This window comes from Amblyomma maculatum, chromosome 4 (assembly GCF_055883805.1).
Source record: "Amblyomma maculatum isolate TAMU_Amacu chromosome 4, ASM5588380v1, whole genome shotgun sequence".
NCBI lineage: Eukaryota > Metazoa > Arthropoda > Arachnida > Ixodida > Ixodidae > Amblyomma > Amblyomma maculatum.
In genome coordinates this window covers 104,452,432-104,524,520 of record NC_139347.1, presented here as the reverse complement: position 1 = coordinate 104,524,520, position 72,089 = coordinate 104,452,432, and the positions used below count along the sequence as shown (strand labels likewise).

Sequence of the window (72,089 nt, the reverse complement as noted above, 5' to 3'; positions counted from 1 at the left end):
GCTTAAATATCGAATGCCATGAGAGTCTAGTGGAAAATATTTCTTTAAGGCCCGTTGTAATACTTACCAAAAATATACCCTTTCCTAATAATGTAATAAAACATCATCTATTGTTTCTGGCTGCTTACAGAATAAACGATGTTCTCTCCACGGTAAAAAAAAAAGTCCCTTCCCTCCAAACATTCCTTTATTGATAATGTCCCGCTATGTCTTTTAAAATAAAAAAGTCTTAGCTCCTGGCAGAACTTGTCATCTTCTTTACTCCCTTTAATACGTCTGTGTCAAGGCCTCCACTCTATATGGCCCTGTACAAGAAATCTGGGAAGACAATATCGCACAGATCGCGCTAAAACGTTTTCCTCTGTTGTTGTTGCGACTGAAGGAAGAAGGAAAAGAAAATGCACGGGCCTGCTACTGGCTCTGTAGCTGAGCCTTCTCCGCTGTCTCGTGCGGACAGAAGAGAAAATAGAGAGGAAAGAAAAGAAAAGGAGGAGAAAGACGCGCGCCGCAACAGCCGTCGTCCACCACCTAAGCGGTGGCGGGTGCAATGCGGCCTACAACAGATAAAAATTCGGTGGCACGCTAACCCCCGCCACAAGCGGCGTTGACCTACCAGTCCCAGCTCCGTAGGGCCAGGCACAGCCCCCCTACCCCCGCAAGCAGCCGTCACCTACCAGTACCAGTCCCACAGGGCCAGAGTCAACCACCAAGAAACCCTCCGCTTTACACCAAACAAGTATATCATTGAGAAACGTGCTGAAAGGAATCTAACCTACTCGATGACCTCCCAGTAATATCCATCAGTCCCACCCGCTTCTTTTTCGGTAGAGACAACAAACTCAGGCAGCAGGCGCTGCAGCCCAAATTGGCAGTCGGTGAGCAAGAATGGGTCCGAAACGTAGCGAAACACAAAAATCGATTGATCACCTGGCTAAGAAGAAATGCCCGACCCCCAAGTCCCCATCTTTAACCAGCCGGAACCGATTCGTCCTGCTGCAGCATTTCCATTCCGCCACCCAAATGAAAACGGCAAAAATCCTGTGAAGCATTTGTAAATTTACCCGCGAACAATGCGACTCTTGTAACGCGTAACATAGATTGACAATGAAAAAAAGATTGCATACTGTAGCTCTGGCAAAAATAGATATGTTGGCGCCTTTTCATTTCTCTGCTTTGCGACTTCGCTTTCCAATATTGCTCGCTTTGGCGATAACTATCCAGCTCGATACCTGAGCACTTGGTGAAGGTTTTCGCCTACGTCACATTGGCAAAGTTATCAGGCTTTGATGGACACTGTTCATGCCATAGCCCAAGCCATTTGACCCAGTTCAACCCACTAACGGTGACATGAGAAAACTCACGGACACATTTGACAGCCTCAAGTACGCTTTCCTGAACAACCGTAAAAACAGCAACATCGTCCACGTACGCCAACTACTGCACCTAGGCTGCTTGTACCTTAAACCCATTGATAATAGGTCACCGCCGCTTGCGGTGGGGGCTGGCCTGCTACCAAGTTTTTATCTGTTGTAGGCCGTCATTGCACCCGCCACCGCTTCGGTGGTGTACGACGGCTGTTGTTGTGGCGCGCGTCTTTCTTTCCCTCTTCCTTTTCTTTCTTCTCTATTTTCTCTCAATATTTTTTCTTCTGTCTTCACGAGGCAGCGGAGGTGGCTCAGCTACAGAGCCAGTACCAGGCCCGCGCATTTTCTTTTCCTTCTTCCTACAGCCACAACAACGCACTGCGCACGGCTGCGGTGAGAGGTCGAACGGGGGATAGGAGGAGAATAGGTCAGGCGACGGAGTAAGCGGAGGCAGCCGAGACGGCGGCTACCTGCCCCATGCATGACGTTAATCGGGTTCGCGTCTGCGCAGAAGTGCCAAATCTGGGGCTCTGGCTGACGCGAAGCGCGCTGTTGGCGAGCCTAGCAAAGTTTTTCGCTTCAAAACCTTTCGAAGAAAATGCGCACGTGTTTTCGTATTGCACGTTTTACGTAATGGTTCGTTGCGCAGCGTTAAGGGGCATGTCATACCATTTCACTTCCCACTTAGCATCTGTCTCCTGGTAAAGGGGAGGCTACTTAGCCAAATGAATTCTAACCAACCACATGTGTACCATCTTTGCCAAAAGTAACCAGGCTGCAGGATCTGCTTTTCAGCCATGTGGTAGCAGGTTCATACCACTTCTGAAGCTCTAAATATCTACAATGCAAAGTTGAGCACCTGTCCTCACTTCTTAACTAGTTGTGGTAAAGGGGGAATCCTTACTGACTGTTTAATAGAAGTGAGAAGCAAAACATGCAGTCTGGTTACTTTTGGCAGAGATGGTACCTCCAGATGTATGCCGCTCATTGTAAGCGTAGATGTCAACAGGAAAGCGAGAAAGATGCTGCGCCTACCTTTTCACTGAACCCGAATCCAACTAAAGACGTTAGCCTCGCCATGGTGGCTCATTGGCTGAGACGCTCTGCAACTGTTTCCTGTACCCTAGTTCGAAGCCGACCACCAGCGGCTGCGTTTACATAGTGGCAAAACAATGAGGCTCTCATATGCTGCCTGATATCAGGGCAGGCTAAAGTGCTCTACTAATCCACCTCTTTCTCTCTTTTCGCTGATAATCCCATCTTCATACCTAGCCTGCAGTTCAGGTCTGCACGGAGAACGAGTGAGCGATATTTCAACTCTCCTTTCCTCTAAACCAATATAATTATTGTATATAAAGATGATTCTTTACAAAAAGCTGCGCTAGCCACTCAGTCACACAATTGGTAGAATTCAAAGGTGGTGTTAATGCCAGTGCTAAAAGAAGAAGCTCAAGTTTCGTCCTAATTTTTAATTCGGTTCTTTCTATGTATATGTCGTATTTCTATGAGTGGTTGCTAACATATTGTTGCAGAGCTTCCTGCTACTTGCTCATGAAAATTTACGTTTACCAGGGCTTCTAATACCGAGCGCTGCCATACATTTTTCTACCCAGCATGCTTGCAGCCGCTGATACACAAAATCGGAGAACATCTGCCGAAGATCATGTCGGATGACTGCCTCACTGTTAACATCTACACACCTCGTGGCTGCTCGATCAGGGGCGCAACTCTGCCAGTGCTGTTCTTCATCACGGGCTGGATGTCCTACGACATCAGTTGGAATGGTATGTTCGACTGGAAACTCCTGGCGTCCCGCGGGCGCGTTGTCGTGGTTGCGCCTAACTACCGACTAGGCATTGTCGGCTTTCTCAACCACGGAGCCGAAAGCAACAAATCGAACCTCGGAGTCCGAGACATTCTGCTAGCCTGGGAGTGGACGCGGAAGCACATCGCAGCCTTTGGTGGTGACCCTAAAAACGTGATTCCCATGGCCCACGCCTCAGCTGCAGTCATGATGACTGCGTTGCTGAGCCGACCTCAGCTATTGGATGTTCGACGCGCAGTCCTGCTTTCGCAGTCTCTGTTCACACCGACAAGGAACAACAGCGGACCTTCAGGGCTCAATGCGACACGGCAGGTGGCTCTTCAAGCGGGCTGCTGCGTAGCCTCCGACTGTCCCAACATCTCTGTCCATGGTAAAGCCATTCTGACCACGTTTTCAAGCTTGCTTGTTTCGCACACATCGTGCGGTTATTTCGGCGCAAAAGCTTAACGGCGCTGTTATACAGAAAATTCGGCGTCACCATTGCGGCCGACGGTGTCTGTGGCTGTGTCAGCATTGCGCGCGAACACGCACGAGCTTGTCGGGAATATGGGCTAGTTTGAGAGCATATGGTTTGGCACATATCGAACGTTGGGTTGCGGGACCTCATTATACCACATGTCATGTCCCAGTTAGTAAGAGCTGCGAACTTAAGTGTAAATCGAAACCTCCGAATTCATAAGATATGTCGGTATGAGGGGCAATGCATGCACGTTCGTACGCCTCAGTTACAGTGCTCTGAAATCTTGGGCAGTGTCTTGTGCGGAGGCGGAGCATGGGCTCTTTGCGATGACTGCGCAAGCTTCGGCCAGGGGGCGCTGTGTGTAACAGGTGTTGACAGTTGACAGTCGTGTGGTGCGGACGCGTGTTCCATCGCTCCTTCCGATTGCAAGTGGCTACCGGAAACGGACGGACTGGCGATAGCGGGAGCTTCCGAAGCGTCAAATAGATGAGTTCTTTCTTTTATTACCTTATTTCTTTTTCAGCTAGTTAGGTTAGGTGCAGCCTAAAGAATAGATTTTAGCTCTTGGTCCTAGCGGCCTGGTTTTTCGTGCCGGCAGCTAGGTTTTCTTGGCGTTCATTGTTTAGCTATCTTGTTTAGATAAATATTTTTCTTTCTAGGCTATTGGCATTCGCTGATTTGGTTTTTAACGCGTGTTTGCTAGTCGTTTCTTGTGTCTTCTTTTGGCAATTTGTATATTCTAAGAATTCGTAACAGTTATAGTTCAGTCAATGAGCGCTTAAGACGTGCAATCAAAAGAAGGTAAAGTGTACTCAGTGTGAGGCGCAGGTTAATCTCAAAGAAACGCGTTTTGATTCTGTAGGTGAAGCGGAAGGCAGCGACTTTTTGTGTCGATGTTGCGTACTGAATGCACGTCTAGATAGATTTGATCAAGAAAGGGGCAGTTTAGTGTCTCGTGTGGAGGATTTAGAAAATGAAGTACGTTTGCTAAGGACGGAAAATCAGAAACTGCTTGGACAGCTTACTCAGATTGAAAAGAAAGGGGCCGACTTCGTCCTTGGAACCAACAAGGACGAACATTCCAATGCGGGCCACGTGGCTGGGGCCAGCACTGGCATGGAAGGCATAAGCAAAGTAGGTCAGGCGGATCCGAACCGTCAGAGTTATTTAGAAGCAGCTAAGACGCCGGAAAAAAAGGAAGAAGTAAGGAAGAATGAAAATCCCAGAGATAAGGACACAGATAACCGAAAGCAGGAGCCAACAATTGGGAGAGGGAGAGAGAAGGCCCAGGTGCTTATCGCCGGAGATTCTAACATGAACAGGTGCAAGCGAGATATCTTGGAACGTGTAAGGGGTGATAAGAGAGTGTTGGTTGGAGCCTTCCCAGGGAGAACAATGAGGGCTGTACTAAAAGAGAGTAAAAATAGGCTGTTGAAGGATTCCGCAGAGCGCAGTATGGCAATAGTAGCCGCGGGTCTAAACGATGTCCTAAATGGTGACGCAGCAGTAGTGGTGGAAAGTTTAGCTAAGGGAGTTGACGAGATCAGGGAGATAGCACAGCAGACGCAGATAGTTGTATGCACAGTACCAGAGGTGCTAGGATTGAACGGAAAGATGGAAAAGGACGTGGTGACAGTTAATCAGGACATAAGAAAGTTAAGCCTGGAGAAGCGTTCGAAGTGGTTGAGGTAAACAGGGAGGTACATAAAGCAGGTTTTGGTAGGGCTTTTCAGCGAGATGGCATTCATTTTAACAGAAGGGTCGGAGCAGAGATCGGCTGGCGCTTGGCAGGCAGGGCTGTAGCTTTTTTAGGGGGTCCGCGAGGACTCCGTGCACAGAGGTACTTAGAAGTGAAGCACAAGAAAGTGTAATAATGGAGGCTGAGCCCCCAAAAATGGCAAAGAGTAGGTCGAGAAAGAAAAATACAAAAAAGAAATTTAACACTAGGATCAGCTACATAAACATGCAAGGAGGTAGAAAAAGAGCGAAATGGCTAGAGATAGAACAGCAGTTGAAGGATGACAAAATAAGTGTGTACGCTCTTTGCGAGACTCATCTCAGGGATCAAGAAGATCCGCCGTTTATAGAAGGCTACGTCTGGGAAGGGTGCAACAGAACGAGAACGGAAAGAAAGCGTGGAGGGGTAGGTATGTTGATATACCAGGGAACAAATTGGCAAAGAATTAAATCATCTTGTAAAGAACATATCTGGGTTTCAGGAACCATTGCCGGCATAAGGACATGGCTAGGGGTAGTTTATTTAGGAACAGGACATCAATGCAGGCAAGAAAACAGGGATCTTGTTGAATGACTCAGTGACAATATAAGCCAGTTTGGAAACGGGGCCAATATTATTCTGCTGGGGGACATGAACGGCCACATCGACGATCTGGATGGATGCACGGATTGTAACGGGAAGTTAATGCTAGATTTCTGCGAGCGACACGATCTAGTTATAGTAAATAGAGAAACAAAATGTGAAGGCCAAATCCCGTGGGAATTCCGCAACAGGCAGACGACCATTGACTATTGTTTAATGTCGCAGGAAATTTATAGCAAGGTCACAAAAATGGAAATAGACGAAGAAGGGGAGTGTAGTCTGGGAAGTGATCATAAACGTATTTAGTCTGCAGATGGGGCCCTTGATGAAAAGAGAAATGGAACTTAGACAAAACGTAAACGCAAAATTAAACGACGATCAAATAGCACAGATAGCAGCAGGCATAGAGGAAGCAATAGAGAAAAGCCCCATGGAAGACTGGGATTATGAACAGGTAGAACTACTCACAAGGAGTAAAATTCAGGAGGTTAAAGTAGCAAACCGCTGGAATGGAAAGAGAAAGCCACGGAGCTGGTGGAATAAGGAAATCAGGGAAGCTATTGAACAACGACGAGCTGCTTCAAGGGAACACCGAATGGCAAAGAAAGCACAGGCTTCTCAGGAGGAAATCGACCAAAAACGGGAATCATATCGACAAAAGAAACTTCAAGTGCAGGCCCTCGTCCAAAGTAAAATAAGACAGTCCACCGATCGCTGGATGGCTGATATACACGATGCCTCTAGAGGCGGAGCAAGAAAATTCTGGAACCATATAAGCTGGCTAGGGAAGAAGAATCAAAGAAAGCAAGATCGGATTCAAGATAACGAGGGAAATTGTTTAAAAGGAGACAACGCAGTGAACTACATTACATCAGTTATAGCCGAGTCATTTAAGAACGATGATAGGGTAATCTCCGCAAATCAGGAAGCAACACAAGGTAGCAGAATACAAAGCACCTTAGAACTGACCAATCTAAACTGGAAAAAGGCAGAAAAAAATATTCCTAAAAACACATCTACAGGAATAGATGGAATTCCGATCAAGCTGATTAATGAACTCGGTCCAAAAAATAAGGAAACGTTGTTAAAAGCTTTGGAAACAGTCATAGCGAATAAGCAAATTCCGGACAGCTGGCGGCAGAGTAAAATGAATTTGATTTATAAAGGGAAAGGAGAAAGGATGCACATAAAATCCTACAGGCCGATTACCATAACATCTGTAATGTACAGGTTAGCCATGCAGGCAGTGAAATTAAAGGTGCAAGCATGGGTTGAAAGTAACAAGATACTCGAAGAACTTCAGAACGGCTTTAGAAATGGTAGGCGCTTAGATGATTGCCTGTTCGTGCTTACCCAATGCATCGAAATATCTAGAGTGGAAAATAGACCTTTGTATTTGGCCTTCCTGGACATAAACGGGGCGTACGACAACGTAAGCAGGGAACTCCTGTGGAACATATTAAAAGAAGAAGGTAGCGGTTATGAGATTATAGAGTTCCTACAGGAAATATACTGGGATAACAAAGTATAAATTACGTAGGAAGGGATAAGAAGTACGGAGGATGTCAAAGTATGCAAAGGATTAAGACAAGGCTGTCCTCTATCACCGGTGCTGTTCATGCTTTATATGATAAACCTGGAACGGAGGATACAAGACAGTAACCTAGGTTTTAACCTGTCATACAGATTAGGTGGAAAGGCGGTAGAGCAGCGCCTCCCCGGTTTGATGTATGCAGACGATATTGTGCTGCTAGCTGAGAGTCTGGAAGAATTGCAAACTCTAGTTAAGTATTGCGGAGACGAAGGGGACGCTCTAGGCTTCAGTTTCAGCGCAGTTAAGTCGGGTCTGATGATTTTCAACGGCTCAACTGATCAGGGTCTTAAAATTCAAGGCCTTGAAATACCTAGAGTAGCAGAATATAAATATTTGGGGGTATGGGTAAGCGAAGGATTGGCATACATTGGAAAGCATGAGCAATCACTTAAGGCCAAAGGGCGAAGGAATGCCGGGATAATGAAGCATAAGGCATTGTGGGGTACAATAGGTGTGAGGTATTGAGGGGTATTTGGAAAGGAATTATGGTGCCCGGACTTACTTTCGAAAATGCGGTTTTGTGCCTAAAACCAGAGGTACAGTCGACATTAGAAACAAATCAGAGAGCCGGCCGTTGTACGATTAGCACTAGGTGCCCACGGCAAAACTACAAATGAGGCGGTACAGGGAGATATGGGCTGGGCATCTTTCGAAGTACGGGAAGCTCAGAGTAAAATATTATATGAGAAACGCCTGAGGAAATTGGACAGTAACAGATGGGCAGCTAAGGTATTTAAATACCTGTACCTAAAAAGCGTTGACTCACAATGGAGGAAAAGAATTAGGAAACTAACTAGTAAGTATGCTAGTAACAAGGACGGAGAAATAAAGAGCATTAAGTAACAGGTGAAAAACACAGAAGGTAAAAATTGGATAAATTCGATGGAAAGGAACAGTGTGGAATTATACCGAAAGTGGAAGATGCAGATCAGGAAGGAAGATTTCTTTGATAACTCAAGAGGCAGTGCCCTACTTTTTGAAGCTAGATCAGGGTGCCTTAGAACACGCAGCTACAAAAAGAAGTTTAACAATGGAGATGACGCATGTGCTGTATATGGAACCTCCAGTGAAACAATTGACCATATTATACTCGAATGCAATGGTATCCATCCGGAAGTTGATGCAGACGCAATCACTGTTCCTGAACCTCTGGGGTTTAGAGATAACAGTGGCCGGGTGAATAAACCGGCGGTGGAAACTAGCAAAAAACGGCTGGAAGATTGGTGGCTTAAAAGCAGAGAAGTGACATAATGTTAGTAATGTAGGAGCAAAATTTAATAAGTAGAATGATGGTTTAGTTAACCATTCTAAATTAATAATTAAGATATATGGAGAAAAATGAGCATGATAGCTACTGGTACCACCCCGTTTCAAAGGGGACGCTCCTATATTCCATCCATCCCACCCATCGTTGTTGTTGTTGTAGTGGTTATTTATTGTATGTGCAAAAGGAAAGAAAAGATGTTTGCCAGCCCCTTTTCTTTCCTTTTGTACATACAATAAATAACCACTGGCACTGTGTGTATCAGGTGTGCGCTGCGAGCCATTATGCGCTGCCGTGGTACACTCCGTCAGCGTTGGCTCATCGTACTCAATAAACATCGAGTTCAATGAGGATCGAAAGTGACCGTTTGACAGAGGTATTATTCACGAGCTAAATAAAACATAGGAAACAGTCCGCGGGCGTTATGACTGCATCTCATGTTTCCGAACCTATGCAAGTCTACCGCACACGCTTTAATAAATATGTTTCATAGAGAGATAGAAATTCATTCGAAGCCTGCGGTGTTTCGAAACTCACGAATCTTAGAATCCTGTCTGAATTACAAAGCTCTAGGACATTTTCACGGTTTTAGAGAGCTCTTGCATTCTACAAAAAAAAAATATGTCATGGTGCAGAGAGTCATTTATTCAGTTTTCCAAACATGACACAACATGCAAATCAGAGCCTTGGTAGGCAGTACCGTCCTAAACCACAAGCGTACACTTCTGGGTGGTGGTGGTGGTGGTGGTAAAAACAGATACAGGATAGGCGTCAACCTATCCGCCTACACGATGGCCTGGAGCCCTTGGACCCGGGTGGCGTGTTCGGCCAGTCGGATTACACCTAGCTTAGTCTCAGGCTGTGAGCTCAACAGTAATCTCCCAAAATTGTTCCGTTTTGTCCATTTATATTTTTTATTTGTGGACACGTACATATCATATGTACCAGATCCGCCTTATCCTGACATAGTTTGCACCTATCTGAGCATTGCTCCGGGTACCACTGACTCAGAGCAGCTGGGTTCGGAAAAGTTCTTGTTTGTAAGCGCCTCCAAATACTTTCTTGGATCTTATTTAGTGTCCTAGCTGCCGGTGGGTATCCTAAACTGTTTAGTCGATAGTGCTATGTAATCTCTTTGTAGCTGACTAGCCTGTCCCTGCTAAGAGTGTGCTGAGGATCAGAACCTACCCGGAAGATAAGACCTTGGGCAAGCATATGAGCTCCCCCATTTTCCTGAAGCTGGGAGGGGGCTGGTGCCCATATTAGCCGGAATATTCTGTCATCCTGACGTGTTCTCAGTATCCTTTTTGCCTGTGGAGAGACCCTCCCCTTGAGAAAATTGCATATTGCTGTTTTGGAATCACTTATAATTGTAGTAGCCATTGTCCCTGCTATTGCAAGGGCAATCGCCACCTCTTCAGCTGTGGGGGCTGAACTCGTCCTAACCGAGCCGCTTACTCTTAGATTTTGTTCATCTGACAGTACTGCCACCATAGCATGCCTGTCCTTATACTCGGCGGCGTCGACATAGACCACGTCCTGTGTTCCTTGGTATGTCTTCTGCAGCGTTTTCGCCCTTTTCTTCCTTCTTTCCTGGTGATGCTCTGGATTCATATTTTGTGGCAGCGGGGGCATTTTGAGTCGCCTCCTGACTTCCATCGAGACATCAGTCTTCTAGTCTTGGCTTTCGTATCGAATACCTAGTTTTAGCAGTATGCTTCTTCCTGTCCGGGGCTTTGCCAGTCTTTCGCACCGGGAGATTTGGTTGTCCTCTATCACCTCTTCCAGCGTATTGTGCACCCGCAGCTTCATTAGCCGGTTCGTAGACGTACTGATGGGGAGACCAAGAGCTGTTTTTAGGCTCTTCCTGATGATTGCTTCAACCTTAGCCTTCACGCAGTTGGCAAGTAAGTACGGGACTGCGTAGGCGATCTTGCTGATGACAAAGGCATACACAAGTCTTAGGAGGTTAGCTTCTCTCATGCCCGACTTGCGATTTGCGACGCGTCTAATTAGACGTATCGCTTGTTGAGCACAGCCTTCGAGTTTCTTTATAGCTTTTCTGTGACGACCATTTTCGTGCAGCCACATACCTAGGTTCCTAATCTTGTCCACTCTTGGGGTGGGAACTCCATCTGCCTTTAGTTCGAATCTAGGTTGTTTTTTGTTGAATCTGCGGTGTGGTGGCTGGTAAACGAGCATCTCGCATTTTTCGGGAGAGCATTTCAGGCCATCCTTCAGGCAGCTGTGCAAACTATTGAAGAATACACTTTTGGGAAAATAAATTTCCGCTGAACGACGAGCACTTACCAGCAACTGGTTGTATGTCTGCACCAGGGCACAACTTTAGCCTACTAACATGTTCAATTAGTGCCTCCACCTCTACTGGATTTGAAATGTCTTGCTGGAGCAACTTTTTTCCTCTTATAGAAACTTCCGCCACAAGAGTCTGCTCACCCGATTTTGTAGCCGACATAATTTTGATAGCTTTTTTTAGGGTCAATTTGCTGCTGTCTCCGGCAGCATTCAGATCACATGCACTCGGCGTAGTGGAAAGCTTTTAAGCCGAAAGCCTTTAATGGCTCATACTGTCGTGGACAAAGTGAGTTTGTCCAGCTTTTGGAGTGACTATCGCGTGGCGTTCTTTGCTGCGCGTTCAAGTGTGGGATTGCAGATGGCAGGAACGCTACACATGATGAGACTTCTCAAGCTTTCGCCGTTCACTGCTTTAGTCGCTAACGGCCTTCATAACTTTTTCACAGCGCGGCAAGGTGATCGTTGACCACATTTCGGGTGCTTTTAGGTTTTCAAATGGTGTACATTTGTTTTTCTTGACACAATCTCCACTGTAGGGCTCTTCAGGACTGTCGCCGTCAGATGTCGGCTGATCTTTATGAGCTAGCTTGTGAACACCGTCTCCGCTGCGCTGCATGAATTGTCTTTTGACAGATGTTCCTGGCTTTCCTTTTCTTTAGCAACGACTTTGAAACATATTTGGTACGTCCACAAAGATGGTCGGAACGGCGTCATCAGTAAGCAGTGGCCGGTCTCGAGGGATCTCCTCTAGTTCACCATTGATAGTTGTTTTATACCTGCGCTGAATGCAAACTTGTTCAAAATAGCGCTCGCACACAACGCTTGCTTCGTTCAGCACTCTTGATGTTCCTTCACCAAATCTCACAGCGGTCGGCGTCGATGGATACACGGAAGAGGGACCGAGCTTCCTTGCACAAGCGGTAACCGCTGTTGCAGCCCGGCACAAAACGTTGTCCCTTGTGTCGCGTCGTCTTTCCGTTGTCGTGCACGCATTTCTCAGATGTTCCAAGTGGAGAGCACAGATAAGATGTCAACAACACACCAAGCAAGCGCAACAAACGGCGAAGAACGTGCAGAACAAAAAAATATGAACTCCTCACCTCAACACGCAAAGGCGGACTGAGCTCGTCTCCGCATGCAAGCGAACGGAGCTCGGCTCGGCGCACCCCGACCCCACTGGCACACTCGTTATCAAGAGCGCCCGTCATCGCGGAGGCGACCTCGCTCCGCTATTGTTCCCCGACGCGGACGACACACTGCTCAAGATTCTAGAGCACTGTACTACAGTGAACTAGAAGTATTGGGCAATACTTCTAGTTCACTGCAACTGTACCTCAGTTAAAACGAGGTTCACTATCCATTTACGGGAGGTTATTCGTATAACGTGTCGCTAATGCCTATATGATAATTCGTCAATGCAAAATTATAGATTCGCACATTATAGAATTGGCTAATTTGTGAATCGAAATGTTAAGTAGGTGAACCAGTATTCATAAAAGAAGTCAGTATATGAGCCATTAATGCTGTCTCCATAGCATCTGCCCATTTACTGCGCGTCTCTCTCGTTGTTGTCTCAGCTCTTAAAGGGATGCTGAAACGGTTTTCGATTTCCATGAAATTCGGTGGTTGGAAAGAAGCAACCATGTGTTTAAATTTTATTTCAATTCTGTCAATAAGAAAACTGAAATCGCTTCCTAAAAATGAGCCGCGGTCGCGCCCTTGTCGCTGCTGGGAGCAGCGGGGGCGGGTCGCCGACACTGGGGAACGGGCGGATGTGACGTCAATCTCAGAATGCCGGCCGCGCGCTTTGCATGCTTACTTCTATCCATTCCGCGCTTTGGTAATCGACGGATCGGCGTAATCTGCTTCTGGTGCCGTTTGTTTTCTTCAGTTCTATCGTTCTGTGCTGAAGGTTCCGCGTGTTCAAAGATCCCATGAGGTCAACCAGCAGATACGCAGCTTTTGCGGAGTGGCGTGCCGCGCTCTTCAACGCCCTCCGATTAGAAAGCCTCTTTTGGTCAGCTGTAAAATAAACGCCGTTCAATGTTCTAAAATTGTTTTCCTAGTGTCATTAGGAAACATTCTTGTGAGCATGCAAAGCAACTCGTAACTATCAGTACGGCTTTCCGTTGTACGAACATCGATGCTCCAGGCGACAAGGTGCTTTATAGTCTCCCAGAGGATAAGAAACTTTCGCTGCTATAGGCCTCTATCATGAAAAGAGAAAAAAATCTTGCCTTTAAAATCAGCGGTGTTTTGCACTGATGGTTTTCGTGCCGATGACGATAATAGAACCTTGGCATCAATTGCGGCCACTTAGGATTCCAATTGCTAAACTGAAGTCCGGGGCCTTTTTGTCATTGTTCTCGCACCTAACGTATTATCTTGATGTATTTTCTTTGACCACCCGCAAAACGCTGAGAGTTGCTGTTCAAGCGTTAGAAAACTATAATATGTACTGATGTTATCAGTGCATTTTTTATAGTGTGTTGTGCCAGATGATTTTTTTTCCTTGGTCCTATTTTTTGGCCTCTGATGGAGCTCTGATGTAGCGCGAATGTTGCCGCGGCTGCCGGTTGTCGCCTCACAAGCCCACTTGTGGCTTCGACGCTTCCATATGTGTATGTTGTTTTAACTATACTGAGTAAAGAATAATAACTATATCATTAATTAGATTATTACAGTTGTTGCACTCTGGTTTCACTGTCGTTACGTTTAACGGAAGATACCGAACTTAAAACGCAATTCGCGGCTCACTATTGTTACACAGCTCGCCACCGTTCTCCGCTACGTGAACAATTACCAATTAGGTGCAGCAAACGAAGCGCATGATCGGTAGAACGAAACTGCATCTACAATAGTCATTTATAACGAAGTGTCTGGAGTGCCGTGCTGCTCTCGCGGCAACAGCGCACTCACGCATCGTCCGAACGCAGCACTGCCTCTAGCACATGGCGCGCCGGCCGCGCCTTCCGCAGCTGTCCATGGATCATTTGCGCTAGTGTCAAGAAAGCGTGATCAAATTTATTGCTGCCTTATATAAGCCCAGCCATAAGGGAATGTCAAAAAATAACCCTTCTCTAGCCTCGCTGACCCGTACCGAGATGCTGGTAGGATAACTGCGATACAAGCTTCTCTTCACAGCTGCGTACAGCGGCAGACGCGGTACCATCGCTGCTAATCCGATCTTTTTATATGTATACATTAGCTCATCTTCTAAGGCTGCGCCATGATAAGTGATGTCTTCATTTCATTGTGAGACAAAGTGATTTACAGTAGGAAGTTCTACGAGTAACCTGTTTACTAGAGCGCTACTCATTTTGCAAGCGTCGCCTGCTGTGGCGCCGGTGCGAAACAATGTAGGCCTAACAACGACAAAGGAATGCGCTCGTCCAGAGCGTCCGGCTGCCGCGCACGCTGTCAGTACCGTATCAGTAAGCTCGTTTCATCCGGCGCTGCAGGTGCTGCCAACATCACTGATTTCATGATGCGGCTGAAGCCGGACCATTTTCGGCGTAGCGTAGAACAGCGCACCCCGCAAACACGAAGTAGGACGGGCAGCAGATGCGCGTTCTGCGCCATTGGGCGATACTCGAAGGTTATATAAACTAGGATTGCATCATATACAATGCCTGTTCCTATTGTTGATACTGAAACGAGCTTGAGTGTGTAAACGTCAGTTGTTAAACCGGGCCAGCTATTGCGCTTTTCGACTCACGCAAATGTGCTGACTTTACTTTCGCTGTTGACGTACTCGACAGCGCCTTATGTAGCGTCTTCTTTTTTCTTTATTTTGTTAACTTCTGGTTACTCGAACGCGTACGGTAAGTGTTCAAGGTGTGTTACATTGTTCGAATCGTCAATAACATTATAAATCGAGCTCTAATCTGATGCAGCGCGCACGCAGCAACATCGCCGGCGCCAGCCTGGCATACCGAGCTTGACGTCATGATGGGCTCGGCCAATAGTGGTACACGGCGGCATTTGCTTGGAAGCGGGCCCGCTGGTGGTCTTTGTATTGTAAAAACTGCCATTTGCGCTCCTTTCTGCTATTTTTAAGTATGATAATCTTGTTCAGCGCACAAAAACTATGAAATTCCGCACATAACTCATTTTTTGTTTTTGCGAAAAACGTTTCAGCTTACCTTTAAGCCCAGTGAACCTGGTGAGACTAAAAAACTATAGAACTGATTACACTTGTATAGAGTTATCGAGCACTGTACTGTGGAGCACACTGTCAAATCGCATGTCAGCTGTTTTCCTTCAGGCAATGTGCTTGTGCCTATGCGGTTCGCATGACTTCGCTTGAGCGTTTGAGTACATACAACTATTATTGCTAATATTTAGTACCCGCCTTTTACGTTAAGTTCACTTTCTCTACCCAGCATTGCTCGGGCGCTCTAGACAAGTGTAATTCAAGCTGTACGTTGTTTTAATTCTAGTGAGCAACCGATTTTTCCTCGCAGATGTCGTCCTCTGCCTGTCACGCCTGGAACCTATACAACTTATTAGCAAACTCGGCTCAAACTTCAGCCTATCGCAACTTGACGTGACTGCTGAGCCTTTCCATCTCAAGCCGCGGCAGTTACCTGAGGACCGCGCCTTTTTCCGAAACATGCAGCTTCTGATGGGCGCAACAAGCAATGAATATGACCGAATATATAGAGCGTGGATTGACGCCAACAACTTGACCAGCGCCTATTACAAGGAGATAGCCGAACGCCTGCTTGACAGCATGGGTGTCTCCCACAATGTTCTAGATTTGATGATGGCTTTCGTGGGCGACGCTTCATCCCGCGAAGAACAGATCTCCCAAGGAGCCATTGTGGGCAGTGCGGCACTGCACCATTGCCCGATGACTTACTATGCCACGGAGGCCACTAAGTTTGGCGCCGAGGTGCACTTCTTCATTCTGAACGAGGAGTGGCAAGGCTCACCTAACGGGGCACTCTTGCACTCCTCCTATGGTGATGACCTCCGCTGTCTCTCAGGCAGCGTGTTCTCTGAAGTTAACGCGAGCAGTGAACAACGGCTCCTGTCTGGAGAACTCATTGACAATGTTGCCGCCTTTGCCAAAACTGGGTAAGCGGCATCTGCGTTGCTCATAAGCAAGAATACAGTATTGTGTCATTATAACGCAACACGACATATGACCTGAGAGTGTTTGTACAAAATGGTTAATCCCTTTTATATCGCATTTCTTACCTTCAGTACAATGGGAGGGTTTAGAGTGCTAAACTCTAAGTTAGCATTCAGGAGCCCCGCTGCGGTAGCGCAGTGCATAAAATACTCGACTACTGTGCTGGAGAACCTGGGTTCAAACATGACTGCAGGAGGCTCGTTTTAATTGAAGCAAAACAGGCATCCGTGTGCTGTGGCATTGTCATTGCACATCAAAGATCTCCAGGTGATCTAAATTACTCCGCCGCCTTCCACTACGGCTTCTCTTTCTCTTTTCACTTTCACTCTCACCTTCCTTCTGTTACAGCGAGTTCAGGCTGGTTCACGTGCCCCCAGAAAAAAAAAAGTCTGACAGATAGTGCGTCTTTAATTTCCTGTAAATCTATCTATTTTTTTTTCATTAAAAATTGGTTGGATGGATAGAAAAAAATTAACGGTGGTTTAGCTTCGGCTACACCTAGTGAGAAATGCTAGCTTCTCGATGGTTCAGCCCGTGAAAGCCCTGTTATCCTGTTCGCCAGCGAAATGTCTCAAGAGGCTATAAACTCACCATATCGGATGGCATTGTTGGGCCTGCGTACCGTTTCTAGGTGAGTTTTTTGCTTTTCATCCGACTCTCGCTGGGAAGTTTCTTGCTCTTCCGATGGCGTCTTAGATGTAGAGACAGCGCCGACTGTGTCAGCAGCCTAGGTAAGTCGACATGGCGTCGCTCTGCGAAACGTTCTTCCCGCTCCTCCGGCGTCTCGGCTGTTCTCTTCGCCCTCTCCCATTCACGTACTTTTCGCAGAAATTCCCGGCAAATCGCAATGCCGTCCGGATTGGATCGTCAAAAGAGCCATAGCGTCGGCTGTATCTCGTGGGATGACATATTGTTCAGCACGTGACTCCACAGCTCTTACTGCTAGGATTCTGCGCAGCTGCTATTATGCTCGCCTGAACGAGTGACGTTACGGCCTAGCACGTGAAAACCACATGTGGACTTCATTCCAAGCGCACTGGCGCTGCTTCCGTTATGTACTCAGTATAGGAGGCCGTGACGTCATGGCCTGGCACGTGAACATCGCATGTCGACTTGTCCCTGGGCGCACCGGCGCTCCTTCCGTCATGCACTCATCATCAGCATCATTAAAACGTTTTATTTCCGCCGAAATGAGACTCCGTTTTGGACCCCCCGGAACGCAGGCCTAAGGGAGCCCTACTCAGGAGCCTCGCAAACTAAGGCCTGGTGAACATACATTGTTGTTTCACGGCCTAAGCCGCCAGGCGGATGGCTTGTTGCTGTTGAGCGCGGTTCTCGCTCCGCAGTAAGGTCTCCCAGGCTTCTCTATCTATATTTTGCTCGGCACCCGGGCTGCCAGCACATTCCCAAATTATGTGGTCTAGAGTGCCCCTCTCCCCGCATGTTATACAGTACTGATCTTTCTCCTCTTTAGAAATTGTCACGTATACCCAGAATGGGCATATATGATTTCCCCCTTGCAATCTTGCAGTCTTCTCCATGCAATTGTCTCCTCGTTTCCGAGGGAACTGTCTGGCAGCAGATAGACCCTCCTGCTTAGCTTATGTTCCGTGATCTCGTTGTATGAAATCAAGCTATCTTTCATGTCTATGCGAGAGGGCTGCTCTACGGGCGCTCGGTGATAGAGAGTCATGCACTCTGTGTATGATGGCGTGACGTCACGCCCTATGACGTAAACACCATGCACGATTTGGCTCTTCAATGAGCCCAGAGTCAATCACGTGACTAGATATTGGTTGACCTCGAAGAGGCCACGTCGCTAGCTTGACCTCAACTTTACCTTAAAGTGACATTCAGTTTTGACCTTGACTTTCACCCTTCTACTATCCGATGGCTTGACCACTGACCCGACCATCTAGTGGTTCTCTAAAACTTCAAAACTGAGGAATTGACCTTGTTGAATAATTGAAGGTCATGGGCAGCTCACGCCGAAGAGAGCCTGAGACCTCCAGTGAAGCTATAAACATTTTTTGCCACATATCTGAGGATTCTTACTGGCCCCTTAAGGGCGCCCTGGTTGATATTCAGTCCGGGATGCCGCACTTCACTGCTGACGTTGTGGTTCGTCGTATGAAAACTCATTGCGCTTCCTCATCCTCTCTGGCCAGCAAGTGCTCCCACCGCATCACGGTTGGGGCTTCTACGATAGGGTCCAAGTCTGCCTAAGGACGGGTACATGTGATATGCTCTTGTGTACCTTTACCATGACACACCGAGGATTCGTCTACATATTTCGTACAGAAAATCTTGTGTAAAATTTGTAGGTGTGGTAGGTAGGGGGTTTGCACTCTGTGCCAGCCTACTGCCTCCGCTTAAGATAGCCTTGTGTGGGGCTGGGTAGCGTTTCCGCTGGCCCCTTTAACGATCGAGGATTTCTGAGCATGTGAGGGCACTGTAACGTGACGATAACAGGGTCAAATATGCCCGTGATGCCGTGTTGAGCCTTCTCGGTCGACTACTGGCGCTGTCGGCGTTGGCGGGTTAGCGCCAGATGAAGAGCGAGCTTTCGACAAGTGTTAGTTGGCAGATGATGTGGCTGGCAACTGATGTGTTGTTGTTGTGGCTGTAGGAAGAAGGAAAATAAAATGCACGGGCTTGCGACTGGCTGTGCAGCTGAGCCACCTCCGCTGCCTCGGGTGGACAGAAAAGAAAATAGAGAACAATGAACAATAAGAGGGAGAGAAAGACGCGCGCCGCAACAGCCGTCGTGCACCACCGAAGCGGTGGCCGTTGCAATGACGGCCTACCACAGATAAACATTCGGTGACAGGCTAGACCCCGCCGCAAGCGGCGGTGACCTACTTATCCAAGCCCCATCAAGGCCAGGACCAGCCATCCCGATATCACTGGGAACTGAATGCTCATCGAGTATCGTTATGTCACGAGACCATATGAAATGTTCGGATTAACAGAGCATCCAACCCCGGCAACTCGTCCCAGATGACAGAGTAATTAAGAATTAGTGTTACTGGGATTTGGGGGTTCAGTCAGAAATGCTAGTCTTATCAACGTATGCACTTTCGTACAGCATTGTTTAAGCAGAGCTCTATATAAGTGTGAAAACACCTATCTAACCACTTAGGAACCCTGGCAGGAAACTTTATAACGAATTTGCGGGTCAGTGTAGTGGCAGTAGCATCGTTTTCCTGGCGTGGGCGATCGGCATGCTGAAATAAACAGCTATCTTAACGCAAGGGATTCTAGCTCAGAACCTCCTCGCTGAAAACGAGTGCGGGTGTTGTACTTATCGCCGAAGACAATTACCCTTGGTGTTAAACTGCAGCATATCCTCGGGATGTGCATTGTACATAATTATCTTCATACATTTTTCTCTTTATACGCTAAAGTATTTACTCCTTTTAACTGCATTAAAACCCGATTATATTTGGTAACGATGTCTTTCACATAATATGATAGGTGTAAGAGCACTTCAAGACTGCTCTGAAGAAATCCTAAATAGCGAACTTATGTGCGAGACTTGACGCTTCTTCAATTTTACTTTCAAATTTATTTTTATTTTAGTCTTTTTTAATGTCCTTCGTTATTTCTTTGAACGGTGTCCAGTGTCCTTGCGCCAGACAAGAACTACGGTCACGTTCGCACAGCACTGCGTTGAGTAGTGGTTAGCGCTCTCGTATGGCACACAGAAGGCTTGTAATGCTATCCCTGGCGTGGGCACGACTTTTCATCTTAAGTCTTAGTTCGTGACCACAAGTTCTGTGGACATGCTCTGTGTTACTCGACTTATAGAAGGGCCCTCTTGCTTAAAGTAGAAACGAATGTGACAGGACCTAAACGTTGCACATGATAATATGCAAGAGCATATTACAGAAAGAGAACTGATATTTATTAAAAACTAGTCGTCTGATCCGCCTCCAACATTACAAACGACAGCGGCCCATGTGAACATCTGACTTTCACTGATCTAGGTGTCATGAAATCCGACAGCGTGGTGGGATCGGGGATTTTGCTTACAGCACCTGAAAACATGTGTCATGCTGATGTCAATTCTGCACTGTGCCCAATTTATTGATGTACACGTTGGACGATTCGTTTTTGTCACTGAACCAACTACGCCGAACCGAGAATGAACACGTTTCTCCTTTCCGCAGGAAACCTGGTCCGGTGCGTGGCGTGGGGGAGTGGCCGTTGCGTTCCGAGACCAAAGCGGAAGTTGTTGTCCTCAGCAGCAACGGCAGCCGCGTTCAAGAACACTGGCTCAAGAACATCTGCACGAGCGTTATGAGTCTCATCATGCACGGGCACTACAGTATAGGCAGCAGGCACTGACTATTGTTAAAGATGTTGTGTGCGTGTGAAGATAGCTCTGTAATAGAGTTGTGATGTCTCTGAGCTCTGACATGTACAGCCGCTCACCTTAGTTCTTATTGTGCAGTGGAAAACGTGAACTGTAATACCCAGTCATTGCGCAAGATTTATATTTTTCCAATTTTGACCGACAAATGTTCCTTCTCTGTCTTCCTTGCTCACAGTCAGATCCTTTTTTTTGTGTGTGTGTGAATATGTTTGATTAGACGAGTCGCCTGTTCCGTCTCCTATTGCGATGGTGATAGTCGAGCGGACAACGCCTAAAGGAGCACATAGCGCATTGGATAGGATTGAAAAATAAAATTCATTTTCAGCCGAGCGCCATGTAGGGCTGTAATAGTGGCATGTGCTCCATTCAGCATGCAGAGATTTGAGAATGGCAGCGTGTGATGAATCATAATGCATTTTTGAGGTGAAAATTGTTTTATTTTCTCATGAAACAATACGGTGTCACCACGATCACCACGAAGAGAAAATGCTACTTTTTGGTTATCGCTCAGGGTATCGATTCTTCCAGGACGTTTACGGCACTTTATGTGGCTCTTGGCGGGGGGGTTTGCCTACACGAGGCCGGTGCAACGATGGCGTGCTGTGCGGACAGCTCAGTGATCCGCCCAATCTTCCCATAAATTATTTTTCCTTTCAATACAAAGTTTTCATCATCTCCAACTGCCCCCTTCAAGAATCTAATCGTCACATCGCCCAGCAATACGTTGTTGCTTTTGTTTTTGGAGGGCAGTCCATGCCGATTTCAGAAGTCGATATCAAGCGATTTCAATTACTATTGTAGCTGGCGCTTTCGCGTCATGGCGCAATTGGTGTGAGGCGGTCGGCTCGACGTGGAGGCAATATGCGCTTTTCCTTGTCCTGGCGCATCTACGAAAGAAAATTAATGTAAGTTTTCTGGCTGAGAAAATTTCCCACCTTGGGGAGCGAGAGCTCCTTTCGCCAATGGTCTCCCAGCCCTCCGTAGTTGGCTGTTTTATAACTTTTATATTTGTATTTTCCTGGCAGACCTGCACTGTGTGGTATAGGTCAGCATACTGCCCGTAGAATTTGCACCTCCTCGTGAATATCGGGTCCACGCGTTTTAGTATGTCAAGCTCGGACCTGGAGGTCCAGCGTGCCCTTGTCCAGAGAGACCATGCAGCTGCAGCGGCCAGTGGCGTCCCGGAACAGGGTCTGCCACCCAACTCCGCCACCATACGCACCTCCCTTTTCTACATCATTTCATTGTAAATTAATGATTTCTCCTCCTCACCAATGGCCTTGCGCTTTTGGCTTCGTGAATAACCCATACGGGTGGTTTTACTACCCTTGTACATGTAATGTAATGTAAAAAGCTATATCCATTCACCGCTCTATACATAACACACTTGTGCAATACACACTGTACATGCGCTTATTGTATATGTTTGTAGAGAAATGATTCTACACAATACATACTTTTATGTACATTGCTATTCAAAATTGATCATTACGAGCAGTCACTTTTTCTGTAAGTAGTGATTGGTGATGTATCTGCTCGTTATGATGTGCTGTGTGCACTGTCGCCTGTTTTTAGCCTTGTAAGTTTTCACTTTGGTCCTTAGTCACCACTCAATGTCTAACAAAACGTTTTCCAATTACCCTCCTTTACGGCGGCTCTTTTTTTATTACGTAAACTTCCCATAAGGCATATTATCAAAAATCAGCGTAAATTATTTTCCGTTAGGAACCGGAGAAGGCTCCTGTTCTTTTTGTCGGTGAGCCATTTGGAGAAGTCCTCTTCCCTTGTTGCGGTTAGTCCAATTTCCTGCAGAATCTTTTCCTTGTTCCTACAGCCACAACAACACTAAGCCCAGCGCTTTACCAAACGCTCTCCATAATTGCCTTTGTTAACCGTGAGGATGATAGCGGGATTCCGCGAATGACAGTTACTGCGCCTTTCCTTTCCTGCAAACGAATTATTGTTGTAGGAAGGAGGAAAACAAAATGCACGGGCCTTTTACAGGCTATGTAGCTGAGCCACCTCCGCTGCCTCGTGCGCCCCGCCGGGGTGGTGCAGTGGTAAGACGCCCGCCTACTGTGCCGGAGTACCCGCGTTCGAACCCGACCTCGGCGGCTGCGTTTCGATGGAGGCGAAACGAAGAGGCTCCGTGTGCTGTGCGATGTCAGCGCACGTTAAAGATCCCCAGGTGGTCGAAATTACTCCGTAGTCCACCACTACGGCTCCTATTTCTCTCTTTCCACTTTCACTACCACCTTCCTCCTTTCCCTTACGGCGCGGTTGAGGTGTCCACAGAAAACAAGTGAGAGTTACCGCGCCTCTCCCTTCCAATAAAATCAATCAGTCCGCTGCCTCGTGCGGATAGAAGTGGCGGACCGAGGTAGTTAAGGGTGGCTGTTCCTGGCCCTACGGGGCTGGGATAGTAGGTGAACGCCACTTGCGGCGGGGGCTAGCCAACCACTGAATTTGTATCTGTTGTAGGTCGTCATTGCACCCGCCACCGCTGAGGCGGTGGACGACGCCTGTTGAGGAGCGCGTCTTTTTCTCCCTCTTTTTTCCCCTTTTTTTCTCTTCTCTTTCTCTCTTCTATCCGCACGAGGGTTGCCCCGCCGGGCTGGTGCAGTTGTAAGACGTCCGAATACTGTGCCGGAGTACCGGGGTTCGAACCCGACCTCGGTGGCTGCGTTTCGATGGAGGCGAAACGAAGAGCTGACGCCGTGCTGTGTTGTTGTTGTTGTGGCAGTAGCAAGAAGGAAAAGAAAATGCACGGGCCTGCTACTGGCTCTGTAGCTGAGCCACCTCCACTGCCTCGTGCGGACAGAGGAGAAAATAGAGAATAAAGGAAAAAGAAAAGGCAGAAATAGACACGCGCCACTGAGCAGCCGTCGTCCACCGCCGACGGGTGCAATGACGGCCTACAACAGAGAAAATTAGGTGGCTGGCTAGCCTCCGCCGCAAGCGGCGTAGACCTACCATTCCAGCCCCGTAGGGCCAGGACAACCACCCTTCACCCCACCCCCCCCCCTATATCAGCGCACGTTGTTGTTGTGGCTGTAGAAGGAAGAAAAGAAAATGCACGGGCCTGCTACTGACTCTGTAGCTGAGCCACCTCCGCTGCCTCGTGCGGACAGAGATAATAGACAATACAGAAAAAAAGAAGAGGGAGCGAAAGACGCGCGCCGCAACAGCAGCCGTCGTCCACCACCACCGAAGTGGTGGCGGGTGCAATGACGGCCTACAACAGATAAAAATCAGTGGCTGGCTAGCCCCCGCCGCAAGCGGCGTTGACCTACCGTCCCAGCCCCGTAGGGCCAGGAACTGCCACCCTTTACCACCTCCCTCCACCCCCTATGTCAGCGCACGTTAAAGATTCCCGAGTGGTCGAAATTACTCCATTGCCCTCCACTACGCTCCTCTTTCTCTCTTTCAACCTTCACTCCCACCTTCCTCCCTTCCCTTACGGCGGGGTTTACGTGTCTACAAAAAAAAGTGAGACAGTTACCGCGCCTTTTCCTTCCTATAAATCAATCAATCAATCTACTGTCCGCACGATGCAGCCGAGGTGGCTCAGCTGCAGCCAGTGGCAGGCCCGTGCATTTTTTTTTCCTTCTTCCCACAGCCACAACAACTACTACAGAAGAGAAAAGACAGAAGAAAGAAAAAGAAGCGGTAGTGAAAGACGCGCGTCGCAACAGCCGTTGTCCACCATCGACGCGGTGGCGGGTGTAATGACGGCCTACAACAGATACAAATCCAGTGGCAGGTCAGCCCCCGCCACGAGGGACGGTGAGCTACCAGACACAGACCAGTAGGGGGAGGGGAGGTGGTGTAGGGCGGCAGTTCCTGACCCTACGGGGCTGGGACGGTAGTCAACGCTGCTTGCGGCGGGGGCTAGCCAGCCACCGAATTTTATCTGTTGTAGGCCGTCATTGTAACCGCCACAGCTTCGGTGGTGGACGACGGCTTTTGTTGCGGCGCGCGTCTTTCTCTCCCTCTTACTTTTCTTCTCTATTTTCTCCTCTGTCTGCACGAGGCAGTGGAGGTGGCTTAGCTACCGAGCCAGTAGCTCAGTTCAGTCGTTCAGTCGTGTCCGACTCTTCGTGACTCTATGGACCATTTCACGCCACGCTTTCCAGTCTCGCTATCTTCCTAACATCACATAACTTCATCTGCAGTGCCTCGAGGATGCCATCTAACCATCGCGTTCGCTGCCTACCCCTTCTCCAGCGACCGTCAACCTTTCCGAACAGCAGGCCCGTGCATTTTCTTTTCCTTCTTCCTGCAGCCGCAACAACCCCCCCCCCCCCCCCCCCCGTAGGGCCAGGAACAGCCACCGCCTGACCACACCGAGGCCTAAACGAATTATAGAACGACCACAACCAGGTTTTCATTGAAGGCATCAGTTCACTGGCGTTCTGTAAACAAACTGTAGAATACCGACGAACGGATGCCTTCAAAGAAATGCTGGATGTGTTCGACAAGGGGCGCGCGATGTACCGTCACGACAGGTCAGGGCGTCACCAGGCGTGTGCCTGGCGTCTGAAGCCGCAAATAACCAATCTATATTTGCCAGTCCGTAGTCGCGGAGGTTCCATTCCGCGTTTCTCAGGCCTGCGTGCTAGAAGTGGGGCGTATGGGGCCGCCTAAATCGATCGAAAAGAAAGTTTTAATCAATCAATCATGCATATGCAAAGCTGACCCCGCCGGGCGTCCGACCCAGGCGTCCGTGCTGCGAACATTCATTTGTCACTTCCTCGAACACCGCACCGCACAGAAAACAAATGCAGACCCATATGTTTAGGGGGCGTTAGTACAGCAAGCATCAGCGGCGTTTGAAATAGACTTACAGGCTAGAAAAGGCGCGGTATCTGTCTCAATTGTCCGCGGTCGCATGGACCACGCCGTTAAGGAAGGGAGGAAGGTGGGAATGAAAAACGAGAGGGACATAGAGGTTCTGTAGCGGAGAGCTACAATCCATCATGCTATATTATATTAGTAATAATATTTAGTTCACAGGAAGGGAAAGGCGAAGTATCTGTCACGCACCTGTCTGTAGGCACCTAAGCTTGGCTTTCGCCTTACTGAAGTGCGCTTCATCGCACTTTAGGCACCTACGCTTGGCTTTCGCGTCATTAAAGTGCGCTTCATCGCACTTTAGGCACCTACGCTTGGCTTTTGCCTCATTAAAGTGCGCTTCATCGCACTTTAGTGGTTCAAATTGCGCCCCGCCGTGGTGGTGCAGTGGTAAGACGCCCGACTACTGTGCCGGAGTAACCAGGTTCGAAACCGACCTCGGCGGCTGCGCTTCGATGGAGGCTAAACGAAGAGGCGTCCGTGTGCTGTGCGATGTCAGCGCACGTTAAAGATCCCCAGGTGGTCGAAATTGCCCGTAGCCCTCCACTATAGCTCCTCTTTCTCTCTTTCCACTTTCACTTCCACCTTCCTTCCTTACCTTACGGCGCGGTTGAGGGGTCCACAGAAAACAAGTGAGACAGTTACCGCGCCTTTCCCTTCCTATAAATAAATCAGTTTTTAAATCGGTGCTTCAAATTGCATTCTTGGTTTTCTTTTTTTGTGTGTCGTTGTCGTAAGCATAAAACGCCAGGCCTTGAAGGGGAGTGACGTCATTCGATGCCCTTGTTTAAAGTGCAAATCGAATAATGTATGTTAACGGCGCCTGCTAACAATCTGAAGACCTCCCCGCATGTGTTTCCCGGTAAATACTATGGTTGCGTAAGCTTCTGCGAATAGAAAGGTCCTCATCATAGAAATAGAACGCTTTCATATACGTATAACAGGGAGACCGCAAGCCCACCACTCCCCGTCTTCCCCGGCACGCGTGACGGGAGCGGGGAAGAGGACGCCCATTTCCGATGGAAATATGTTGTGCAACCAACGAAACAAGCGGTCTAGAAACTCATTCAGTTCATTCCAGGCTACCATGGTAGACCGCAGAAAGTAAAGACGCCCGATTTTGTAGAGCCACGTGTGCAAATTTTCAAGTGAGGTGGCAATGTGTAATTAAATCTAATTTTACAGCTTTGTTGTCCAGCTACCTATAGAGCGTGAATCGGAGCCATATTTCATTTTCTGAACAGCACAAAACATTCAGCACACCATAGGTATATGTTAATGCTCTGACAAATACGCTTGACAGTAGGCCAGCATCGGCTCCTGTCCACTGTTCCAGACTCATTTCATTCCCACATCGGTTCCACGGGTAATTTGTTCTCTACAGTACTTGTCGTTAGAGATAGCAACCTTCGGGTGATCACGGTAAGCTGGCGTCTGTACGATGTTACAGTGACACGGATAACGAAAACACCACTTACTCTGCTGCCATAACTAATAAATTCTACACAGGCAGGAATATGCCAGACCAGCCCTGTCATGTGAGAGGATGAAGAGATAACAGGTTCTCATACTGTCTCAGGTACCGAGTAACATTATCAAAAAGCACAAGGTGGCAATTTTCCGACTGTCTAGCCTGCTAACTCGTAGCAGTTATAAAACAGAGTTTATGTAAAACCGGCAATAGTAGATAAATCAAATTCCCTATCACACAAAAACACATAATTGCTTGCCGAATTCTTTCAGAGAACGCAGCTCGCAACTCGTCACATGCGCCAGTATGCAATGGATCCCAATGTCTTCAAAGGTTGATTTTTGTGCGGTGGCTGCTGCAAATCTGATCGCTTCATTCAATTGTATCTAGAAAGCAGCCTCAATGACAATCATAAAATGAAGCAAATAACGCAAAATTTGCTTCTTCGAATCCGACTGAGAAGTATAGTGAACGAGTGGATGCACTGGCAAAGGCGAACTCACTCCTGTTGTTTACACATAATCATAACGTCATAGTCTCCACGACTTGCTAGAGTCACAACATATTATAAGCCCTGAAAAAATGCACAAATATTAGCGGACACTTTAAATTCAGTTATCACGAATTTATTTTCCTGTTTTCGGGCACCCGCCACGGTGGTGTAATGGTTAGGGCGCTCGACTTCTGTTCCCAAGGATGCAGGATCGAATTCTGGCCGCACAGCGACTTTTCGAGGGAGGCGAAAAGCAAGGCGCCTGTGTGCTGTGCTATATCAGACCCGGTTAAGGAACCCCAGGTGGTCGAAATGCCCACAGTCCTCCGCTACAGCATTTCTCATAGCCTGGGTTGCTTTGAGACGTTAAACCCCACAAACCAACCATTTTTGGGCGAACATTATGCGCACGTTAAGGTAGCGAGGTGTCCGACAAGTTCATATATGCAAGAAGGGGAATGTATTCTTAACACTAGAAGGTGCTTTTTGTGTAGCAGGCACAGATATCCGTCGCCATCACGTCATCGAAGCAGCAGTTGTCCGTGATGAATTCGGTTAGCTCGGCGCATTTAAAATTCTGCGTTGGGATCGGGAACATTGTGCAGCGGTAGGAGACAGTTGCCGTGCAAGAACAGTGGGTTGGTCAGTTGTCAGTGTTGCACAATAGCAGGCAGAAGCGCGGGAAGTATATGACCCTCGCGCTTAGCCACAGGTGGCTAAAGGCGTCCGAGCTGCCGGAAATGGCAACGGAAGTTCACCGCCGGAATGTCGTAGGCAAGTCGTAGGTCGTGCGTCCCGAGAATCTCATCTCGTGCTTTGTTTCGATTACTCCTTTTTCATGCGAGTGAAGTGCAACGTTTGATGTTTGCTTTGGAATCAAACGCGATCAAAATAAAATAATTGTAGCTACCCGGAGACAAAAAAAGATGTCCGAAATAATGTGACTGATCCCTTATCTGCTTTAAATTGTATATGAGCGGGAACATTGACCGTGCGCCAATGCACAAAATATGCCATGGAGGACACACAAGATGGCGTTCCGCAGAATTCTCTTTTTCGGCCACCAAAAGGCGTAGCGGAGCTTTCGCGCTCGCTGTGCCCTTTGCCGCGGTTACAAATGAGGGAAAAAGGGAAAAATGAGGAAAAAAGTTACACCGTCGTCACGAAAACATAGTTCATGATTGGAGCCTGAGTGGAGACTCACGACTCGTATCATGAGCTGAATATGAACCCGGACTCACCTGACTGATACTACGGTTGGAATCTGAATCCGTGATTCCGGACTCGCTCACAAGTCAGATCATGATCTGACGATGAGTCCGGACTCACTCATGACTCAGATCATGATCCGAATATGAGCGTGAGCGAGCCTTAGTGAGTAGACTCATGAGTTATTTCGGTTTGGTTTGTGGGGTTTAACGTCCCAAAGCGACTGAGGCTATGGGAGACGCCGTAGTGGAGGACTCCGGAAATTTCGACCACCTGGGGATCTTTAACGTGCACTGACATCGCACAGCACACGGACGCCTCTTCGTTTCGCCTCCATCGAAACACAGCCGCCGAGGTCGGGTTCGAACCCGGGTATTCCGGAAAGTAGTTGGGCGTCTCACCACTGCACCACCCCGGCGGGGCATGAGTGATTTCGTCGACCTGTGGTGAATACATACATACATACATACATACATACATACATACATACATACATACATACATACATACATACATACATGCATGCATGCATGCATGCATACATACATGCATACATACATACATACATACATGCATGCATGCATGCATGCATGCATGCATACATACATACATACATACATACATACATACATACATACATACATACATACATACATACATACATGCATGCATGCATGCATACATACATACATACATACATACATACATACATACATGCATACATACATACATACATACATACATACATACATACATACATACATACATACATACATACATACATACATACATACATACATGCATACATGCATACATACACACATACATACATACATACATACATACATACATACATACATACATACATACATACATACATACATACATACATACATACATACATACATACATACATACATACATACATACATACATACATACATACATACATGCATGCATGCATGCATACATACATACATACATACATACATACATACATACATACATACATACATACATACATACATACATACATACATACATACATACATACATACATACATAATTTTATTACCATTCAATACAGATTGCATTCTCGTTCCCGCAGAAGCGCAGGAGCGCTTGTAGGCGGGCCACGGCAATAGACAGGCGCGTGCTCCACGCCTAAATAAACAATATTAAACTAAAGGTACATCATACAATATAGTACATGGCAAAAACACTTTCACGTAGCATGCTGTGTAGAATTACTGATTACCGCTCCGGAAACTATCTGTCGAAAGCTCCAGTGTCATTCACCATGTCTTACGTGTTCGGTGCTTCAGCACGCGGTCGTTTCGGAGGAAAGCCGCATTAGTCAAGCAAATCGAGCTAGCGAAGCAACCACGCCAACCGGGAGTAAAGAAACGGACTGCTCGATGATGTATTTGTGAGCGGAGCATGGTCCCTGCTGTAATATTTTTTTTTTTTGCTTTAATTACGGCTCGCTCCGGCGTATGTGTTGAGAGGGAAATTTCAGCAGTCATTTTCAATAGCCGCTTGATCTCAAGCTTGCTATTCAAGCTTTATCAAAATTGTATGAGATGATGATGGTTCATTCAATATATCTCAGTAATTCGTCTTTCCTTAGCCGGCGACCACACTTTGTTTGGGGCCCTTAAAACAAAGATTCAGCACCCCCCCCCCCCCTCATTGTATTTTCATAAATTTTGGTAAACTTTGCTTTAGGAGAAATGAATATGTAGCACCTGTTCCACTTTTCATTAGGCCCCTACACATGCAGTCAACTGCATAAATTTGGAGGCACAAATGTCATCGGTTCGAGTTCCTGTCACAAATTAGTCTTTAACTTGCATATTAGATAGATGTTAAGTGGCGAATAGACCTATAAGACCCTGAACGTTGCGCAAAGAACGCTGGCGCCATAATTTCGATACGAAATCATGCGCGCATTATTTCGGGCACGTTTAGAACGGTGCCCCCAACAGTTATGGAACACGGCGACGGCTTTTTGGCCCAAGCAGACCTTTACGTACGCTATCGCATAATACAGTATACAAATATTATTATTGCGAAAGTATTTCTTTGCCTAACGTGTGGCGGGTTTACGAGTTATCACCATGGCGTGTCCTCACGAGCTGTCAATCATCAACAAAGAAAACGTGAATCGTGTCCACGCCATGACTCGAACCACCATCCTTTTCTCCAACCGAGCGAGCCAATCAGTGCTATACGCCGACTTCCTGAGAATGAGTAACTAAGTGTCCTTTTCTAGGATAAGGACACCGAAGGACGCTGATGGAAAGGAAAACATTGGCAGTAAGGAAAGAAGTGAAAAAAAACTGAAAAAAAAGGAAAACTACAAAACAGGATAATATTAAAGGAATAAAAAAAGACAAACGCTGATAAATGAAGTACAGTATAAGACGTGAAAGTTATAGATGTCGCAAAAACAATGAAATGCAGAACAAGCACATACCGTCACTAAGAACGCTATGCTTTATCATTTTCGCAAGTATGGAGGCTCAAGTGTACCCTTGTAAATTTATGTAAAAAAAAATGTGTGAATGTGCAAGGAACATCGACATGCTGTTATGTTTAGACCTAATTTCTTTACTGCGAGAGACTTCGTTAAAATGAAATTTTAGCGGGGCCATGGACCCCTAAACTGCGATGAAACGAAAGTCTTTATGGCGCTGTGGTCGTTGAGTACTCAGCGCGATGTTTACTGAAGGTGGTTGCTGAGTCTTTAGCACGATGTTTGCTGAAATGGCATGCTTAAACATGCCCTTTCTGGGCAGAACTGAGGAGGAGAAGCGCGAAGGCGTCCCTGTGCTGTGCGATGACAGTGCACGTTAAAGATACCCAGATGGTCGAAATTACTCCGTAGCCCTCCATTACGCCACCTCTTTCTTCCTTTCTTCTTTCGCTCCCATTTTCCACCCTTCCCTTGCGGTGGTAATCGCCGGGGTCAGTCATAGTGGCCATTCCAGAGTAGCGACAGCTGCGAAGCTCCTGGGCGCAGTGCGCGTATGATCTATGACCTAGAACGCGGAGGATGGGATATTATTAGGTAAGAGACATTAAGGCCACAAATGCAGGAATTGGCATTTGAGCTAGCACACTTCCTATAGTTGTCTCAGCCATTGTGTTTTTCACCCACAGGTCTCAAGTGACTGCCCGCCATATGTATAACACCCTGCTTTAGCCGTGCCATAGGAATGGCAATGCATCGTCTAGAATTAGAGCTGATTCGACTTCCATAAGGCCTGGAAGGGTGATGCCTATCCCAGCCTTCCAATAAGAATGAGCAAGCCAAATTGGCAGCTCGTCCCAGCTCCACAACCATATGTTGTCTCGTAAGTCACACAACCCATCGACGAATCGGAGATAGGTCATCTCCCTATACCACCTTCCAGTGCCAAGCCTGCGATGTTTCTGCCACAACACCAGCTTTTCTTCGGAATGGGACCCTTAAAGCTGTCACGTTAAACAGATATTCCTTTCTTTTCTGTCTCTAAAATTGTGAACTCCAGAAGATTTTATTGATTCCGTGCATGGCGGAAAGGGATATAAAACGCCGAACTATACATGTCAAGTATCGAGGAAAACTTTCTCGCTGCTACAACTATATGTGAGTGTTTTCTTTTCCATAACCATACTGGCTCAATTCCTCAAAGTAATCGTTTCGACTCATCAATTCCCTTTCTAACATGTCGTAGTCATAGCTTTCGAAATTGCCCCCGGCTTCTTCGGGAATAATATCAGCGGGAACCAGGTCTCGAAGTTTGTTCAATTCGTAGCCCAGTAGATGAATCTGGAAAAAAGAATATCATGAAATTCTAAAGCCTCACCGTCAAAATAAGTGAGCAGAAAAAATTGTGAAACTTCGCGGTAAATAAACAACTCCTTTGCTGATTTCGTGCGAAGCCAAGCTGCACTTATATTTTAGGTAAGTATTACGATATTCTTACAGTCTTTCAATTAGTTCGAATTTATTTATGTTAGCCTTTCTATTTTACTATAGACATAAAATGCCAGTTGATGTGTGCTACATAATGCAAGAAGTATCGTCATCCCAGTTAAACAGTAAACCAGGGGCGTGCAAAATGCCCCCAAGAAGTATGTAATGCTGCCTGTGTAATCTCACGTAACTAAACGGCAAACATTTCCAATTATTTGTCTATCGCATGAACTTTGGATCCATTCTGTACAGACACTTCTTGAAGAGCAGTGCATACCTTGGTGTACGTCACTTTGAAAGAGTCTACCATGGCGAATAAAAATCAGATGCAAATATACACCACACTCTTGAACAATTTTAAATTATAATGGCAAAATACAATATTGTAATTTTGTCACGCCTGCCCTTCGTTGCTTCCCCAATAGCCCGTGTAGGAGAGCTTCTCGATGGGCTTAGTTCGACGCTAAATGCGAACAACCCTCTGCGGTGCGAGCTCTTGTATAGTTCCCTAGACCAGATAGGACTGTTGCTAAGCGATGTAACAAGAATCAACTTCGAAGCGCTTTCATGTTCTATATACAAGCGCCTGAAGTAACTGTTCTCATTGTCTTGGTGTTAAGAGGGCCACTCGTTCTCCTCCTGAATCCATTAGTTTCTTTGCTATGTTTTAAGTTAGTGAGGTCTGATTAAACAAATTGGCACAAAGAAAATATTACAATCGCAGCTACCCACGTAACTTCTAATCGTGATAACGTATCTTCAATTTTCTTTATGGCCCTGGCTATTTAAAGAAAGACAAAGGGAAAAAGAGAAGATTTACTCTGAGCATCTTAAGAGGTATATAAAAATATGTATGCAGGGGAGAGTCCTAAGGTCGAAAGACTGTCACGGGACCAACAGTTCATTAATACTAAACTAAATTACAAACAAGCAGCAACAAGAAAAGTACTTAAGTAGTACAAACAATGGTTATAATGATACGGAAACATTACATAAAATGGCAGTACAATAATACATCACCAGGGTATTAGCACAAACAAATATTCATTGTAAAAAAAGTCACGGTTATATAACATGTTGTATAGTACACAATTCAAATACTGCTCTGCGAGCATGATCTAGTTAGTCAATAAAAATACACAAGTAATTGCATCAGGAGGATGGATATAACGATACATTAATGAGGCGAAATGACTAGACCAGGCAAAATTTGTAATAAGAAGTTGGGAAAAAAGTTTGTAATGAGCCGATGAAAGAATCTATTCTTTCTGTTTATTGCTGAAAAAAAAAACTGTTCAAGCTACACTTTGGCATAAACAACAACATTGGCAATGTTACAGTCGCCGGTCAATTATTCCATAGAAAACTGCATGCGAAACCTAAACTTCGTTTTCCAAAATTTCTGAAAACTTCAGGTAGCACGAATTTTCTGAGTTGAGAATCAAGTGGTTTTAGAATTCTTCACGAAACAGTAGTCAGAAACTTTAAGGTAAATTTGTTTTCCATTAACGTGAAAAAAAAACATGATAGCTAGGTTGTAATCAAACAAATCATTAAAAGATAGGAATTTATACTCACACAGCAATGGAAAAATTAAGCACTAACGCAATATAAAGTGCTGGTGATGGTTGTGTGTACGCGTGTGCGCGCGTGGGTGCGTGCATGTGACTGCAAAGTGAAGTGGTAGCAGTGTGTATGAAGGGAAAAACGGCGAGCCTTTATTATTGCACGAGTTCCAACATGCTGTTTCTTGTTCAGTTGTTTTATATGACGATATAATTTTAGATGATAACCAAGCAGGATACCGATAACTGTAAATTTTTCAAAAAGTTAAATAAAAGTTTGACCAAAAGATTACGGAGGCAGGTATTTTATGAATTCGACTTAATCGAAAAAGGGAAAACCTATTTTTGACGATGTCGTTAAATAGGGGGCTATCATGACACCTGGATATGACATTAACGGATGCGGCAGCGTATGACATAAATAGCAGTTACACCCCCTGATCTTCTGGTCTATGGTAATTTAAGCTCGGCAAACTAGTCGGCAGCCTGCGACTGAGCCGCTCGGTTGATTGTCACAGTCAAGAAAAATAAATATGAAGCCCATTATTGCAAGTAGATAGCATCCGCGAAAACCTATAAAGTTAAGATTTTATGGGTAAATGCGACTCTACCGCAAGCATTTAGTGATAGTGGATATGAACGATCTGCGTCAGTCTACTATATGTGTCGTACTACGGAATTGTTTTGGGAGTACAGCCTTTTGGAATTTTACTAATATCACGTGATCATAGTTTTCCCAGTGCTGATGCGCAGGAAGACGAAGGATAGAAGAAAGAATTACGAGCTAAGGGCATGCCCGCAGTCCGAATTTGTACTGAAATGAGTTTTATCTGGTAGGCTCTTCTGACCACTGCGAAGGAACCCCTGTCGATCATCTGCTACATAGGAACTCAAATAATAACTATACACCGGAGAGTCATGAAATAGAACTAATTAGCTTTAAACTGTGGTATGAAATGCGGAACGATACCGAAACGAGCACGCACGAGAAATACGCAGCCGCGCATGCACGCAAATAACTCCGAATCGCTATTCAACAAAGCCAATTGTGCAGGCCTCTTAATGTTGACTTGATGATACTGTTATAAAGGAGGGATTACTCATTAGCGTCCAGTCAATCTTAGCCGCACGGCTACAAAGAAACCGTCAACTCGAAACACTCTATCAACTGCCCTCCCAAGGAAGAATGTCATATCACTATGTTATTTTGAGATCAAGTTGTTCACATACTCGAAGTGGGTATTGTTTTGATCCGAACACCCGCAGAGGAATTAGCTAACATTGAGTACACCAAACGCTCCAAGGAGGCTACTAGCCGGTGCAGTGGCAGCCAATCGTCGTGTTTGCAACAAAACGTGTTTACATAAATTCAAGGCTATAAGGAGCTGCAGATGCAACAACCAACAACAAAGCGTTCATTCAGCTGGGCAATAAAACTGGCTTTGCAGCAAGCAACCCGTACTACTCTTCAGCCGCCTGACCGCTGAGCATGCATTTCCCCTCACAATTCCCGCTTTGCTTTATCCAGGCGCCGCTGCACCTGGAAATGGACGCCCGCGTACTAACATTGAAAATCTAGAAGACTGCAACATGGTCGGCAGCGCTTGAAGTGGGACGCTTTTTTAATCTCGCGTATCCATGAATGTGCAAACGTTAAAAGAGGTGGTGGTGGAAAGCATTTATATAGGATACAAATACAGGAGGTTACGCATCAGCTGACCCTGAAGGGGCCAACCCTCACAAACACTAGGTGGAGGTCCCTAGTTCGGGACCCCAGAGGAGCGTCTTAGTACATGCATTTTACTTCCTTCTATATCAGCTTTGTCAAAACCTGCCTAATAACTACTTGATCTACGCACTGACTTCAGAACATATTACGGACGCTAAAGTGACACATATATTGTCATTATCTTGGCAAGGTTGAGCTACCCTTATTTTTATGTAACGCTTCGGCAAAAAAAAAAAAAAAAAAAAAAAAAAAAACATTAGATGTGGTTTAGCTCTGGTTAACGCTAGTTGAATTGCGAAAGCAACGGTGGAAGCTTCTTTTATCTGCTACATTACTCCCATGTCACGCCCTACCAGTGTAAGGTGCTACATTATTGGGGACATTTAGGCTCATCTTTTAAGGGTATGACGCGAGAGCGTAAGCTGCTAGCCCACATTTAAAGCCACGCTTCAACCAAGCCGTATGAACGTGCTAGCGTGTCGTAGGGGTAACGAGAATGCAAACGGTTGTGGAAGGCTGATTCTGATATCACCGTCCCATATGAAAGGAGCGACCCGAGTTGGTAGCTCCTGCCCATTGCAGCGCTGGCTCGGGGACTATGTACAAGTACACGTACATATACACGTACGCGTACCTACATGGAGACGGCACACAGCGATCAGCGCTTAGACTTGGCGTGGTATTGCTTCCGCAATAAAACTACATAACAGCAGTGAGTTGTCTTATTTCGTGGTAAGCTTGGTTCGAGTGCTTAAAAAGCAGCACACAAAAACTGCTCCTTACCCTTTGTACAAGTTTGCCGCTGAGGAAGGGTTTGGTGATTGCAAACAGGATGTCAAACATAGCTGAATCATTGATGACGTAAATTGCTTTTACGCGCACAGGAAAGCATTTCTGAAAGCAAAGAAGAAATAAACTTAAGGGGGATACTTAAGCTCCGCCTTTCAGGGTATGATGAGACAGCGTTAACTACTACCCCGCACATAATATCCTCATTTCAGCAAGCATTGTTCGTGCCTCACTTAAGGCTAACATGTCTGACTAAAAAACACAAGCGTCTTGGCAGGCTGATTCTGATATCACCATCCCAAATAAAAGCAGAGACTCGAGTTAGCATATGTTTATACTACCGCATTGAATTTAACTCGAGGATAAGGACACGATACAGTTAACTAGCACTCGTTACCTGTATCCGGTCCTTCTCCTTTGGTGTACGTTTTGTGTTAATTTTAGCGTGGTACTATATTCATATGAAAAACCAACTAGCAACTTTTACAGCACTGCTTTCGAGCTTGCCGCTCCTGCCAAACATACAACGGCAAGCAACCCTACGTTCAATCAGTCAGAGGCCATGTCGGCATTTTCTTATGAACGGTGTCTTTACGTTGTCGCGTTTATAATAAGGCACGCTTCACAAGAATCACTCTCACACCTTCACATACTAGATAGGTGTGAAGAAAGCACATAAGGCACTCCAGTTATGGTACCTGGCTCAAATGTAAAAAAAAAAACTATGTGTGGTACATCTGATGGGAAGAAATTGACAGGTATTTTTTTTTTTTGCCTAGAGACATAAACTATGCTTAAATTAGATACGTCGTACATCATTATTAATTTATACAAAGCCCGCACTGAGCCGTCCCGTGCATGCAATTTATCTAGTCACCGAGAGAAGCAGCCAAGATAAAATGGTAAAAGAAAGAGGAGAATGGCGGCAGTGTGAAAAGAAGGAAAGAGAGAAGGAGAAGAAAAGGAAACAGTTTCCACGTCCATGCAGAAAACAAAAAAGGAAAGAGGGGGGGGGGGGGTGTTCACCAGAGCAGTTCTTTCGCACTAAGTAAACCTGAATATCAAGCTTCTATGCGTATGAAAACCTCTCTGTGCACGCAGGGATATTTGTAGCGAAAGCTGCATTGGCCGCGAACGGGGAGTTTCGCGTGGTGGGAGGCACAGAGCCGTTGTAGCAACTGCCGCAGCTGGCGGACGCCGCATGCTGGCAATCTGGCAATCAAGAGGAACCAGAAGATGTCTGGCCTTTAATGCAACAACGACATTGTTAGACATAGTGAGTAGCGCATCTTAATTCTTCGTCTCTAGCGTAAGGATGATAGTAGTGACGATGATAGGCTAGTCAGCGGCGTATTTTGGTGAGCGTGTACTCTGCATTGGACAGGATTGGGTTGGACTAGATTAGATTGGCCATGATTAGATTTGACTCGATTGGACTGATTTGGATTGACTGGTTTACATTTAATTGGGCAGGACTGGATTGGATCGTATTTCATTGGAATGAACTGTACTTGATTGGACTGAAATTTATTATACTGGATTGGTTTGGATTCAATTAGATTAGAATAGATTGGATTACACTGGATTGGATGGGATTCGATTGGATTGGAGAGGAATAGGCAGCCCAGTGTCAGGCGCACACACGTTTTCGTTGCTTATATCCTGGCCTAGCTGAGCTAATCCACGACCAATTTTTTACCCTGCACCGATGCCGCCTGCCACTTAGACGCAAAGCCTAGAAGGCCATTAGTCCACTGTTCTCTGTACCACAGAGCAGTTAAAGCTGGGAAGCGGAAATGTTAGGTGAGAGGGAATTCGTCCAAGATTCCTTCTACGGATGGTCGGATACGCAACATACCGAAATGCGGAATAAGTGTACGCTGCAGCATCAGTGCATCAGAGCCATGGGTGAAGCCTGGGCCGCTCATTGCTCTCGCACTCACAAAGCTGTACACGAATCAGTTGTGCTTGTCGACGATTGACGGAGAAAGTGATACCGAGTAATTAACGGAACACACGAGGGCCTGACAGCAACCAGAGCGGTGTCTGTGACAAAGCGTAGACGGCGAACCTTCAACTTTCAGAATTTACGCCTGGACTGATCTCATACTACACGGGCTACACTAGGGTGAGGGCGTAGGAAGCGTCTGCACTGAGCAGTAGCCGTCGTCGCCGCCCAGGCGGGGGTTCGCGCCATTGTTTTTCTATGTCATTGTCTTGTATAGTGATTTTTTTTTGTTCGGCGACTTTAGCTATATCCGATTCTTTAAACATAATTTGAGGGGCCATGATTTGGAAGGCTTAGCCTCCCGCCCTGTACAGTATGGCAAGGACGTTAGCAGATGATGATATCGAAAGTACTTGAGTGAGAAAAATAATCAATTACACTGGGCACATTTTTACCTCTGTGATGTACACAAGTTTTTTCATGACAAATGGTGTCATGTGCATGAGGTGCTCTAAACTAAGGCCGCTGTAGTCCAGCACGAACACTACGCCATTCTTTTGAACATCTTCTTCCAAAATCAGGTATTCAACGAGCATCAGGGAGGCTTTGATGTATTCGCTGATTGTACAGATTCCAGAGTGCCAGGGTCCTGTGCAAATAAACAATGCATATTCCCCAATTAGGCGGTAAGAATAGCCATAAACCTGACAGAGAAAATTAGGTTGTCTTGCTTTAATTGTGAACAGCCATATATGCCTCAAAGTATTTTAAAAATAGAATGACGAAATATATATATATATATATATATATATATATATATATATATATCTTTTTGCGCTGGAACCTCAGTATTATGTACAAGTTCCTTTTGTTCTACTCGTAATTTATAGAAAGTACTTAAGTAAGCTAATCACTATCCGAAATTAAACTCGTAATTTCAGCCTGTGCAAATATGTAGCGGATATTTAATTTGCTCGGATGTGAGCTGAAGATTCACACACTCCTAATCGATCGACGAAAAAAATGTGCGCAATATTGCAGAAAACAGAATTTAACCTTACATTTTCAGCCTTTGCATCTGACGTATATTATTCCTGGAAATTTTATTTCGTCTGCTCTATACAAAAGAACCCTTACTGACCAGATCACTGCGATATTGCCACACTCTGAATACAAAAACAAAGCAAACTGGGCATAAAATATGGCAAAATGTAAACCCGCAATTTCAATCCGTGGAAGTGACTCAGATTCATTCATAATTTGTTTCCTCGGATGTATAATGAAGACGTTCTGCTGACAAGACCAGTTAAAAAAATGGCCACACTCCGATTTCCATGATGGAAAATTGTGACCTTTAATGCACGCAATCAGGGGTATGAATGCTTTACCAACAAACAGCATGCTCCAGTGAAAAACACTGCCTATCGAAGCGCCTCTTGATTGTTTTTCGCACATCGGCACCGTTATAGTGAACACACCATATATTGCATATTTAAATCTAACTTGCTATCTTATACCGTTTAAGCTTGTAACGAAGTTTCTTTATATTCAGGACTGCTTCACAGAAGTCATTTTTACCTGAAGTACAAGCTAATCACAGGAAGGAAGTATAACATTCTCGGTAACTTTGGTTTGGTTTTTATGGTCAAACATGCACAATTGGTTTCATGAATGGTGCCTCCATAAGCAGCAAATACCACAGAACGCTGTTTTAAAATGTACTTTGAACCAGCGGCATATATCTGCTGCTTAACCGAGGGCGCTTCTGACATCGTGCCTAATAACACCATTCCCTAAGAAACCGTACCATTGACACCTCTGATCCGGGCCGAAACATAAGAAGCACCAATTCCTAAAATTGGGAACAGTACTTAAGCTACGCCTTTAAAGGTATGACGTGACAGCTTTATTGGCTCCAGCCTGAGGCTCACTTCGGACACTTCGTCGCGGGAATACGCTTTCCTAATCGCTTAATCAATATTTCATTAGTTTTTACCCCTTTTACCTCGTGCATCTTCATTAGAATGCAGTCATAGTTACACTATCAACATCAAGTGAAACCACCCGACCCCATTTTAGTCAATCGATACGGACATATACCTAGGTGGCCTTGTAAATGCGCGTCTGAGTCGGAATCTAAGGAATCCGGAGGGGTCGATTACCATCGCAAAGACTTGCCAACCTGGCGATGTCATATGTGCATGCACGTCGTTTTATTACCATCACAAAGACTTGCCAACCTGGCGATGTCATATGTGCATGCACGTCGTTTTACTCCCGAAACCGACAACAAGCAACTCTAAAGTATCTGAAAAACGGGGTCTTTCGACCAGTCTAGGATACTTGAACGTAAACTGATAAGCGCAATACATGTACCGGTGCCTTTCGTTCCGCCTCTATCGAAACACGGCCGCCGCGGCTAGGACTGATCTCTGGATTCGACTGCAGCAGTCACGCGTCCTAAGCACTTCAGCTTAGTCATGCAAAATTTTATGAAAGTTAGTTCCTGGTACCTTGTTTGAATGCAGACAAAACTTATACTACTCACAATGTACTAACGCCGCACTCTCACAAAAACAACACGGTCCATTAAAACATTGTGGGAACCGTTTGGCTTCGACTTCAAGGAGATGACGAGGTAGCATTAATGGATTCATTTTGCATATTCTTATTTGCATTCACAAGCTTCCTTAGTCGCTTAATCATTTATTTTTTACACGAAGCGTACTGGACCTGCTATGCCGAAAACTCGTCGCTGCACCCGTGTTTGAGGGAAATCTTTCAAGGTTGAGTAAAAAGCATGCCTGTGAAAAAAAAAGGTGGCGCCATCAATAGAAGTGACCTAATCTGTCTTTACTGGGATAGACGATGCTTGTGGAAACTGCGTGCCTACTTCAAGTACATCCTAGAACGAGTGAAAGAACGTAGCGTGTACATATATATATATATATATATATATATATGTACACGCTACGTTCTCCCGTCTCACAATATATATATATATATATATATATATTGTGAGACGGGAGAACGTAGCGTGTACATATATATATATATATATATATATATATATATATATATATATATATATATATATATATATATATATATATATATATATATATATATATATATATATAAAGACCAGCAACGGTTCTTTCACACTTCGTCATCTACAGACGAGCTGACCGAAGATGATGGATATGTAAAGATCAAGAGGACGTTCATTCACAGTGCTTATATTCTTCCTTCCCGAATAGAAGCGACCGTTGTAAATCAAGGTTGGCGGGTAAAAGTCTTAAAACGCGACACGCGCACTACCTCAGTGCCGTGACAACGACTATCACGAACAGGCGATACAGGGCCGATTCGATAGTTCACTGGGGCTGTTTGTTCCAGGATCGTGTACGGGGCTATAAAGCGACTCAAAAACGTTTTACACAAGCCGGGGATGCGAGTAGGGGTCTAGAGAAGTACTTCATCACCAGGGCAGAAAGACACTGGGTGGTGGGTCGAATCATAGCTGCTTTTTCTGGAAGCTTGAGTGGTTTCAGTTTGAAGGCGGGCAAGCTCACAGCAACGAGGAATACGAGAAACGAATTGTTCTTTGGAAGGTGAGGCAGAAGGTTGGGGGAGGGGGGCAGCCATAAGCATGGAAACACGGAGAGTATGTGGTGGTTCGTTGAACGGCAGTATTGTAGGTAAAGGTGACAGAAGAGTGTAAGGAGTCACAATCGTGATGATGGTGCATATAGGTGGACAGCATATCGCAAAGGGTGCGATGAAAGCGTTCAGTGAGGCCATTGGTGAGAGGGCGGTAACCGGACGTATTTTTGTGCATTGTGCCAGAAGCATGAAGCACTTCTTCGATTACGAAGGAAAACGACTTGCCACGATCGCTGCGGAGGACACGAGGTGCGCCATATGGCGGAGAATGCTGTGGAGAAAGAAATTGGCGATTTCAGAAGCGGAGCCAAAATTAAGAGCTGCGGTTTCAGCGTATCGGGTGAAAGGATCGACTGCAGTAACGACCCAACGGCTTCCCGCTGGAGTCAAAGGCACGGGTCCATACAAGTTGATGCCGACTTCTTCGGAAGACGTGAATGGAGACGGGAAAGGTTGCAGGAGACCGGCTCGAGATGAGGTAGACCGCTTGCGTTATTGACAAGGGATGTTAGATGCGACGTGTTTCAGAACAGAGGCTGAGAGGCCAGGCCAGTAGAAACGGCTCTTGATGCGGTCATAGGTTTTTTGGTAGCCAAAATTGCCAGCCATGGAATCGTCGTGGAAAGCTTGCAAAGAAGCTTTCAGGGAAACTATTTGTGTGGCTGCTCGCCATACTGCTATGTTCATTGTTCCTCGTCTTCCTGCGTGAAAGAGACTGTGAGTTTTGGCATGGCAGCCATTTGAAATGGAGCTCCCGTTTGTCACTACCGCCAGGTGTGAAGTTCGCGCAGTTGTTGGATTTTTGAACGCAAAAGGCGTTCAACCAATCGAAATTCATAGTTATTTGACGGCAATATATGAAGAGTTGGGCATGGATACTAATAACGTCTGCGAGTAGTGTAGGAAGTTCGCAGCTGTTCGTACGGAAAGTGCCGACGAAGAAAAAAGCGGGGGACAGTCAATTTCTGATGAGACAGTCGCGACGGTCGAAGAAATGATGCGGCAAGATGGGAGGACCACACTCGACGAACTCTGAAGGTTAGTTCCTGGCGTTTCTAGAAGCACTTACTCACAGGATATTGACAGCAAAATTTAAATATCGGAAGTTGTGCACATGATCGGTTCCGCGAATGCTCACAGATGACCATCAACAGTTACGCGTTGACTCCTCTCGCTAATTTCTTCGGCGTTATGGAGATGAAAAGGACACCTTTTTGGATTCCATTGTTACGAGTGACGAAACCTGGGCATTCCACTTCACACCTGAGACCAAGAATAACGTGAGTGGCGGCATTCCTCTTCATCCAAGCCGAGCAAATTCAGGCGAACACTGTGTGACCGCAAAGTCATGGCAACTGTGTTTTGAGAAGCATGGCGGCGAGCTGGTATGACATGGGCATACCAAAACTGCCCCGGCGTCTGCAAAATGGCAATTATGTGGAAAAGTATAACAATGGTCTGCCTTTTAAGTGATTTGTAAATTGCTTAAAATAAACATTTCTTTTGATTTATAAAAGAACTGGAGACCTTATTTTGAGATGACCCTCCTAACTCCGTCATAACGACAAACAATCAAGTTACAGGCGGTGAGGAAACATATAGATAAAGCCGCAAACTGTAAGTAGCGCAACCTAGAACATTGCAGAAAAATACGCGAATGGCCGCACTCTTCGAGACACATCTCGGCGCATTTTGCGAGACAAAGAAACTGATAAAGCTGCATACGGCAGCAATGAGCGTGATGAAATAAAGAGCACAGGAATAATACGCGTGCCAGAACCAGAGTGATAAGGCCGTATGCCGGCGGCTGTCGAAAAAATAACAAACAAAAATCGAAATACTTTCGGCAAGGAAGTACATCACCTTCTCACTATTTTCACACAATACATCTGTCGAGGCTGTCTGGATTCACATGCGATTAAGTCAATGCAATATTGTTATCGGGGTAATTAATCTACAGGGCACTGAACGTTGACATTTCTGTTTTGAAATCGCTGTACGACTTTCTTCGTGAGCAAAGTAGATGCTACCCTTTCATTATCTTATGCGGTCACTTTATTCTACCCATGATAAACTGGAACGAACTTTTCTCTCCAACATCATGTCCGCACTTTGAACTACTGCTCGATACTGCTTTTGCTTTTAATCCTAAGCAGATAGTTGAAACACCAAAACGTATCACAGCGACCTCCGTCAGTTCTCGATCTTGTTTTTATCTCTGAAGCTATAAGTTAGTTAGGATTTACTGTCGGAGCTTGGCCGGGTATATCTGATCATGAATTAGTTCTTTGCAAAAGCCACCTAACCCGAAAAGTGGGGCGAACCACCCCCAAGAAATTCTTGAACTTCAGAAAAGCCTCCGACGAAAGCGTGATTGACTGCTTAGAGCAGGATTTTATCACTTTTCTTGAAAAACACACGCAGGCACCTTTCAGCGTCAACTATTTATGAATGCATTTTAAGAATGCATCACAAGAATGTACTCGGAAATACTTTCCTATAAAGTACAAGAAAGCACCTCGCCACAGGATTCCTCGGGATATACTACTCTTAAATCGTCGTGTCAAACGCAACTCACACCCCAATTTATGCACTAGCCATTCAATGCCTCAGTCAACGCATACTGAACTGAAGGATAAAATTTAATTATATAGATACACTTTTTCAACGTCAAGATGCACCGTTTTCTTACAAAGGCCGCAAGAAAATTTTGGATGCAACAGACAAAACATGTCCGGTGATCACAGTTAGGGTGAACGATAGAGAGGCTAGCGATACCCAGTCTATTGCCGAAGCTTTCAACGCATATTTTTATTCTGTATTTTTGCACGCTAACAATCTTAGACAGGAATTCTTATGCCCCAGATACGATCTGCCGAGCCTCATTATTACTGAAAATGCATTTTTCGTCGCTACTTAACATAGACATAAAAAAGTCCGCTGGACCCAACCAATATATTTACCGACTTCCTATTTAGGTATGCGGAATGGTGCTCTATATACCTCTTCGTAGTATTCAATGAAAGTGTGGAACAAGATACACCATTCCCAACGACTGGAAAACGGCAAGGTCATCCAAGGTCATCCCCCTTCACAAGTCCGGAGATATGACTAGGGCAAACAACTACAGGCCTATTTCGCTCTCCTGCACCGCTAACAAGGGAATGGAATATTGCATTTTTAAGCACATCAGCAGCTTTCTGGGGAATAATAATTTACTTTCTGAGGGACAGCATGGTTTTCGGCGTGGCTTATCCGCGGTTACTCAACTGCAGCACACTACCAATGATCTTATAGCTGCTTTGGACGGGGGTGAACAATCTGTGCTTTTCCTCGACTTCAAAAAGGCGTTTGATTGGGTTTGCACAGAAAGATAATGCTGAAGTTAAAGTTATTATACAAAATTAACAAATTTGAACTGACTTTATTCGTATTTATCTTACCAAAAAGAGTATGTCTAGGTAGAAAACTCAAATTCTTCATCTGCCCCTGCATTATCTGCATTACCGCAAAGCTCTGTCTTTGGCCCCCTTTTTTGTATTTATTTATATAGATGATTTGTCTTTGAATTTTTCTATAAAATGCCGGTTCTTTATTGATGTCTGCATTGCGTACTAGAACATTGAATCAGTGCACGATCAGACTGCCCTGTGTCGTTATTTTTCGGTAATTAGCCACTGGTGCAAATCCTGGCCTAGGAACCTGAATGCCTCAAAATGGGATCATATGATGGTGGCAAGAAAGAAAAAATCGTTATTATATGCCTAAAAATTTAATAATGTGGATATCAGGCAGATATAAATACCTGGGCGTTATATTTGACTCAAAGTGAACATGGAACGCACATGTTGATTATGTGGTTTCGGCGTCATTGAAATATCTTTTGGCTGCTAAAATACCTTATGAAGCACCGCACCAGTGCAACAAAACTAGCAGCCTTCACGACATTCGTCAGGTCATTACTCAACTACACAAACACTGTGTGGGGCCTTTACACCAATAAAAACATAAATCAAATTGAGGGGGTGCAAAAGAAGGGACTAAGATTCATCTACAGCGTTTACAATAGAAGTGTCTCTGTCACGGTCTTTAGAGTACGAGCTGAGCTCCCAACGCTAGAAATGGGCCGTAAACTACACCGCCTACAAATGATGTACAATATCAACAAAAATTTCAGAATCAATTTTCACACTTACATAAAATTCAATGAATACAAAAAAAAACAAGGAGAAAGCACAGTAAGACAATTGTAATGCCGCAAGTTAAAACAAATGCTTACCGCTATTCTTTCTTTCCTAGAACTACTGCCGAGTGGAACGCCTTACCAATTACGATGTTGTTTTATGCGTCATCCATTTAATGTTTTTTAATTACCATGACACCTTATCTGTGATAGCAAACATTTCTTTTTAACGATGCTTCATTTTTCTTTGCCGTCTAGGCGCCTATCGAACTTAGGATTTTCTGTCTGTGAATTTTGTATGTCGAACATCTGTTTTTCTTTTTTTTTCCTGCCATTAAAATGCTACTCGGCACGGTTTCACGAACATTGTAACTACTACTGCTCGACTGCCAAGCGGCAGTTGGCAGTATTTATTAAATAATAAATAAATATAAACATGTAAAAGAAAACACTCACCCATTCTGAAAAGCAGAACACCTCGACCACAAGAATCTCGTTGTCGTGACACAGTTGCGAGCTTGTTCTTGCGAATAATGTCATCGTACAGTATGCCCGACGGCCAAAAGCCATCGAAAATTTCCGGTGCCTCCTTCCTCGCCTTGAAGTACTTCCGTACGTTTTCAGCCGTCGCCGAAATGTTGTACTTTCGCGAGCGCAGGAACTTCAGCAGAAATGCGTCATCCATGGGACAGCTCAGTGACTCTTCATCTTACCATAGGAAAAAGAAGAAAACAATGGGAAAATCAATGAGCATGGGGCATCCTTTCATTGAATAGACACGCTGTAACCGCACAGGATAGCTGGTACCACTAACATCTGAGGACCATTAAAATGATAAATTAGCCAATAAAAAAAGGTATGTGTTCTTCCAAAGTGTATGTTTCAAAGTTAAAGTGGCATGCAGATGGGCAAAGTTTAACAAGACCTAGTTAGTAAAATACTAGGAAGCGCCGCCGACAAAAATGAAGCGCTTGGTATCTTTCCAAAGCATTGTAGTGTTCTACGTTTTTATTCAGATTATGCTAAATAAAATATATAGATAGGTAATTGCCTCCTTATATGACGGGAAGGGGATAGCCAGGTAAGCACGTACTCTACTAAAAACAGCGCGAGTGTACGACAAATGTTAAAGTACAGCAAAAAAAAAAAGAAACACTTTGTTGTTCAATTGCAAAATTACCCTATTTCACAGGCTTTAGGGTGAGCTTAAATTACACCTTACTGCAAAGAATCTACAGCAGAGGCAGAGATATGTATCATAAAAGCGCTGCATTAAACAAGCCCTAAAGCAATAAACTATTCATTTGCCACTTCACAGCCTAAGGAATGTTCTCCCTACTAAATGAATAAAAGCTTTGTGCCGTAGCCACTTTTTAAATTTTAGGATGCTGTCTAGATAAGCGGCAGTGAATTAGGAAGCATATGCTTCTGTTTTCGGTCAGTGAATACAAGTGATATATATACTGTCACTCGAGGACCTTGCATCCAACGTCAGTAAGGCAGGAGATATATCAAGTTCTTAAGCCATTAAGGTTCAATGATTTATACTTTTATAACCCTGCAAAAGGTAAAATAAAGAAGGGCTAGCATAAATCGAAATGGTAATATAATTCTTTATGACTACGACCTACTACAATCGCACACAAAGAATATTGTGTGGAGCTGAGCACCTATCCACGCTACTGACTGTTAAGCGACGTCTAATGACCTTCATGCAAAACCCTCCGTGCCAACAAAAATGCTCTTTTGAGCACCTGGTATTTTTGGAAATATAGGTGAAATGCCTGTATAATCATACCCATTATATCTACAATCCCACTGTAATCGGCAGTGGAATAAGGCAAAGCTGCTATAAGTAAGCAGTCAAGGAGCTCTCTGAAAGCAAAGTAGAGAGCATGATAACAAAACGAAAAATAAAAATGGTAATTAAAATACTTTAAAATGGTGGTGACCTCCAAAGCCAGATTTTCAGGATTATACAGTAAGACGTACAACTTATAGAGGCTGAGACGCCAAATTTTGTGGCTATAAAAAGCCTATGGCTTCCTCTTTATGCAACGACGCTCGCAGCCAAGTGTTGGGCACAGTGGACGTGTGAAAGATATATGTAGCCTAAATGTTCGTTCTGATTATTCAGACCCATCGTCGGAGGCACTGATACTGACCTCACTGAGTTTGCAGTGCAACCGATTGTTATAGCGACGTCATACCATAATAAAATGGCATACGATGAGCGGCAAACCTAGGGAATCTATACCGAGCGCAACTGAAAACATCAGCGAGACGTAGAACGGCATTGTACCGTTGCTGTCTTGCTAGTTTTTTTTTTTTTCTCATGACATTACAGAATATCCAATCTTTCTGAAATTTCGCAAAGGGCTTCACATTGTCACGGAAAGTGCAAAAGCGACCTTCAACGTGCGACCGTGCTCACTGTTGAAAGCATCCGAGCGGTTGCCCTTGCGCGACAAACCCGTTGCTGCTGCCACTACATCGATGCCCTCGATTTGAGCCCTATCAAAATATGTCATGGTCGATATCGGAGCGGTTGTAGCGAGGCGTGCCGATTATCGATGTTGCTTGTTTCACTGCGCTCGCACAGCACGTGTGGGCGAGAGAACACGACGCAGCAGTGTGCGCGTCATAAGATTGTTATGCCACGTAACCGGGTTGATTTAAAAGCTTCCTACACAGTAACGTCTATGTACGATCTGGCGTGCATATAGTGAAAGCAAAACTTTTCACCTTAATAACTTTGTTAGGTTTTTCAGAGGGAATATATCAATCCTTGAGCATATATCATGATTTCGTGAATTGATAAAAACATTTGAAACAAAGAAGGCGTGAAAGTCAAATTAGGTTCTTCTACCCCTTAATGTTTCGCAATATTAATGAATAGCCGCATGTAATGGTCACGAACCAAACAAACCGATACGCGAGTGTCGGGGGAAAACTTTACAACTTTTATTTGATTTTGTTTATTCACTTTAGAGAAATTGTTTACAAAGGCAGCTGCTCGTTTTTCAAAAAAAAAAACGCCTCTGGTAAGCAAGTTTGTGTAACTTTCTTGTGGAGCAACTACCTCCACATTGCTTATCGGGTGAACCATATCAAGAGGTGATATGGTTCGGTGAATCTCTAAAGACTCTCGACATTACCCCTCCCAGCTATTTCGACCTGTGATTGACTTAATTAGCGATAATTAACTAAGTAACTCACATGCACTGATGATCCTTTTTCCCATACGTGATTTTTTTATACTCGATCTGATGCAACCATTCTTTTTCTTATTCGTTCGAACTTAATCTTGCGGACAAGACTTATGATGACACGAAACAGAAAATAGCCATATGTTGGTTTGTGAGTGGCTATACTCTGTCGGACTGCTCTGATCGGTGCCGGAGGTGTACGAGTTAGTCATATTTTGGGAACAATGATACAAATTATTGAGCCGCTTTCACTTTAAGCCCTGACGAGTACTTTGTAGGCACTAAGCTTTACATACCCTACGTATGTCTGTAAAAACAAGATCATAAGGGAAACAACTTCTAAAATTCATTTGGGCTGAAAGAACTTCGTGAATCTACAGCAATGTATTTGAACTAGTGCAGGATCAAGCATGATAGATTTCGTAGTTGTCTCTTCTCCGGCTTTCATTACTTGCATGAAACATCGAGTAATCGTTTCACGCGACCAAACATCCAAGCTCAGGTTCGGTAGCAAGATCTAAAACAGCCCAAAGTCTTTCAATGTAGAAATCCCTTGAATCATTTCTGCAAAAAGCTAGCATGAATTAGTAGGAAAGAGGTTTACTTTTTCAAGAGAGCACGGGCATCGGTTAATATTGTTTACACCAGTTCCCTTTTGTAGGCCTTCTTCGCCTCGGATCTGTCGTGTATCGTGTCTTCCTCGAAAGTGTAAACATAGATTTGTTTTCGGGTGGCTAACATATCCACAAGACTATTTCGAAACTGTAGCTGGATAATCTATGGCTATTATGCACATACCGCATTTATTTTCAAGCGTCGATTAAGCCCGCAGAAGTTTAACTACGATTTCATCAGATGTCCCAGCTTGATGTTCAGCTTATGCTTGCAAAACGCAAAGCTCGAACATTCCATATCGGGAGGCTACCAGGCCAAATTCTTTTATTGTGTTAGCAATACTGGGCCAGGTTTCATCCCGTCGCGTAGTCCCTGGAAGGGCCACGTTTGACCTTGAGCCGCAGCCGAGCCGAATACGGCTTTAACCAAGCCGTGTGAACGTGCCTTATTGGGTTCCAGGAGTAACGTGAATGCCAGGATCCTGGCAGGCTGATTCTGACATAACCGTCCCATGTGAAACGGGAGACCCAAGTTGGCAACTTCTGCCAGCACACATATCAAGCCCCGCTTTAACATCTCAAGCTACACCATAAGGTACACTACATGCTAAACCATAAGCGCAGCCATGGAGGTATTGCTAACGCAATGCCACCTCGTTGACCCAGAGCTAAACCACAGCCAATGTTTTGGTCATACCTATTGTTTTATGATCCCCGAATGCATTCCTAACAACTTTTGAGTACTGTCTGATTAATGGCTTACAGACAACATTTAGGAAAGCTGTGCGAGGACATGGCACACAAAACGGAGATATACCGTTTCGTGTTTTCCTCCGGGTATATTTCCTCCATTTCCATCTCTGAACATCCAAGCTGAAAATGCCCTCTAGATGATCGCGTCCACCATGTGTTTCGAAAATCAATGCTTACTTTCTTGTTTAAGGATATCTGAAAACTAGGAAAGAAAACAAATTAGCAAGCAATAATGAACAAGTTATATGTCAGTCGCAAGCAATTAAACGAAAATACAAACCAGAGATCAGACGCCTGAGTGCCTTTAAGGAATCCTCGATGAGTTCAACTGTTTCTCTCATTTCATCCGCTGTTTCGCTCTCCATGTCGTGTGAGATGTCTTCTGCGGTCCTTGTAAGCGAACCAAGCTGTAAAATAGGCGGAGCGTGTAGTTAGCGTCTTATCATTCTCACATCAATAAAATAAGCCTATATCGTGCATTTTGGTTCCCATCCACGCAACTAAAATGCAATGTAAAGTAAGAAAAATATTCCAGGCTGCGAAGAATGCAGGTGCCCATATTAGAAATATTTTCCTGCCACCCTTCTTTTCTCCTCCTCCTCCTCGCAACGAAGTCAGAAAAGGGGTCTAGAAAGGCAGTTCAATTCACTGATGAAGCATTTTGTCATCCCTTCGAAGAACATGGAGTCGTTTGGAGCGCCAGAGCCTTATAATTCTCTCCTGTATGCTCAAGTCTTCTCCAATAAATATGTCCTGTTCGGTCCATGTCACGTTATATCGGCAAACTTCCGTACCTCATCCAGAAAAAGGACGCTCTTCACTGCCTGCTGCGTTTTTCTTGTTTCGATTCGCTCTGTTACTCCTTAGGCACACGGTGGTTTCTCTACTCACATTTCATGTTCCTTCTTCATTTCAGTCGGATCATGAATAACTCGAGATGGCTTTCTTAATTACTGCTCATTATAAGCGACTGTAAGCTTTAAGCCACCCACATCCTCGTAATTTTTGTAGCGAGAGCTACACAACGCTAACCAGCCGAGCATTTCGCAGTCTGCAAGACAGGCCACAATGCGCATGCGCCGAAACCGGAGAGGAGCAAAAGGTGCGCTACGCATGACATCAAAGCTCCCGGCCGCCGCAGCCGCGGGTGCTATTGGAGGAGGGTGGCTGCTCCTGACCCTATGGAGCTGGGAATGGTAGGCCCCCGCCGCAAACGGCAGAGGCTCGCCTGCCACCGGCGGTTGTATCTGTTGTAGGCCTTCATTGCATCCGCCACTGGTTTCGTGCGGACTGCTGTTGCGTCGCGGTCCTTCCTCTCTCCAGCTCTCTCTCTCTCTCTCTCTCTCTCTCTCTCTCTCTCTCTCTCTCTCTCTCTCTCTCCTTCTTTCTTTTTTATTTTCTCCTCTTTCCACACGAGGTAGCGGATGTACAGAGCCAGTAGCAGGCCCGCGCATTTTCTTTAGCTTTTTCCAACAGTGGTAAACACAACCACGGCCGGTATCAAATGCGCGCGGGAGCGCGCGCATTGAGACCGGCCGTGCCACAACAACGCGGCCGTGTGCCGACTCCACTGCCGATGCAGCAGAGACGCCCGAACGAAGAAACAAGCGTCTTGCCAAGCGGAGACATCAAGATGCAGAGCACAATAATAATAATAATAATAATAATAATAATAATAGCAATAATAATAATAATAATAATAATAATAATAATAATAATAATAATAATAATAATAATAATAATAATAATAATAATAATAATAATAATAATAAATTGGTTCACAGGACAGGAAAGGCGCAATATCTGTCACACACGCTCTCACACCTTAGCCGCACCGTAATGGAAGAGAGGAAGGTGGGAGAGAAAGTAGAAAGAGAAAAAGAGAAGCCACGATTGGAGGGCTACGCAGTAATTGCGACCACGTAGGGATATTTAGCATGCACTAACATCGCACTAAGATAGTGAGAGACCGGAAAGCGTGGCGTGACATGGTCCATAGGGTCACGAAGAGTCGGACGCGACTGAACGACTGAACTGACTGACTGACCGACTGACTGACTGACCGACTGACTGACTGACTGACTGACTGACTGACTGACTGACTGACTGACTGACTGACTGACTGACTGACTGACTGACTGACTGACTGACTGACTGACTGACTGACTGACTGACCGAACATCGCACAGCACAAGGATCTCTTTCCGCTTCGCCTCCACCGAAACGCAGCCGCCGGCAAGCGTAAAAAGTGGCGCATAGCAGCAGCGAAGAAAGAATGAAGGTAAGAAGGTGAAGAGAGCAGGGAAGACGCCCGAACAGGCAGACGGGCGGCTTGCCAAACGGTGATCCCTGACAGCGCGGTGTAATACACGGAGCATAGCCGCCAAGATGAAGCCTATTGAAATGTTCAGTCAACGGGGACCAACAGAGAAGGATCACAAGACACGTCGTTTGTATGATCACTGCATTGGAGTTTCCGAAAGTGCATCTGCGACCCGGACATTTGAAACAGACTGTGAAAAATCCTTTTGAACACATGTGTAGTGTGTGCGAGAGACTGTGGCACTAAATGAATTTGAGACCGGTGAGTAATCCAATGTATGAGACATTGCGTTTGTAGACTCTGCCAAATCGAAATACTATATAGGGTGTGCAGTGGTAAGACACCCGACTACTGTGGTTCCCGGGATCGAATCCCGGCCTCGGCAGCTGCGTTTCGATGGAGGCGAAACGAAGTGGCGTCCGTGTGCTGTGCGATGTCAGCGCATGTTAAAGATCCCCAGGTGGTCGAAATTACTCCGTAGCCCTCCACTACGGCCCTCCTTTCTCTCTATCCACTTTCACGCCTACCTTCATCCCTTCCCTTACGGCGCGGTTCAGGTGTCCACAGAGCAAGTGTGACAGATACTGCGCCTTTCCCTTCATATGAACCAACCAACCAACAAACTTGAGACCGTTGCATGCTACTTCACAGATTATCGGGCAATGTTCGTCTTTGTCAAGCACAAGAGTATTTATTGTCTATATACATACATACAAAAACGCACATTACCCACAGACCAAAACCACTATACAAAACACTATAGGGTACTTATACAAAAACTCAAATACATGATTCCTCGGAGAGGGGAAAATAATAGAAAGGGGGGGGGGGGTTCAATGACGCACGAAAGGCAGAATCTCAAGTGTGCTCCCCCATACACCTTAGAAGCGCGTGTTGCAGCGCCGCAGAAACCGCGCCTCGCCATCCATTTCTAACTGTACAGACATATATTATGTTGAGGCAGAAAAGGAAAGAAAAATAAAGAGCCTCGGCCCGTGCCACTTAGTATAACGGGCTTAACTGGACAGGCAGGTACTTCCAGATGACGAGGCGCATACTCTGCAAGGCTGGGTACATTGTGCGTAAGGGAGCGCGGCGCGCCTCAGCGAGGCACCTGCGACGCCACAACACAAACAGAACCACACTGAACACAAGGTGTTCAAAAGTTGTGGTTGTTGTGGCTGTAGGAAGAAGGAAAAGAAAATGCACGGGCCTGCTACTGGCTCTGTAGCTGCGCCACCTTCGCTGCCTCGTGCCGACAGAAGAGAAAATAGAGAAGGTAGAAAAGGAACAGGGAGAGAAATACGCGTGCCGCAGCAACAGCTGTCGTCCACTACCGAAGAGGTGGCGGGTGCAATGACGGCCTACAACAGATAAAACTTCGGACAGGCTAGCCCCCGCCGCAAGCGGCAATAACTTAACTGTCCTCGCCCCCAATCAGGGAGAAAATGGTTGCGCCGGCGCCTGACACCGGTGTTCATACGGACGATAAACATCCGTATGCGAGCCGGCACATTGCTCTCACAACTACACACTCGAAAAAAACATGCGAGAGGCTCTGAGGAGTACCGCAGTTGGCACACTGTTCATTGGGTAGTATACCCCATCTGGCAAGGCCAGGGCGCACCAGTGCCTAAGCCAGTCAAAATCTCGCACTTCATTTCGCAGCCGAAATGCTGCCCACGCTCGTCATTTGGGGACAATGGTCTCTCGTTGACCATCAGCTGAAAGCCTGCGAACGGCAAATAATTGACTGATGTGTATGGCTGGTAGGTCTCCTACATTAACATCTGACAAGTCGGCATTGAGAGTCGACTTTGACTCGGCTACCTCGCAGTAAAAAGGCAGAGGTCTGTCCGCCTGTGCACCGAGGTGATGTCCGGGTGTAAACACTCGACGTGCCAGGCTCATTCAGTATACATGATGAGCGAGCGACCAGGGTAAGGCATCCCCTGCTCTTCGGAAGGTGTAGGATGTAGCTGGCGAGTAGCGCTGTCCGGCCGTCCCAAACAAAAGCAAGCAAAATGATTAAAAGATGTGTATACCCAATGACTCTAATTACTAACATACGTGACCACAACAAGGTGAGCCAGGGAAACATACCTCTCGCTACGCATATTCTTGCATAGCTGAGCTAAGTCAATGTCATTTTTTTGTACTTCTTTCTTTCAGTGCAAGTAATTTTGTTGCCATAAAGCTTATACAACATCAGTGACTACTGGCAGGCAAAAATGTTGAGTATTTACAATGATTTTTTATTCATGAACGGCTAGTAATGAGTTTCGAGGAGTTTTAGAACGCATTCTATCCCATTCCTAGTGTCCTAGCTACATCTGTCTCTCGTCTAGGTCGGCAGTCACTACCTATATCTTTCCCAAAAAGGTACAATGCCTTACCCCTAGAAACGATTCGTTGCCCACAGTAGAGTGGTATTTCTTTTCTAATTGAACTATTGAACACAACTGTAGGCACACCAGCTGTTAATCACAACATTTTCCGGCTCAGTATTTTAATTGCTCCTGTAGAAAAAGCGATGGGATGTACTCAAGAGATCATGTCTACCTGGTTGAACTCTCTTTTAAAACTTCATGGTGGCTACATGCCACACAAAGCCTCTTTTAAAACCAAAAGTTCAAATGACTGCAGAATGTTTGACTGAAGAAATGAAATTTGGGCACACTTTTAAGGTAATACAAGGGTATGAAGCTACGCCGTATAAGACTAGCATAAGCATAGATGTGACGTGCTTTCCACCTGCTTTCATAACATGGCCGCGGCGTTGGAATGCACACAGTGCTGCCGCCTGCTTCGATGAGCAAAATTTAGGCCGCGCGATGGCTCTGGGGCAACGCAAAATCTATTTATTGTTCCTTGGTTTTATGCAAACACGCAGGATTAGTGTGGAGTGTCGGAAGCTCTGCGCCAGGATAACTGTTGCAGCTTGGCTCAGTGTCTGGAATATAATGGCAGGGGACTCCGTGAGAAACCTCCCGCTTTACAAACTCTCAACACAATGATTTGCTTTTGTTTGTGTGCAAACAAAATTTATTATGGCGTTTAACGTCCAAGAGCGACTCAGGCTATGAGAGGTGCCGTGCTGGAGGGGTTGGGCAGTTTCGACCACGTGGGGTTCTTTTAATGTGCAGTGACAGCGCACAGCACGCGGGCGCCTTTCCTTACGCCTGTATCGAAATGCCGCTTCCGTGGCAACAAATCAGGTGTGTTCTGCATGGATGCCTCGGGCCCCTATCCAGGGGGCTGGTATACGGCCGCAGTCGTTCAAACGGGAACACAGTCGATGGCCTCACATTCAAGGCCAAATCTATAACACACGCTGAAGAGGTAGCCATTGCACTCGCCGCCTCAGACCATACTTCTAAATATATCATCACCGACTCACGAGGGGCTTGTCGGAATGTCACCCAAGGGTGGACCACCCCCTTCGCCTATAGAATATTTCAAAATTGCTGTCGGGACACGGACCCCGCGTGCCGATATCTCGTCTGGGCTCCTAGCCACCAGAGTCTTGAAGGAACAGCCGCCCGCGCGCTTTCTCTCCGGGCAGTTTCCTCGGGACTCGAATCGGCTGAGGACATCGATTCCAATCCGGCCTACACATTCAAAGATATTGTAATTTTTTATCAAAACGCCCATTGCAAATACCCTAGCCCCCGAAAAGGGTTAGCAAAAGCGAACGAGAGGCTGCTCCTGCGCCTCTTCACTAACACGATGCTGTTCCCGGCAGTACTTAAACATTTTGACTCCCAATTCACTGTCCAGTGCCAGTACTGCGGGGAGGTGGCTGACACCTACCACATGGTATGGGCCTGCCAACGAAACCCATCCCTTCCCCCCCATCCCTAACCCTTCCCGGGAGGACTGGGAGGCGACCCTGCTCGGCTGATGCGACCTACAGGCCCAAAGGGCCTTAACGCGGCGTGCGCGGGCAGCGGCAACCGCCAATGGGGTCCCTGACTAGGGTCTCCACCCAGTATTGTAAGGCCGAGGCCCTTAAGGCTCCGCGACAAACCTCCAAATATGCAATAAACGTTTTCACCACCACCACCTGCTAAGATTGATTCTTACATGAAAGATTTCCTAATATTAGCCCCGTAAACCGTTTAACTGAGCGCAAGCTTCGTACGCCGCCTTTCATCGTCCACCACGGTATGAAGGATGCAGACACGCCTCTGAGAAAAAAGTTACCTGTTTGAAGCGCAAAAATACTTGAGCATAAGCAGAGCAATTTGGAACTAAAGGGCGAGAAGAAGAGTGAACGTAATCATGCGCTGGTGTTCCTTTTCTGTCGTTCTTGTATCAGGAGTTTCTCCATTTTTTCCTACGTGACTCATCAACTAGCCTACTGAACCGCATTCGTAAATCGGCCAGTCTGGTGTGCGAACTCCTTCCTCCTCGTGTTCCTTGGCTTCATTGTCAAAGAAATGTTTTGGAAATTTCATATTTCCCTCGCCCGTACGACGTGTCGAACCACCTCCCCCTCTCTTTCGAGTAGAGCTCTATTCTTCCCCACCTGGCCTCCATCCACAAAGTATTTAAAGGGTGTTGCTCCGTCCCTCGGGGCTACTGCGGAGAGGGTGGGGTTGGTTGGTTGGGAACTTTGGGATATTCACGGGGGGTGGGGGGGGGGGGGGGACCGGACACGGGTTATGCCGGCCTAATGTCGCGGCGGCACTCTTGGTGTCCGGGGGATGGGGAAGTGGGATGTTGGGAGGGGTGGGGGAGATCGCCTAGTCGTCGTGGCCCGCACCAAGCAAATAGCCCGGTGAGCATCGGCAGGTCGGTGGTCCGGTGCGCAGCCTCCGGTGCAGCAGCGCTTCTGGTTGTTCCAGACGAAGCCTGGTACTGCGCCTCTGCTAGGCACAGGAAGGACTGCTGTTGACAGCAGGACGCCACGGCGATTGGAGCAACCGCCGCAGCAGGAGGGGACCGCGATAGACTGCTGCCAAGGCAGCAGCGCGGCGGGTGGCGCTGAGGTGACCGTCAGTAGACAGCGCGCCGAGGCCCGCGAGCAGGGAGCCCACGGGGAGCTGTCCCGGAGTATCCAGGTAGCAGCAGGAGGGGGTGCCAGGATTCACGAGAACACGTGGTCCATGGCGGCGAGGTGGAGCCGCCTCGGTGCACACAAGTGGTGCTGCGAGGACGGCGGGTGGCTTGCACGTGGCAAGCATGCTGGCCTGGCTGAAAGCGCGAGCGCAGCGAGGACTGCGGCATCACAAAGATATCAGCAGAGAGTCACCGCGACGACGAAGTCGGGCGGCAACTGGGAGGGCCGCCGGGAACTGTTGCAGCAGCAGCAGCAGCGCGGCGGGTAGGTCGCCGGATCCACAGCAACACGTGGTCCGTGGCGATGGGGGGAGGCAGGGTTCTCGCGCCACGAGGGTGCAGCGAGAGTTAGCCAGGGTGCGTCCCAGATCCAAGGAGCTGCAGGAAGCCGCGGGCGGTTCTGCAGGCTGCTGTCCATGAAGTAGGGAGGGGGCCGCCGCCGCCGCAGCAAACGACGGCGGCCCCGAGGAAATCCTTTTTCGAGGAGTAGGGCGCCGCGGCCGCCGAAGCGGCCCGCCGAGCTAGGCCTCTAGGAGAGGTAGCGGGTGGCCGCTGACGCGGCCGACTGCTGGGAAGACCTCCTAGTAGAAGGAACTCGCCGGCGCTGGGGAGCGCGCGACGAGCGAGGACGTACGCCTGCCGCTACGGACGGTAGCGGGCGCAGGCGAAGGTGCTCGGCGGCAGCGAAGCTGGCGCGACGGAGCGAGGCGCGACGATATCGCGGGAGGCGAGCAGGGACACATCCGCACACCTCGAAAGTCTGAAAGGAAACCCAGGGTGGGGTAGAGAGGGACTGCCGTAACGCAACAGCCCGCCCCTCCTCCCCTCGCATCTCGACGTAAAGTCTCAACAGCGGAGGGGAGATGGCGCCGCGACTTCGGAGCGTGCGGATGGGGCAGCGACCGAGGAAGATCATTGGGAATGCCCAATAAAAACAGCTTGGCTATGCCTCAATACGTTGCTCTTCTCATGGCGTGGAGTTTGGCTCTGAGGGTATATATTCCGAGCCGCGGTAGAACCCCTACAATGTTTTTGCGATAATTCCCCAGAACGCTGCTCCCAGTGCGAGCGGAAACAGCGCCATCCTGGATGGCGTCCGCATGACATAATAGGGGACCGAGCGTCTCTCCCGTAACGTCTTTCGAGAGACGTTTTCTCTCTGGTATGTGAAACCCGTAGACGCAGCAAGACCTAAATATAATGTCAACAAGATTTCCACCATCGTGCGTCTTGATACTTTCCTTTAGACGGCATTTTAGACAGTGAAAATGCTGCTTTTCAAACTTTCATGCATTTGCTTGACTTTCTAGAACCGCTAACACGTCTTTTGCACTCATCTATTTTTTCACATGCACAAGGCTTCAGTTGTGAAACATTTTATTTTTCTCACTAATTTTGTTACCTCATTTCGTGCAAAATGCACTAATGTGATGTTTTCTTTTCGTGCTCTATTTCTGAGACAATAAGGTTAAAACAAAAGAGTCATCAGAACTGCTCTTGAACCCTCCAACAAAGCTTATTTTTAATTAAATATGAATCGTGATTTAATAGCATACAAACTTCTAGCATCTCAGAGGTGATCATGCAGTTTCTCTCAGGTGAACTTCTTCGATTCGTTTAATATTCGCAAACGTCGTGCGCATTGTAGATTGAAAAACAAATATATGTGTTTATTTTAGTCCAGAAAATAATATATTTTCATTCACAAAAGATGCTTGAATGCGATGAGATAGTTTTCTGGCTAGGTTGATGGGTCTTTTGCCACCTTCTGTCAAGAAAAAAGTTCAGATAGATTAGAAGGAATGGCCAGAAAATCTTTCACTAGCAACCATACCGACGTATACTGCGCGCCAATATTTTGTTTGTAAAGAAATTATTTTTCTGTTTTTGAGAGTTCGCCAGCCTAACGCACAAGTATTTATTTTTTACACTGGAAGCATAAAAACGACCTAAGCAATAACTGTAAGTACTCAATGGTGCACAAGACACAAATTTGTAATCTGCATGAATTTCGACTTATCTCACGCGTGAAGAAATCTTCCTGTTAATCGTCAAAAAAAAAAAACATTAACCAAGAAGAAATTTGTTCGGCCCATGCTAAAGTAAATTGATCATTATTGATATTTTCATGTTTTTTTACAGGCATCATATATATATATATATATATATATATATATATATATATTGCACTGTGATAGTCAGCACTTCAGCCATCGACATGCACCAGTGCGTTGTGCGACGAAGACAAAGAAGAAGTACCCTTGGCTCGCCGTTGCAAGGTCCTCTCCTCACAGCTCTCCATCTGAGCGTCAATAAACGCCCCATTACAATTGGCGGAGGTGCCGGAAACGATCCCATTCAAACTGGAACTGCGAAGTCGTACACTACCCTCTACGACCGCCATGCAAGACGAGTCCACTTCGACGCTGCCGGCCGTTCCACCCACGATCATGTGTTCTGGCGTCGTGCGCCAGCGTGACCCTTGCCTCTTCAGTGGCACGGCCGACCAAGATGTCGACGACTGGCTGTCATCGTATGAAAGAGTAAGCAGCTATAACAAGTGGGATGACTCATATAAGCTCAGTAACGTCATATTCTATCTGACGGACGTGGCGAACCTCTGGTTTCGCAACCATGAGGCTGACCTGTCATCTTGGTCGACATTTAAAAAGAATTTCGCGGAAGTGTTCGGCCGCCCAGCAGTGCGTAAGCTTCGTGCCGAACAACGTTTACACGATCGTGTTCAGCGCGCTGATGAGACCTTTACCAGCTACATAGAAGACATCGTTAATCTCTGCAAACGAGTCGGCCCGGCCATGCCGGAAGCGAACAAAATCCGCTACATCCTCGAGGGCATTTCTGAGGACGCCTTCCAGATGTGGTAGCGAAAGATCCCACCATCGTTAGTGAACTCGCGAAGCTTTGCCAGAGCTACGACGAGCTCCGCAAGCGGCGCGCTTCTAGGCGCCGCTCCGGTGTGTGCGACGAAGGCGTAGCCGCATTAGCCCTGGGTGGTTCGCCAACTTCTGAAGGGAGCCCGCTGAATCAACAGATCAAAGATTTTATTCGTGAAGAGGTCGCACGTCAAATCTCACTCCTTCCCCATTTTCAAGACTCGGGCCGCCTCGTTCCTGAACTGGCTCCATCTTTGGCCCCTACTATACGCCGTGTCGTGCAAGAACACGTCGCTGATTCTTGCCGTCCAACCCCGTGCTGCCGCCTGTGACGGCACCTCTCACGTATGCCCAAATAACGGCTAGACCACCACCTTCGCCCACGTCTCGCTCCTATGTGCAGGTCCCTGCCTACCGTTCACCGCCGCATGCTGAGCCTTCGTTCCAAGCCCCACCCTCAAAATTCCGCCCACATCCTATGAAACCTTGGCGTACTACGGACAACCTTCCGATTTGCTATGCCTGCGGTCGGCCGGGCCATGTTGCACGCCTTTGTCGCCAGTGCCTCCAACCTTCACAGCCTGACATTCTACTTTACCCGTACGATACGACCCACGCTCTCAAATGATGCCGCCCGGTTCTCAATTTGTCTCACAAGATCGCCAAACCTATGCCACTCGTCGATCACATTCTCCTCGGCGCCGATCGCTTTCTCCAATGCTGCGACGTTCTAGCAACACCGTTGAGGGAAACTAACAGTCGCAGTTCCGGGGGCAAGAAATGCGCTTGTTTCGAATTCCCCAAGTCCTCCGTGTCGTCCCGCTAATGTTATCAAAGTTTCTGTAGAAGGCGCCACAGTTCTCGCTCTCGTCGATACCGGTGCAGCCGTCTCCGTCATCAGTGAAGCGCTCTGCCGTCGAATTCGCAAAATGACCACTCCGATTTCCGACTTTTCGTTCCGCACCGCCTCATCACAGCACATTCACCCCTCCGCATCTTGCACAGCCCGTGTGCTCATTCAAGACGTCTTGTACCCCATCGAGTTTATTGTTCTGCCGAACTGCTCGCATGATATCATCCTCGGATACGATTTTCTATCGACTCATCAAGCCGTTATTGACTGTGCTCGTGCGCAAATTGCCTTCGCCCCCCTCTGTGATGCCCCCTTCTGTGATACCCCTCCCCGCACTGCAAAACTTCTCGTCGCCCATGACACCGACATTCCTCCGTTTTCTGCTGCCCTCGTACCACTGTCTTGTGAGTGGGTAACTCCTTTGACTGCGCTTTTTAAACCTTCCGAAGCCGCCTCCCGTCATCCCTGCCTCCTTTTTCCGTTCGCAGTTCTCGAAATTCAAGACGGCAAGAGTGCACTTTACGCCTCGAACCCATTTTCTTGCCCAGCAGTCCTGCTCCGTGGCGAATGCATTGGACGTCTTGAAGAGCTTGATCCCGGTCATATCACCACTCTTGCTGACTCAACCCCCTCCTTCGACGTTAGTCTGTGCTCTTACGATGTTGCGACGGCTTCGACGCCCTCCGACGTTTTCCAACATGCTATTGATGCTGATCTTCCACTTGCGCAACGTGATCAACTTGTCGCCCTCTTGCAGAACTTTGCTTCTTCATTCGACCTTCCTCAAACTGACTTGGGCCGCACGTCTGTCGTAGAGCACACCATTGACACCGGTAAAACCGCACCTTTGCGCCAGCGCCCCTATCGCGTGTCGGCTTCGGAGCGCCAAGTAATTCATGTGTCATGTGGACGACATGCTCCGTCGTCGTGTCATTCCGCCATCCCACAGTCCCTGGGCGTCTCCAGTTGTGTTGGTACCTAAGAAAGATGGCTCCTTCCGGTTTTGTGTCGACTACAGCCGGCTCAACAAGATCACGAGCAAGGACGTCTATCCTCTGCCACGCATCGATGACGCACTGGACTGCTTGCAGGGCGCCGAGTTTTTCTCCTCGTTGGATTTACGATCTGGCTACTGGCAGGTGCTAATGGATGACGCTGACCGCTCTAAAACTGCCTTCGTCACACCAGATGGATTATATGAATTCAACGTCATGCCCTTTGGGCTTTGCAACGCCCCGGCCACATTTGAACGCCTCATGGACACTGTGCTTCGTGGATTCAAGTGGCGAACCTGTCTTTGCTATCTCGATGATATCGTAGTCTTTTCTACCGATTTTCAAACCCACCTGCTCCGACTGAAGGACGTTCTCACTTGTCTCGCTACTGCCAGCCTCCAACTGAATCCGAAGAAGTGCCGCTTTGCTGCTCGCCGACTAACTATTCTAGGTCATGTCATTTCTAAGGATGGCAATCTTCCCGATCCCACCAAACTTCGTGCAGTTGCCGAATTCCCACGCCCAAAATCACTGAAGCAGCTACGAAGTTTCATCGGCCTGTGCTCCTACTTTCGCCGCTTCATCTTAAATTTCGCATCTATTATTGCTCCTCTCATCCAGCTCCTCTCCGGCAGCTCCGACCTCTCCGCATGGACACCTGCTTGTGATGACGCCTTCAACACTTTACGCCGTCTCTTGGTTTCGCCTCCCATCCTCCGCCACTTCGACCCGAATGCGCCAACTGAGATTCACACTGACGCTAGCGGTATTGGGATAGGCGCCGTTCTCACCCAACGCAAACCTGGCATCCGGGACTATGTGGTGGCGTACGCAAGCCGCATCTTGACCGAGGCAGAGTCCAATTATTCTGTTACGGAAAGAGAATGCTTGGCCATTATTTGGGCCATCGACAAATTCCGTCCGTATGTCTATGGCCGACCATTTTATGTGGTCACTGGTCATCACGCTCTGTGCTGGCTGGCGTCCCTCAAGGACCCGTCCGGCCGCCTTGCTCGCTGGGCTTTTCGCCTCCAAGAGTATGACATTCGTGTCATATATCGCTCAGGCCTCAAGCATACTGACGCGGACGCTCTTTCGCGCTCACCGCTGCCTCCCTCTTCGTTGTCTGATGAGATCTGCGCCTACGATTTGTCTTCGCTTGCCACTATCGACATGGCCACGGAACAGCGGCGCGACCCGTGGATATCTACACTTCTGGACTTTCTTTCAAGTCACTCTCCAGGTCGCTTGTCTAGGGCGCTCGCCCGCCAAGCTCACCATTTTTCAATTCGTGACGGGCTGCTCTATCGCCGCAATTATCTTCACGACGGAAGGAAGTGGCTTTTAGTCATCCCCCGTCATCTCCGCCCCGAAATTTGTGCTGCTTTCCATAATGATCCCCAGTGCGCCCACGGCGGAGTGTTGAAAACCTACACGCGCTTGCGTCTACGCTTCTTCTGGCGTGGAATGTACCGCTTTGTCCGCCATTTTGTCCGTTCTTGCCAGCCTTGCCAACGCCGAAAAACTCTCAAGTCTCCTGCTTCGCTGCAGCCGTTGCCCTGTCCTGCCCGTCCGTTTGATTGTGTCGGCATAGATCTATACGGTCCCCTTCCTACAACTTCAGCTGGCAACCGCTGGATTATCGTGGCAGTGGATCATCTGACCCGCTACACTGAGACATCATCATTGCCCTCTGCTTCCGCACACGACGTGGCTGCCTTTATTCTGAAAAACGTGGTTCTTCGCCATGGTGCCCCTCGCGAACTGCTCAGTGACCGCGGACGCGTTTTCTTATCAGACGCTCTTGAGGCTCTCCTGAAAGAATGCCGCACCATACACCGCACCGCTACCTCGTACCACCCTCAGACGAATGGACTGACAGAACGTTTCAACCGCACTCTCGGTGACATGCTGGCTATGTACGTGAACACCGACCATTCCAATTGGGACCAAGTTCTACCGTTTGTTACTTACGCATATAACATCGCGGCACAGACCACTACTGGATTCTCTCCATGCTTTCTCCTTTACGGGCGCGAGCCACCCTGTACTATGGACACACTTTTTACCTACCGCCCAGACGTTTCCGAATCTTCCCCGCTATCCGATGCCGTCACGTACGCAGAAGAATGCCGTCAGCTCGCCCGCTCTCTCACAACAGAAAATCAGTGGCAACAAAAATACCTCCGTGATACCGGCGAAGCTTCGTCATATCTTCCGAACTCTCTGGTGTGGCTCTGGGTGCCCTCCACAACCCCTGGCCTTTCAAAGAAATTTCTTGCTCGCTACCACGGGCCATATAGGGTCCTCCAGCAAACATCTGCAGTCAACTACGTAGTTGAGCCCGTCACGCCCTCTGCGGACTTGCGTCGCCGTGGTCGTGAAACAGTTCGCGTGAACCGATTGAAGCCGTTCTATGACCCCGCTGTGCTTCCCGCGCCATAAGTCGCCAGGATGGCTCCTTTTTTAACCCGGGGGGGAAATGTACTGTGATAGTCAGTACTTCAGCCATCGACATGCACCAGTGCATTGTGCGACGAAGACAAAGAAGAAGTACGCTGGGCTCGCCGTTGCAAGGTCCTCAACGCCCCATTACAATATATATATATATATATATATATATATATATATATATATATATATATATATATATATATATATATATATATTGTAATGGGGCGTTGAGGACCTTGCAACGGCGAGCCCAGCGTACTTCTTCTATATATATATATATATATATATATATATATATATATGAAGGAAAGAAGCCAACAGTCGGCGAGGCCAAGGAATGCGTTGGCGATGGTACTGTATGTCTTTTTTTAATGTTTCCTTCATGTATTATAATGTTTCCTTCATGTATTATAACGAGCACCCTCATTTCCCCTTAATTGATCTATATATATATATATATATATATATATATATATATATATATATATATATATATATATATATATATATATGAAGGAAAGAAGCCAACAGTCGGCGAGGCCAAGGAATGCGTTGGCGATGGTACTGTATGTCTTTTTTTAATGTTTACTTTGATAATCACAGCGATTAGTAATGTAATCTGTTTAGGGGAAAGATAATTAAACATAAAGTAGAAGAAAAAACAACGTGCCGATGGTGGGAACCCGAATGCGCCAACTGAGATTCACTCTGACGCTAGCGGTATTGGGATAGGCGCCGTTCTCACCCAACGCAAACCTGGTATCCGAGACTATGTGGTGGCGTACGCAAGCCGCATCTTGATCGAGGCAGAGTCCAATTATTCTGTTACGGAAAGAGAATGCTTGGCCATTATTTGGGCCATCGACAAATTCCGTCCGTATGTCTATGGCCGACCATTTTATGTGGTCGGCCATATATATATATATATATATATATATATATATATATATCATATATATATATATATATATATATATATATATATATATATATATATATATATATATATATATATATATATATATATATGTATATATATATATATATATATATATGTCACAATGTTACAAGATATTTTCAAGCATGGTTTTGCGGGCAGGGATAGAGCGCGTCGCCTTTTTAGAAAGCAAGCACACAGTGATGGGAGGGAAGAAAAGAGAAAAAGAAAATGAAAAAATAAGACAAAAAAGTTGCAGACTAACACACACACTCAAAGAAACCTACAAAAGCACGTGCTCGTCCTAAGTGTGATGAGTCGCAAGTTCAGTGTCTTTCCTTTGGGCTTCGTCCAGAGCGAACCACCAGTCCGTACACACTCAACCGCGCTTGTATATGTTTCCTTTATTGTGTTTATTGCTTTGTTTCTTTGTCTCTTTGTTTCTTTTTCTCTTTCTTTTTTACGGTAACTATATGCGCTCACCATCTAAAAAGGAGACGCAGCTTTTCCCTGCCCCTACAAACGCATGCTTGAAAATATCTTCTAACATTCTGATTAGGACTGATCTCTAGTCTAAACGTTAATAAAATAAACCTTATCATGTTTTGAAGATAGCAATAGCCGAAATTTTTGATGATTATAATGGTAGTGCGCGCATGCATGTATGTATGCGCGAGAGTCAATCTCTTTGAGAGCAAGGAATTTTTTTAAATTTCTTTTTGTGAGCAAAACTAATAGTCGATATCCTCTCTTTTGAGTCATTTGCACAAAGAATGCGTGGACCTATAGGCAAAGCCAAAAGGTTAACCGGCAATCCTTTGCAGATTTTCCCCTGAAATTACTCAGTATTTAGTACACATTCAGCGGGACCTTTTTTCTTTTATATTTATTTGCTGTTTTGCCCCCGCTGCCGCAATGGGGGTCGGAAATGCTGTAAGTAGGTTTGCATAAAGTCATACATTAACCGTAATTCACTTGGGTTTGACTCGCGCCAACCGCGAAGAAATGCTGTAAACGTCCCAATCGCTTGCCGCTGGAATTATATGCTTAGGGTATCTGGATCGTTTTGAGCATGCATACAACTTAAAGACGAAATATTATATTCACCCATTTATCCCAACTATACGAAGCTACTATTTGAGCTGTGAGGTAAGCGAAATCCCTTTAAATGTGTTCTTTTTTTTTTATGTCGGCCGACTGCTTTGCTGTGGCCGAAAGAAGCGTGCGACGAGTATGCAATACCGGAAAATAAAATGAATGATAACAAAAAACTAGCAAGGCTTAGGAATTATTAACCCTTCCTCGAGCGAAAGAGGTACGGCGTTTCGAACGACCAGTGCGTTTAACACGCTTTCGATTGCGGTCTGCCACTAACCTCGAAGCCCATTCTTCTAGCGTTTCAACAGCTCGTACTATCCTCTGCCTCTGATGCTTTCTGTACCGTTTTTCATATCGCTTGGCAACATCTTCAGGATCCATGTACTCTTCCTGACGCGTTGTCGTGGCAGTTTAGCAGTGAGCGAACAGCATATAGTTTGGCAGAATGTTAAACAGCAATATTTGATTGCACAAATTAGGGGGTACAAACTTTGTTGGGTCGTAAACATGATAGACATTATGGGAAATGTGGCACCACCTAAAGCTCCCTTAGTAATTCCGTACTACGAAATATATCTCAAGAACCATTATTAGACGGAGACCTGCCAAAGAAACATCTGTAGAGCATGCCGTCGTTTTGGTCGCAGCTTGAGCGCCTAGACAACGGCCGGCGCCACGGTTGTTATGGCAACCAGCGAATGGGCTGGCATTCCAGTGGTTATGAGAATTAGGCATGGGGGCATTACACAAACTTGCACGAAGGCCTGGCTGGGTTAGCGCTTTCGCAATAGAAGAAACAATCGGCAAATTTGCTCGAAATTAACACGGAAACCGATGATTAGAGTATCCTTCTTTCATTGTTTCGAGAAAGCTGTGGTGTGTATGCAGCTGTCAATTATCTAATAATTATCGAAGCTGCCAAAAATGCGTAGAGGCCAACATTATTCTGTACATGAGGAAACGAACTTTTGATAATTATCGGAGAACGCAGAAGCTTATCCGGTGCCATATACGCACCAAAAATTTTGGGTGCTATTATATTTACACTACCCAAAAAGTGGGAGAACCTGATGCACTTTGCTTAACGCGTTGGCACCAAGGGTCCTCTTTAGCAGAACTTCCGACATTGCTGTCTATGTTAATGTGTAGAGAAATATATTTGATAGAAAGAATGGTAGCGTCAGAGCAAATTGAAATTAAGAACCTAACAACATGACCCGAACATCATCATGTCACTTAAGCAAGTAAAGCATGCACGCTGCGCTAAAATGAAAAATAATGACGTATTGAGGTGGGAACCGAATATATGGTCTTTAGATGGCAAGTCGGACAGGCTGCTTCAGGGCATTCAAGGGGCGTTTGTTTAAATTTGCTAAACTTTGTACGTCACGGAGTAAATAAAAATATAAACAGGGTTTCTATCAGCAAAGTAATAAAGTAATAGTCAAAGAGGTATCGGGCCACTGAAAGGACACAAACGCTATTGCGTCTTACTTGTAAGTGCCCCTTAGTTTTTAAACGTGAAGAGAACCATGCGGCACAGTTATCACTGTAGAAACACGCGGACGATGTGCGCAATCACAGCGGCACTGTATTAGCCACATCTACAGTATGTTATCCTTCGATGGGATGTCAAGCAGAAATATCTCTGAAGTTTAAGTGTTTTCCTTATTTCTAATCCTTGCTCAAAAGGCTAACTACGTGTCCGCAACTAAAGACGGGTTAGACGTGATGGCAATGCTAAAATGCATCTTTTAGTATTGAAGCACCTTAAATGAGTTAATTATTTGACCACTTTCGTCGGAACTGGAAGACTGAACACTTTTGAAATATGCACAAATCACTCGGAGCCCCACAAAGATCTAGGCTGTTATTGAAAGACCAAGCCGAACAAAAAGACCAGCGAAATTCCGAGACAATCGGTGATAAAGATTGGCTGCTCACTATGGTCAATGTCGCTAGTCAGGACGCCGCCTTCAGAGACGTAGTAGTGCCGCCTCCGTCTCCCCTCCAGCTCACGGTACTTGTATTGCGTGAAGAAAGAGCGCACCGAGGCTACCTGGAACGACGCGGGATGTGTGCTACTTTGCCCTGTCTGCTTGCTTCGACTGCATTGCAAGATTGCCCGGACGGCCTTGGACGAGAGCATTTCTCTTTCACTAAAGCAGCGGGGCGCGCGGTAATTTGTTTATTTTTTTCTGCTTTCGTTTATTAGCGCTGTTTTCCCCTCCGGGCGCATAAAGGAGTTTGTCCTCATACTGGCACTGGCTTCATATAAGAGCTTTCATGTTGCTTACAAGCAGCAGTACGGCCTTGGCTTTGCTTATTTGATTGGTGTAGATAAGCAAAGGCTTATTGAAAAGGCGTGTGATGCGCATGAATAAATATACATAAAGGAGTCCCGTCCGCTTCGAATCAACGCAGTTAAGCATACTGTCTAAACGAAATCACCGGAGCTGCGTCGTTGTTTTTTGTGTGACTGCGTTATCACAGTGGTACCGACGTACATAAGACTCCATGCTTCTTCGCTGTCAGAGTGAAGGCACTAACGACCACGAACATCTTCAATACATTTGAATAGGGCTGTACGTTTACCACTCTACACTTGTTATGGGACGGTCGCGAAGCCGCGTGGCTAAGTTGTTAGGGCGGCCGACACTGCAATACGGGCGAGTTGTGTGCGATGCCATTCCACGTTAAAGAACCGCAGATGGTCGAGAAAAAAAAAAAAAACTACGGAGCGCTCACAACGCTTGTCAATTGCATGTTGTGTTCAGGCGTTATTCATTATATCCCATATCACTGAAAGCGCCGAATTTTACGTAAGTGAGCACTACAGGCAAGCTCAAGTTGAGGAAAAATACAGCGCGGACGGAGACGACAGACGAGGAAGCACAACACAGGCGCTTGTATTGTGTACTTCCTCGTCCGTGGTCTTCGTTCGCGCTGTATTTTTCCCCAAGATAAGTATAACCCAACTATCCCAACTTGCCATCCTACAGGCAAGCTGTTGTATTTTGTAACTATGCTGCGTTATGAAATCACTGCGCGATATTTGCACAATTCTTTCGGAAAAACGTTAGGATTAGTCATTTCCTTTAATTTGAGTCAGACACGCATGTCACGAGACTTCCTTTTTACTAGACAGCACGCAAAACCCGATAAGCCCTCTCTGTCATACACACATATAAGCAACGAGAACGTATTTGTAACAAACACTTAGGACACGGCGAGTGACGAAAGAATACTCGATATCGTTGCATTGTACACCCTCCCATGTTTTTTACCTTAACGTACGAGCATCGAGTCGATAAGCGCCGTATCACGGACAAAGCAGCCAAATCATCCAGAATAGGCGCGTGCGCGAAATTAACTATACGCGGCAGCTTTCCTGGGTCAGGCTGTTACAGGAGCTGGACCCGACCCCATCTGCTTATAGTTTGTCCGTTACAGCGTTTTTTTTGGCATTGTGCATGCCGCTAAGGAAAGATTAGGATAGAAAACGTGGTTCCGCCTTCTTTCCCGAAGGCGATGAAGGCATGAACTGATAAGCGAAATTGTCTCATCAGAGGTCGTCCCTATCGCGCTTCACGTTGTACAGCGCCTTGCATCTGCCTTCTTAGCAGCAAAGACATTCTTCTTGAGGAGTAGTTTTTTTTTGTGTGTGTGTTTATTTTTGCTTCGTGCTAAGACATTGCCAATGCGTCTGACTTTCTTTTCAGGATGGAAGTTTCTAATCAGCAGGACTGGCAGTGACAGACACCGTTTTATAGCGGAAGGAAACTGATGCGTGAAACAATTTTGATATGCACGTAGCATGATCAGTGTGTGTATATCGCATTCCGTCAGCCCAAGTTCTACCACTTCAAACCTTTGTTTATAATTATAACATAATGCCGACGCTCAGAAAATAAAAAGGACATCGCGAAAACGTTTGGAGTGTTTTAAACGATAAATCACGGGAATGCTTTCACAAGTGGTAGCTGGCAGCTGATATAGCCGAGCACCGATTCTTTCGATGATTTGGATGACAAGCCCCGCCGGGGTGGTGCAGTGGTAAGACTCCCGACTACTGTGCCGGAATACCCGGGTTCGAACCCGACCTCGGCGGCTGCACTTCGATGGAGGCACAACGAAGTGGAGTCCATGTGCTGTGCGATGTCGGCGGAAGTTAAAGATCCCCAGGTGGTCGAAATTACTCCGTAGCCCTTCACTGCGCTCCTCTTTCTCTCTTTCCACTTTCACTTCCACCTTCCACCCTTCCCTTATGGCGCGGTTGAGATGTCCACAGAGCAAGTGTGACAGATACTGCGCCTTTGCCTTCCTGTGAACCAATTAAAAACAATAAATTTAGATGACAACG

The 72,089-nt window shown here is 46.3% G+C and overlaps 1 protein-coding gene across 1 annotated transcript; it reads right to left on the bottom strand.

Moving 5' to 3' along the window:
• Positions 1-32,205: 32,205 nt before the first annotated feature.
• Positions 32,206-51,473, bottom strand: LOC146191910 (alpha-tocopherol transfer protein-like). Its single transcript, XM_084600007.1, has 5 exons — positions 51,389-51,473; positions 46,989-47,240; positions 39,139-39,332; positions 36,730-36,840; positions 32,206-32,505 (listed from the first exon to the last, which is right to left on the bottom strand). The coding sequence occupies exons 1-5, from the start codon at positions 51,471-51,473 to the stop codon at positions 32,317-32,319; spliced, it is 831 nt and encodes a 276-aa protein (XP_084456133.1). The 3' UTR covers positions 32,206-32,316.
• Between the last annotated feature and the right edge of the window lie 20,616 nt (positions 51,474-72,089).

What these genes read in the sequence shown, in the direction of transcription:
- LOC146191910 (XM_084600007.1), bottom strand. Translation starts at nt 51,473, where the DNA reads ATGGAGAGCGAAACAGCGGATGAAATGAGAGAAACAGTTGAACTCATC. An exon ending in TGTTCTGCTTTTCAGAATGG is followed by an intron (nt 39,333 to 46,988) that starts GTGAGTGTTTTC and finishes TTATTTGCACAG; the next exon opens with GACCCTGGCACTCTGGAATC. An exon ending in GCGGCAAACTTGTACAAAGG is followed by an intron (nt 32,506 to 36,729) that starts GTAAGGAGCAGT and finishes TCTTTTTTCCAG; the next exon opens with ATTCATCTACTGGGCTACGA.